The sequence below is a fragment of the Cenococcum geophilum genome, assembly GCF_001692895.1.
Source record: "Cenococcum geophilum 1.58 unplaced genomic scaffold K441scaffold_58, whole genome shotgun sequence".
Taxonomy (NCBI): domain Eukaryota; kingdom Fungi; phylum Ascomycota; class Dothideomycetes; order Gloniales; family Gloniaceae; genus Cenococcum; species Cenococcum geophilum.
The window spans coordinates 864,272-925,219 of NW_027137616.1; the positions used below are offsets into that span (position 1 = coordinate 864,272).

The window sequence follows — 60,948 nt, forward strand, 5'->3', positions numbered from 1 at the left end:
GGGGAGGCGCGTTAGTATATAGACCACGTAGTCTACCTTAATAGAATTAACAGTCACCATCGTCTAAAAGAGTATACGATACTATACGTATTTCGTGCCCCTGGATATAACTTAATTATATTATTAAGTTAATATAAACACTAATCAGTAAGCGCGCATAGATTAGTAATTACTTAATACCTCCTACTAAGCAATACACGACAGCGACCACCTATTTAGACTCCTAGTACAACCTACTAAAAGGTTAAAAGTTAGGGATTACGGACCTATCACTAACTCTATATACTTATTTAAGTCTTAGTATGGTTTACTAGAAGTTTATAAATACAAATACAGACTTTTACGGAACCCCCTATTTTTAACCCCCTTAAACCTTAAACCTCTTCGGACCTTACGGAAACCTTTTACCCTTCTATAAACCGTTATGGACCTATTAATCGCCTTTACGGACCACTATAAGACCTCTTAAACTATTACAGACCCGCTAATTAATTTTACGGACTGTTATAAGACCTCCTCCACCCGTTATAAGCTACTACTACCTACTATAGCTTATATAGATATACAACGCTATATAATATAGCAGATATAACTAAGCAAATTAGTAAAGGTTAAAAGAAGTAGAGTTAGGGAGTTAACCTCACGTTTACGAACGGCGTTAATAACTATATTAATTTCAAAATCCTTAAATACGGATACTATAAGCTTCTAAACAACGACCTATAGAAGTAATATAAGGAAGACTTTACGGACTTTACGGAAGCTATTCTTAAGGCCTATAACCCTACTACCATCCGTAACCTACGAACCCTTTTACGTTACTAAGGTGTATAGGTTAAAAAGGATAAATAAGTCACTATTATATAGTCCTTATACGACATAATATAGAAGAAAGACCAAACAAAATAGACTAAAGAGGAAATCCTAAACTAGGTTAAAGTTACTAATAAACTCTTTACTTCTCCCAAACTTAATAGTATTGCTAGCCTTATACTTAACCTACTTAACTAAATTCGTCCTATAAACCTAAATAATTTTAGAATTAATCTTATAGGCTAAAGTATATCTAGTACTTAAGTTACGGACTGCAATACCCCCGTAACCTAAATTACGGACTATAATACCCCTATAAACCAAAATACGGACCAAACCCCTTCCGTTATTTAAGTTATAGATTTGTAAACTATCTAAGTAAAGACCTATAGTAAGGAACTAGCTAACCTAGCTAAGCTCTATACCGACAAATCTAAGTACAGCGGTGAAAATAACAACTTTAACTTTAAACTAACTATCTTTACGGACCTCTGTTAGAAGGCTAATATTCTTAAATAGGAGTTTAGCCAAGCCTACTCTACTATGCTGCGTGGCCTAGCATTTAACCACTACTACACCAACCTTAAGAGTAATCCCCTTAGTGTCCCCTTTAATAAGCTATATAAAGCCATATGTAACTACTTTAAAGGACCGGAATATAAGCGCAATATCCTTACCTAATAGAATGCGACTAAGTTACAGACCGTAATAGATAAGAACACTAAAAAATCGACTATAGAGTGCCTGTAAATCCTTATTAAAGACCTCCGCTACCTATAGCACGGTCTTAATATTAAGCTTTAAATAGACGACTTCCTGTATAATAAACTTATTACGGCTTGCTAGGAAATAAAACCCTATAAATACGCCTATTATAAGCCCGCAGATACCGTAGCTAGCCTTATTAATAATTTATAGTCCTCTATTATAACGTATAAAGCCTTAAACCTACTAGGCAGCACTTAAGCCTTTATTACGGATATTTAATATCCGTAAATAGACTTAGACGTCTACTTTATAAACCGCCGCTACCGCTAGCAGCACCTATACCGACTAAGTCCTACCTATAACCCCCGTAGTAACCCCTATATAAAAATATACCCCCACAAACAAACCAGCCAGAAGTGCTTTATATGCGGTAAGGAAGGATATTAGTCTATAAGGCATACCTGGGAAGAACGTAATAAGTCTAGAAAGAGACTTAATAGCTATATTAACTAGTTTATTTTAGAATATAAAGGAAAGGAAGTAGAAGAGCCCCCTAATAAGTTAATAGAAGCCCTTATAATTAACTTTAACTTAAACGCTTAGAAATAAGAGACCTTAAAAACATTTCTAACTACTTTTAAACCTTTTACGGACAGCTAAGTCTTTAATATTACGACCGTATTAGCCAACCGCTTTTTTATACACTTAATTGCACCTAAAAACTAGCCTATAAGTATACCTATTAGACCTATTACGGACGTTATAGACCCTAAATAGGACCCATTTACATATATTACTACAGAACGCTATACCCCTAAAGAATTCTATAGCGTTATAATCGATATAGGTGCCTTTAAGAAGTCTACTATAGGTTACGGATAATACCTTATATATAAGACCACCGTAAATAATAATATAGACATTAATACTATACAAACTAGGGCCGTAAACGTCTAATTCGGCATTAGCTTAACCGCATTAATTAGATTAATTAAAGTTAAGACCCTAATTAGCCTAATTAACTTCTATATAGTAAAAGCGGACACCCCTTTCCTACTCTACCTTATGGACATGAATAGACTATAGGTTTACTATAATAATGTTATGGATACCCTAATTGGCCCTATAACTGCCCTAAAAAGCAAGAATATTACCCTACTAATTACACAATAATTTAGATACGCGTTCCTTATATAGGGAGAGACTTTACGGACCTATATTTAGGAATTTTTTTAACTATAACCCGTACTACCTCACCAGTATGGAAATCCACCGCCTATACCGCCGTTTCGGCTACCTGTTAGCTAAAAAGCTGTATAAAGTCCTTAAACGTTCTAAACATAACAACATTAATAGGAAGGCAATTAACTACCTAACTAAATACTGCTCCTTCTGCTAGAAATACAGACGTTCCCCAGGCTGATTTAAGTTTACTCTTTATAAAGACCTTAATTTTAACCACTTAGTGTACGTAGATATTATGTACATTAACGGCAGCCTAGTATTACATATAATTAATAAGGTAACCCGCTATTAAGCCGCCCGTTAGTTATAAAATATATCTATAAAATATACTTAGGACATTTTACGGACATGCTGGATTAATATATACGTTAGACCCCCTAAGTATATTACCCACGACGCTAGTAGAAACTTTATTAGTAAGGAATTCTAACAGTACGCTATAGCTATAGCTATTTTAACAAAAGCCGTTCTAGTTAAGGTGTATTAGTCCGTTAGGCTTATTAAGTAAGCTTACTTAGCTTTATAGAGAGCCTACTAGATTATTACGGACAAATATAAGGATATCTAAAAGGAACTAGCTTTACAGATGGCCGTAAAAGCCGTTAATGATACCGCTAGCCCTAATGGACTAGTACCCAGCCTCTTAGTTTACAGAGCTTACCTAAGGATAAGCAACCTAGGCCCTCCTACCCTATCTATTATAAAATAAGCAGCTATAATACGGAAGGTAATGGCCGAAATAGTTAAATTACGGGCTAAATAAGCTGTTAATAGCGCCTTATATTACCGTAACGGACCTAATATAACCTTAGTTTATAACCTCCTGCTTAATTCTAAAGTCCTTATATAGCGTAAGAGCGGCAACTAGACTAGACCTTATCGTCTACTAGCTATAGAAGACAAAACGTACTGCGTATAACTTCCTAGCGGACTAACTAACTTTAGAAGCACGTTTGTAAAACCCTACTTTCGGTCCGAAAATACCTATGCCGTTAAACTAGATAAACTAGAAGCACCCCTACCTACTTTAGAAGTCCCCTAGAAACCCATTAAACCGGCTATAAAGCGCGGTTAAGGACGCCCCTAAAAGCACCCTATAACTAAAAACCCTATAATAAAGAATTACTTAACCTTTGTAGGAATATCCGCAAGGCAATCTCCACCTATAGATATATTAGTTCTAATATAGGAAACCCCTTTTACGGACTTATAACGTAAAGAGATTAACGGACTACTTAAAAAGGGCGTCTTTGCGGTTATAATGGAGAAAGACGTTCCGCAAGGCGTCCATATATTTAACTTATATTTTATTAATAAAATTAAGCACCCTAACACTAATAAAGCTTTTAAAAAATTAAGGCTTATTATATAAGCTTATAACAACTAGAGAAAGGGCTTAGTCCTTACGTAATCGCCTATAATTTAATAAGTTAGTTAACGGATTATACTTATACTTACGCCTAAACTATAGTAAACTAGACCTATAGCCTTATACTTATAGGATATCTTATAAGCCTATATATAGTCTAATATTTACCTAAATAGGGACATCTTTATATAACTACCGCTTAAGCTTAGTTTATAACCAGAAACAATTTTATAGGTTATAAAACCACTTTATAGAGTACTAGAAGCTAGAAACTATTAGTTTAAGATATACTACTAACACTACGTCTATAAACTTAGGATAGAGCAGTTAACCTATAACCCCTACCTCCTATATACCCTATTAAACGGCCTTAGTATTATTAGACTCTAAATAAATAATACGCTTTTTTTTAGCGGACTAGACTTTTGCGAACGCTAAAGAAACTAAACTATAAAAGGCTAAGTTCTTAGTAAAGCTATAAGAGTAGTTAACTAAGCAGAATCTAATTAAGTTTAATAGAGGCCTAATTATATAAAAGGGTAACCTAATTAAGCTAACTTAGGAACGCTAAGCTTAAAACCTAAAGCCTATTATAGTAAAGCCTATAAATCTTACTAGTTCCCGTAAAGAGACCTATAAAACCATAAATATAAAGGACTAATACGCTGCATAGCGTGTAAGAGGCGCCTATATAGCTATAGTCTGCCAACCCAAATCTACCTACGACTTATCCTTTACGGCCCAGGTAGTAGATCTGTAAGGAGAAAATATTAAGCAGCTTAATAAGCGCATTTAATAGCAAATTAATAACGCGATAAGAGGATTTACTTTTATACCACTAGACCTAAATTCCCTTAGTATAAGTATTTACGGACGCCTCCTTTGCTAATAATAGGGACCTATTATTATAAATCGGCTTTATAATTATACTTACGGACCATAATTAAGACGCAAATATACTGTATTAGTCTTTAATTAAGTGCAAATAAGTAACCCGTAGTGTACTAGCTTTTAAACTATATATACTAGCTTATAGATTTAATATAGCAGCTGTAATTAAATTAACGGTCCAGAAGATTCTATAACTAGAGTAGTTACCCCTAGTTTTATACACCAATTTAAAGTCCCTCTATAACTACCTAGTTAAACTAGGTACGACAAAAAAGAAGAGGCTTATAGTCGACTTAATATACTTACGTTAGGCCTATAAACAACGTAAGATTATAAAGGTTAAATAGATTAGCAGTAGAGATAACCTAGCGGACGCTATAACTAAGGTAAAGCCATGCCAAGCTCTTAAAACCCTAATTAACACAAATAAGCTCAGCCTAAAGGTTATAAAATAGGTAGAGCAAGACTAACGGAGCATTTATAGTTTAGTTACGGCCCGCCAGAAAGCCGTATAGTTCACCTACAGCCTATTAAAGGGCCGTATAGTTTATTTTACGGACCATAAGTAGGACTTACGGCTAGCTTAAAGCACCATTTAGGAGGCAGCCCAAAAGGCACCTTGGAAGGGATTTCCTATATATTTCCTTACGTATTTTATAGTTCTATTAAGGCAATTACGGAGGCTGTATATAAGTAGTTTCATTTTCTAAGTACCGCTAGTATATAATTACAGCACCTAGTATACGAACGCGTATTTACGCGTTCGTGCACTAACTACCTACGTGCTAACTAATTAGGGGGGAGGCGCGTCAGTATATAGACTACGTAGTCTACCTTAATAGAATCGACAGTCACCATCGTCTAAAAGAGCATACAATACTATACGTATTTCATGCCCCTGGATATAACTCAATTATATTATTAAGTTAATACAAACACCTACTAACGCTTTAAATCGCGCCGCTATAAACCTTATAGTAAGCTATAGCCTTTTTAGGCCCCCACCTAAGCCTAGCGGCATTATTTACTTAACTTTATTACGGATTTCCTAGAGTCTAAAACTCCTAATAGCGTAGAGTATAACTTCGTCCTTATCCTCATAGACCGTTTTATAAAGCTAGTATACTACTATCTAGTGTATAAGATAATTAATACTACGCGACTTACAGAACTCTTATTTAGAGTCTTTACGTAAATAAAACCTTTAGATAATATTATCTCTAATAGGGGTAGTATATTTATAAGCGAGTACTAGAGCACTATATGCTACTATCTTCGCGTTTAACGTAAACTTAGTTGTATAATTATAGCACCTGTTGTACTAACTACGTGCTTACGCGTTTGATACACCAAATACGCGTTTACGCGTTCGGTATACCCACTCGCTTACGCGTCTGGTGCACTCCTGAAACACTAGCTAGTTAGGGGGGAGGTGCGTTAGTATATAGACCACGTAGCCCACCTTAATAGAACCGACAGTCACTACCGTCTAAATAAGCATACGATACTATACGTATTTCGTGCCCCTAGACACGACTCACTTATACCATTAAATTGGTACCAACACTGATTAGTAAGCGCGCATAGATTAGGAGATACGCACTTGCTTAGAAGACGTCCAATACTCCACCTTACAAGCCTCTATTTTAGTTAAAGAGAATTAAAGTACTCTAAATTTGGAAGACGTCTAACGCTCCACCTTACCTAGAATTACCTTAAATCTACCCTGGTTTTGGAAGACGTTTACGCTCTACCTTAATTAGAGATATTAACTACTGTACCAGTAGTTAACGCGACCATATTAAGAATATAATTACACCAAGAACGCGACCACCACACCCTACTAAAATACCTTAGCCTCCTCTCTGACCCCTTATAGAGACCCCTTACCCTTTTACAAACTATTACGGACCCGTTAATTACTTTTACGGACCATTACGGAGACCTCTTACCCTCCTGTAAACCACTACGGACCTATTAAGACCCTATAAAGACCCCCTTACCCTTTTATAAACCGTTATGGGCCCGTTAACCGATTTTACGGACCCTTATAAGACCTCTTCTACCCACTACGCACTACACTACACTACATAGTATGGCAGACATTAGTAAGCAGGTTAATGAAGGTTAAAAGAAGTAGAGATAAGGAGTCGACGTTACGTCTATAGATAATGTTAATAACTATATTAAATTTAAAATCCTTAAGTACGAATACTTTAAGTTTATAAACGTCGACCTATAGGAGCAATACTAGGAAGACTTTGCGGACTTTATAGAAGCTATCTTTAAGGAATGCAACCCTACTACCATCCATAACCTACGGACCCTTTTACGTAACTAAGGCGTATAAGTTAAAAGGAATAAATGGGTTACTATTGCACGGTCCTTATACAATATAATATATAAGGAGGACCGAATGGAATAGACTAAGGAAGAAATTCTAGACGAGTATAACACTATTAAGGAACTCTTTACTTCTTTTAAACTTAATATAATTGCTAGCCTTATACCTAACCCTTTTAACCAAATTCGTCCTATAAACCTAAGCAGTTTCAAAATTAATCTTACTAGCTAAAGTACACCTAATACTCATATTACGGACCGTAATACCCCCGTAACCCAAATTACGGACTATAATACCCCCGCGAACCAAAATACGGACTAAACCCCTCCCGTTATTCAAACTACAAATCCGCAACCTATATATCCGCAACCTACAAATCCGTAAGCTATAGACCCGTAAACTACCTAAGTAAAGACCTACGGTAAGGAGCTAGCTAACCTAGCTAAGCTCTATACCAACGAATCTAAGTACGGCGGTAAAAACAATAACTTTAACTTTAAACTAACTATCTTTACGGACCTCTGTCAAAAGGCCGATATTTCTAAACAGGAGTTTAGCCAAGCCTACTCTACTATACTACGCGGCCTAGCACTTAACTACTACTACACCAACCTTAAGAGCAACCCCCTTAGTGTTCCCTTTAATAAGCTATGCAAAGCCATACGTAACTACTTTAAAGGACCGGAATATAGGCGTAATATCCTTACCTAATAGAATGCGACTAAGTTACGGACCGTAATGGATAAGAATACTAAAAAATTAACCATAGAGTGCCTACAAATCCTTATTAAAGACCTCCGCCACCTATAGCACGGTCTTAATATTAAGCTTTAAACAGATAACTTCTTGCATAATAAACTGATTACGGCCTACTAGGAAATAGAACCCTACAAATACGCCTATTATAAGCCCGCAGACACTATAGCTAGCCTTATTAACGATTTACGGTCCTCTATTACAACGTACAAAGCCTTAAACCCGCTAGGCAGTACTTAAGCTTTTATTACGGACCTGCAAAATCCGCAACCTAATTTAAATACCTACTTTATAGACCGCCGATACCGCTAGCAGTATCCGCATCAACCAGGTTCTACCCGCAACCTCCACAGCAACTCCTATACAAAAGTATACCCCCATAAATAAACCAGTTAGAAGTGCTTTATGTGCGGCAAGGAAGGATATTGGTCTATAAGGCATACCTAGGAAGAATATAACAAGTCTAGGAAGAGACTTAATAACTGGATTAATTAGTTTATTTTAGAATATAAAGGAGAGGAAGTAGAGGAGCCCCCTAACGAGTTAATAGAAGCCCTTATAATTAACTTTAACTTAGACGCTTAGGAATAGGAGACCTTAGAGATATTTCTAACTACTTTTAGACCTTTTACGGACAGTTAAGCCTTTAATACTATAACCGTATTAGCCAACCGCTCCTTTATACACTTAATTACACCCGAAAACTGGCCCATAAGTATACCTGTTGGACCCATTACGGACATTACAGACCGCGAATAGGACCTATTTGCATATATTACTACAGAACGCTATACCCCTAAAGAATTCTATAGCGTTATAATCAATATAGGTGCCTCTAAGAAGTCTTCTATAAGTTACGGACAATACCTTGCATATAAGACTACCGTAAATTATAATACGGACATTAACACTATACAAGCTGGGGCCGTAAACGTCCAATTTGGCATTAGTTTAACCGCATTAATTAGATTAGTCGCAGTTAAGACCCTAATTAGCCTAGTTAACTTCTATATAGTAAAAGCGGACACCCCTTTTCTACTCTGTCTTGCAGATATAGACAGGTTATAGGTCTACTACAACAATATTATAGACACCTTAACTAGCCCCGCAACTGCCCTAGGAAGCAAGTATATTACCCTACCAATTACACGACGATTTAGACACCCGTTCCTTATATAGGGAGAGACTTTACGGACCTACATTTAGGAATCTTTTAACTATAACCCATACTACCTTACCAGTACTAAAATCCACCATTTACACCGCCGTTTCGGCTACCCGTTAGCCGAAAAGCTATATAGAGTTCTTAAACGCTCTAGACATAACAACGTTAATAGGAAGGCAATTAACCACCTAACTAAATACTGCTCTTTTTGCCAGAAATACGGACGTTCCCTAAGCAGATTTAAGTTCACCCTTTATAAGGACCTTGACTTTAACCACTTAGTGTATATAAATATTATGTATATTAACGGCAGTCTAGTATTACATATAGTTAACGAGGCAACCCGCTATTAAGCCGCCCGTTAGTTACAAAATATATCCATAAAATATACTTAGGACATTTTACGGACCTACTAGATTAATACATACCTTAGACCCCCTAAGTATATCACCTATAACGCTAGTAGGAACTTTATTAGTAAGGAATTCCAATAGTACGCTACGGCCATAGCTATTTTAACAAAAGCCGTTCCAGTTAAGGCGCACTAGTCCGTTGGACTTATTAAGCGAGCTTACCTAGCTTTATAGAGAGCTTACTAAATTATTATAGACGAGTATAAGAATATCTAAAAAGAACTAGCTTTATAGATGGCCGTAAAAGCCGTTAACGATACCGCTAGCCCTAACGGACTAGTACCTACCCTTTTAGTCTACGGAGCCTACTTAAGGATAAGCAAACTGGACCCTCCTGCCCCGTCCATTATAGATTAAGCAGCTGTAATACGGAAGGCAATGGCCGAAATAGTTAAATTACGGGCTAAATAAACTGTTAATAACGCTCTGTACTACCGCAACGGACCTAATATAACCCCAGTACACAACCTCCCGCTTAACTCTAAAGTCCTTATATAGCGTAAAAGCGGCAATTAGACTAGACCTTACCATTTATTAGCCGTAGAAGACGAGACCTACTGTGTATAGCTCCCTAGCGGACTAATAAGCTTCAAAAGCACGTCCATAAAACCCTATTTTCGGTCCGAAAACATCTATAACGTTAAGCTAGACGAACTAAAAGCACCTGCCGAATTAGATAAACTAAAAGCACCCTTACCTACCCTAGAGGTCCCCTAGAAACCCAATAAACCTACGGAACCTGCTATAAAGCGTGGCCGAGAACGCCCCCGCAAGAACCCCGTAATGGAGAATTACCTAACCTCCACAGGCATATCCGCAAAGCAATCTTCGCCTACAGATATATTAGTTCTAGTATAGGAAACCCCTTTTACGGACTTATGACGCAAAGAGATCAACGGACTACTTAAAAAGGGCGTCTTTATAGTTATAACGGAGAGAGACGTTCCGTAAGGCGTCCGTATATTTAACTCGCGCTTTATTAATAAAATTAAGCACCCTAGTACTAACAAAGCCTTTAAAAAGTTAAGGCTTGTTATATAAGCTTATAATAACCAGGGAAAGGACCTCGTCCTTACGTAATCGCCTATAATTTAATGGGTTAGTTAACGGATTATATTTGTGCTTACGCCGGGACTATAGTAAACTAAACCCGTAGCCCTTTACTTATAAAATATCTTGCAAGCCTATATGCAGTCCAATACCTACCTAAGTAGGGACATCTTTATACGGCTACCACTTAAGCTTAATCTGCAACCAGGAATAATTTTATAGGTTATAAAACCACTTTACGGAGTGCCGGAAGCTAGAAACTACTAGTTTAAGATATACCACCAGTACCACGTTAGTAAACTTAAGATAGAGTAGTTAACCTATAACCCTTGCCTCCTATATACCCTATTAAACGGCCTTAGCATTATTAGACTTTAAACGGACAATACCCTCTTTTTAGCAGACTAAACTTTTATGGACGCGGAAGAGACCAAACTGTAAGAAGCCAAGTTCCTAGTAAAGCCGTAAGAGCAGTTAACTAAATAAACTCCAATTAAGTTTAACGGAGGCTTAATTACATAAAAGGGCAACTTAATTTAGCTAACTTAGGAAAGCTAAGCTTAAAACCTAAAGCCCGTTACGGCAAAGCCTACGGACCTTACTAGTTCCCGCGGAGAGACCTATAAGACTATAAATACAAAGGACCAATACGCTGTATAGCGTGCAAGAGGTGCCTATATTGCCACAATCTGTTAACCCAAATCTGCCTATAACTTATCCTTTGCGGCTTAGGCAGTAGATCTGTAAGAAGAAAATATTAAGCAGCTTAATAAGCGTATCTAATAGCAAATTAATAATGCGATAAGAGGATTTACTTTTATACCACTAGACCTAAATTCTATTAGCGTAATGGTATTTATAGACGCCTCCTTTGCCAATAATAGGGACCTATCATCGCAAATTAGCTTTATAATTGTACTTACGGACTATAACCAAGACGTAAATATACTATATTAGTCTTTAATTAAATGCAAACAAGTAACCCGTAGTGTACTAGCTTCTAAACTATATATACTAGCCTATAGCTTTAATATAGCAGCCGTAATCAAATCAACAATCTAGAAGATCCTATAATTAAAGCAGCTACCCCTGGTTTTATACACCAATTCAAAATCTCTCTACGACTGCCTAGTCAAGCTAGGTACAACACAGGAGAAGAGACTCATGGTCGACCTAATATGCTTACATTAGGCCTATGAACGACGTGAGATTACGGAGGTCAAATAGATCACTAGCGGAGATAACCCAGCAGACGCCATAACTAAGGCAAAGCTGTGTTAAGCTCTTAAGACCCTAATTAACATAAATAAACTTAACCTAAAAGTTATAAAATGGGTAGAGCGAGACTAACGGAGCATTTACGGTTCAGTTACGGCCCGCTGGAAGGCCGCACGGTTTATTTACAGCCCGTCAAAAGGCTGTATAGTTTATTTACGGCCCATTAAAAGGCCGCACAGTTCATTTTACGGACCGTAAAGCAGGGCCTATAGCTAGCTTAGGGCACCGTTTGGAAGGTAGCCCAGAGGGCACCTTGGAAGGGATTTCCTATGTATTTTCTTACCCCTTTTATAGTTCTATTGAGGCAATTACGGAGGCTATACACAAGTGGTTCCATTTTCCAAGTACCGCCAGTGTATAATTACAGCACCTGTTGTACTAACCACGTGCTTACGCGTTTAATACACCAAGTACGCGTTTACGCGTTCGGTATACCTACTTGCTTACGCGTCTGGTGCACTCCTAAAACACTAGCTAGTTAGGGGGGAGGTGCGTTAGTATATAGACCACGTAGCCCACCTTAATAGAACCGACAGTCACCACCGTCTAAATAAGCATACAATACTATACGTATTTCGTGCCCCTAGACACGACTTACTTATACCATTAAATTGGTACCAACATTAGTACTACATTCTACTTATAAATAAATGGTTAGATAAAGCGTTAGAACTAGGAGCTTAAGGTATACCTACATATATTTACAAACTAGGAATAGTCCAATTAGGCCTCCCTACTTAAAGAAGTAGCCTTTACTTATAACTCTAAGGTCTATACTATAATAAAGCATTCCCCTATTAAGCTCGGCTATAGCTAGCTACTAAATGTCCTAAATAGAGTCTTAGATAGCGTTTAAGACGCCTAGTAAGGTAGAAAGAGGTTTAAGTTAACAAATGTCTAACTTGTAGAGACGCACCTATAACGCCTACGCCTTATATATAAGGCAGCGGCGGCGTCAATAATGCACGCCTAAAAGCTTTAGGTAAAATACTATAATCGTCACCACCTAGCTAAGTACTTCGCCGTTAGTAAACGAGTCCTACTCTTCTCTAAGAACATTTATACGAAATGTCCTTATAAAAAACTTAACTATAAGTTTATAGGACCGTTTTAGATCCTAGAGCGCGTAGGGTAGTAAGTATATAAGCTAGAGCTTCTACCTACTATAGCACAGCTCCACCTAGTCTTTTATATTTCCCTACTAGAGCCTTATAGGTTACGCCCTAGGCTTTAACCCCTAGTAGTAAAAGAGCTTAAGGAAGGTAGCTAGGAAGTAAAAGTAATTATCGCCTACTAAGATCGTGCTAGATAACCGCAGTATCTTATTAAATGGCTAGGATGGCTAAATAAGTATAATAAATGGAAATATAAGACAGAACTTAAGAATTGTTAATAACTGCTGGATAAGTACCGCAAGTAGAATACCCTAGCCTTATAGCTAAAGCGTAGGCGAAAAGCAAGCGCCGCTATTAAAATATAACCTATATTAAAGCGGAATAAAGGACGTTTAAAGGGATTAAAGAATAAGTAACGATTGCTATAACTTATAGGTGAGGCCACGGTATATACTAGCAATGAAGCTTAATTTAGAAAGTACCCTTCCTAGACTTAATTCGTTACTCTATACTAGCTAAGTAGATTATTTATATATTAGAAAATAGGCCTATTTATAATTAGGGTCCATTTAACTAGGGTTTATAACCTGCTAGTAACCCACTAGTGGTAACCTATACCAATAACTTATACTATTTTACGTATATACTACGTAGATAACGCATAAGGCTAAAATATGGGTTAGCGGTGGGTCTAATAGGTATATAGCCTTACCGTCCTAATCTAGCTGTATGCAAATAACCTATAACCTACCCGCGAAGTATATACGGCGCTACGCCGGTATAGCGTAAGGCTAAAGTAGGGTTAGCGGCGGATTTAATAGGCATATAGCCTTACCGTTTATAAATCTGGCTGTATATAAATAACCTATAACCTACCTATAAGGTACTAGCGACCTACCTATATAAGTAAGCTTTGGAATATTTCTAGTCTACCGAATTTAGGCGATAGTATTAAGCTCTACTAGCTTTATCTATTAAATAGACTAATTAGGATTTTCTATACTAGGTATATAAAATTGCTACTAGCTCGGTTAAATGCGGGGGAGTCTTAGCAAGGCAAATCTAACTAATTAGACAACTTTAACCGCCGGTTAAAGTTCCTTAACATCTTTATACCGCGTATATATACTACCCATCTCTCTATACGCAAAATTAAGATACTCTTTCCCCTCTAAATTTTTTCCTTACTAAGGTTTTCTATAGGGTTTTATTAAGGCTTAAGTATATAAAGGATTAGGGATGACTCTTTTTAAAAGGGGGAGCATTATTAGGTAAAACCTAAGTAAATAGTTATATAGCTGTAAGGTATAGGCGACCCCGGGGCAACCTAGGGGTAACTCGCCCGTAGGGTACGTGCTCTATATATACTTAGGGAAAACCCTTTCTACCTCGCATATAGACTCCTCCTTTTCCCTTAAGGATTTGTCTCTATCTATATAATATACCTATTATTCTATTATTAGACTCCCTATCTACATCCTTACCTTATAGATAAATAAGTATAGGCGCGAGCCTAACTTTACTATAGGTAATATGGTCTAGGTTATAATAAAAAACTAAAAAATAGAACAACTTAGCTATAAGCTAGACTATTAAATAGCAGGACTGTATAAGGTCTTTTTTTTTAAAAAAAAAAGGAGTAACTTATATAAGGTAAAGCTCCTAGATTTAATAAAGATTTACCCTATTTTCTCGCCAGATAAGCTATATAAAGCTATAGATAACCTATTACCCGGACAAAAAAATAAACCCCCCTTGCCAATTTAAGTTAATAGCTACTATAAATAGGAAATTAAAGAAATACTAGTCTATAAACTAGTAAGAAGAACGCTAAAATACTATATTAGTTAAAAAAGCTATAACCTAGATCCTACTTAATACCCTATATAAAACTTTATTAGCAGTCCTTATAAGCTTTAAAAGTTTTATAGCTGTTACCCTAATAAACTAAAACTCTTAAAGTACCTAAATAAGTAAATTAAGTGCTAATACAGTAAAGATAATAGGCTACTAAAAGGATATAAAGATAAAAACGCCCTATAGGAGTAATATAGATATATAAAGCCTAAAGGCAGGCTTTACTAAGGGGGGGGGTAATATTACGGCACTAGCAGAAAATAATAGAACTTAGTTAGTAGAACTTAGTAGAACTTTATATTAGCAAGTTACCACAAATTACCGCATCTTACGGTCATGTAACGCGAAGATTTTATAAAATATTAAGCGGCGCTACTCTTCTTCTCCTTTTCTTTCTCTAGCTTTAGATCCTCGTTTATAGACAATCTAATTATATAGGCTTGCGCCTCCCTTATACCGCGCTCGTGCCTCGATTAACTAAGTTGCTAACACTTATACTAATTATATACTTAAAGATATGGCCTATATACGCGATTAAAGAATATTAACGTCCTTACGTTAAGTAGAAAATATATAATCTTATTAATTAATTACACTACTATAATAGTTTATAACTACACTTTTAATAATATAGATCTTATATAGCCTACTTAATATTCTACTTTTAAAAGGGTTGTAAAAGAGTTACCGCTAGCCCCTAGATTATAAGGCCCTAGTTATTTAGCAGAACAATTAACCGCCTACGTATAGCTTTCTAATTAGTACGCATAGATTACAGCTTTAAGGACACGTTATTAATATAAAGGAGAGATGATTATAGTACTATATATTAGTAGAACTTTATATAAAGTTTTTATAGAGCTAGGGAGAATGGGGATGTATATTATAGTGACTTAGTTAATTAAAACTTTAGCACTATAATGCAATGAGCGCAAGCCTATATAATTAGTAGTCTATAAACAAGGATATTAAGCTAAGAAGTAGAAGGTGGTAAAGGATACGTCTATATATATACCGAGTCTTAAGCGAGCCCCTAACTAGACCCTATAATAGTACTATTATAATATATTAGCGTCTACCTAAATACTAAAAGCGCGTAACTCGTAAGGAAGTAATATTTTATTAAATTACTAATTAAGTAAAAAGTAGAATAAATATAAGAAGCTTAATAGCCTATATATTATCACACAACCTATTATATATATATTACTAAGCTTAAAGAGACTAACGTGTTCTACTAGTTAGTAGAACACCCTAGTTAGTAAGATACCCTAAAATCTACTAAAAATTAGAAAAACTGCACCTTAATATCTTAATAATGGCTTAATAATAAATTCTAAATTTTTATAATTAGCCTTTCATACCTACTTTAAGACTCCTATTAAAGTTCTAAAGTAATAAACCTGGCTGTTATTAAGATATTGGGGTTTTAGCCCCTAATTTTAAACTAAATTGCAATATTTTTTAGAGCTACTTAATAGATTATTTTTTAAATCTAATAAGAGGTTTAAAATAGATATAAAAGGCTAATTATAAAACTTTGGAATTTATTATTAAGCTATTACTAAGATATTAAGGTGTAGTTTTTCTAATTTTTAGTGGTTTTTGGGGTGTCCTACTAACTAGAGTGTCCCACTAACTAGTAGCATACGTTACTTAAGCATCTTCCCCCTTATTAATATATTCCTATTATAGAAAAGTAATTAATTATAAAGAAGATTAGTTTAACTTAACTTATTGGCTTATTAGGTTAAATTTGTAACGGAACCTTATAGTAGGTACTATAATAGGCTCGTTATTAGGCTAGGTATATAGGTAATATAAATTAAAGTTAATAATATAATAATAACTGGTGGAGTAGTTGCCTAATAAATTAACTCTAATTATATTCTAAGAATTCCTATAAGGAAGGAACTATCTAGGTAGGGATTAAGGGTCCTTAAATACACAACCGTACTCCTATAAAATCCTTCTTATATATAATATACGTATACTCTATCTACTCTATTATAGATTATATAGATCCTATAGATTATATAGATTATATAGATTATATAGATTACGTTATATAACCTTAGTTACTATTCCTCGTTATATAGCTCTATCGGCTCTATTTTAAATTATACTTATATTAATTAACTAGCTTCTTTTAACTCTTCCCTAAGTAGTTATAATATTATACTTAAAGCGTCCGTAATACTATCTCCCTCCTTTTTATCTTCGTTCTTAAAGATTTCTAATATCTTTAAGTTATTTACTAGAGGTATAATGTCTATTTAATTAATTTGGTTAATATTATTGCTTATTATACTTAAAGTAATTTCTTCTTCTTTAACTGCTCGTTATATTCGCACTATTGCTGCAATATTATCTCTTAGTAAGATTATACCGTCTCTGTATTCTTGCTGTTTAAAAAAGGGGTTAGTTTATATTATGTTAGCAAACCTATCTTTACAATAACCGTTTTCTTATTTAAAGTGTACTAAAGCGAATATTTATTCGTCCTATAACGTTCGCTTTACCTTTAATACTAAATATATACGACCTATTACTCTTAATAGTCGTCTAGTTCCCTAATTAATTTATCTTAGGGTTTTATATTTAATCTACTGCTATATAGCTAGATAATAAACTATCTATTACTCTAGCGGAGTTGCGCCGCTCTTATAACGTAGAACAGGAGGCTGCTAATGCTTAGTAATAGGCCCTTAAGTCTTACCTTGCGGCGTTTACTTAGTTAATCCATTTTAAGAAGGTTCGTAAAAAGGTTTATTTTAAAGAGTAGAAACTTATAGAATAGGGTTTATAGGAACTTAGTAATAAAAGAACGGATTCTTTTTTTACTAAGAAGGAAATAAATCTAAGTAGCTTAGTAACTGCTCTTCTTAGGTCCCCCTTAGGTGACTTATTTTTTAGCAATCCTTTTTTATTAATACTACCTAACCTAATTTTTTTTAATACTCCTATACCTTTCCTATAGCGTTCTTTAGGTTTTTTAATAGTTTCTAGGTAGTCTTATTATAGCCTATTTACCTTATTTTATACTATATTTTGTTATTAATATCCTTATAACTAACAATCTTTAAAACTTGCTATTTATCCTTTTCTTATCCTTTATACGTGTCTGCTTTATAAACTAGTAGCTTAATATTCCTATATACTAGCTCTAGCATTATAATATACTATATAGGGTAGATCTTTATTTTAGCTAGTAGGTTTAATTTAAACGTAACTAGTAAAATTCTTTATTTAATTTTAAAAGGTCCTAGTTTAATATGGTCTAACTTCTTACTTAATATTATAGACGCTTTAAGTACAATATTACAACTACTTAGAGAAGAGTCAGAAGAAGCTAGTTAGTTAATTTAGGTATAGTCTAGGATGGAGCCGGTAGAACTATATAACGAGGAATAGTAGCTAAGGTTATATAATATGCTATGTATTAAATAAGAGAAACGAGAGGAACTTACGTACCTTATATATAAGACGTATATTATATATAAGAAGGATTTTATAAAAGTACGGTTGTGTATTTAAGGACCCTTAGTCCCTATCTAGATAGTTCCTTTTTTATAATAATTCTTAGAATATAATTAGAGTTAATCTATTAGGTAACTACTCCACTAGTTATTATTACGTTATTAACTTTAATTTGCATTATCTATATACCTAGCCTAATAATAAGCCTATTATAGTTCCTACTATAAGGTTCCGTTATATAATTACTACCTAGTTACGGTATTAAATATAAAAAGTTAAATAATATGCCACTAAAAGCACCAGCTATAACGCTATTAACGGCGGCAACTACTTTAAGGTTAAGTAATAACATTAATATAGCAGACACTAACTTATATCAACTTATAACGGTTAAATAATTATAAGAGATAGTTAACTAGTTAATAGAAAATAATATAACGTTGGAAAATATGATTAATAGGATTAGAGCGGCGAAGATTAAGTTACTATTAATTAAGAGATTCTTAGGAGAAAGGTCTAAGCTTAAAGGATTTCTTATATAAATGCATTTTAAGGTTATATAAGAAGGGGTAAAGCTACTAATATTTATGGATTAAATAGCTTACGCGGGACTATTCCTATTAGGAAGAGCACTTAAGTAGTTTAAGCCTTACCTTATAGAAATATAGGTAAATGGAATAACGACTACCAACTAAGATATACAATTTATATTCTTAAATTGGGAAGGGTTTACGGAGTAACTTATATAAATATTTAGAGACCTAGAATTAATAACTATAGTGGGGAAAAAACTCTAAAATATTACGTAATAAACTTTAGTAATTAAGAATACAACGTAGTTCTAGACGTTAGTAATATAAGTAGAGTAAAATAATAGGGCGCTTATGGCACAGTATAAGTAGGGACTTAAGGCTAAAGTCTAGGATGTAATTATCCTAATAGAAGATATGGATACCCTAAGGGAGCTAATAGATTAAGCGATTAAGATTAATAATTAGATCTACTAAAGGGAATAGGCTAAGAAAGGTTAAAATAGAGTTCTATAGTTATATAAGGCGTAGAGCGCGTAATAACTAAAGCTAAGTTAGAAACTATAGTATGGCGCAAAGCTAATAGACCTAAGTAGTACTAAAGAAGCCTATAAGAGATAGAGTAAGAAATTATAAAAACCTAAAGGATAAGGATTAAGTAATTAAAGGTCTAAGGAGCAAAGGCTAAATTAGGGATCTTAATAGCAGAAGACGTTTAGGCGGACTTTATAATAAGAAAAATGGTTTAAAAAAGGAGCTTACATAAATTGCGGAAAATAAGGTTATTATATTAGAGACTATAAAAGTAGTTAGAGCTACTATATAGTAAAAGGAATAAGACTAGCAGACGATATATATATATAGAGGGATAATAATATGCTATAAGGAACAAAAGAGTGTTTAATTAAAAGTTTTGCGTTTTATTATAATAACGTATACTAAATTTATAAGGACGCTAAGTACGGCGTAAGCTATTAACTATAAAAGCTATATTTAGCGGAATATAAAGGAACTAATAAACTAGTTCATAGATCGGATATTAAGGACAATAAATTTAATATAGGCGAAATATTTTATAACAATAAGGTAATAAAAGTGGCTTACTAGGAGTATATAGACCTTAAAGATATTATACTAAAGGTAGAGGATAATTCTACTATAGAATAGGGAATATTAGTAGGGATTAAGACCCCACTAGACACGATATCTATCGCTTTATAAGACGTAAGAGAAGTAGGGTAGTAAACTACTTTAGCACTCAATAAAGGCAAAAGGCTAAAGGCTTAAGATTCTTAAGATAAGATAAAAAACGACTAAGATTCTTAAAATAAGATAAGGTAAGCTTAAGGACCTATAATAGACGATAACTAATAGAGCAGAGCAGTAGCTTAGTTTAAAGATATATAAATAAGCTTGGGACAAAGTTTCCTACGGGTATAAGATTCTTAAGACAAGATAAGTAAGATTTAAGACTCTTAAGAAGAGATAAAAATACTAAGTAAGCCTAGTTAGACTAAGGCTAGGGTAAGGCTTAAGATAAAAGCAAGCTTAGGATTAAGAATCTAAAAGGGTTAAGAATTTAGAGTATAAATAAAGACACCTATAAATAAGAGGTAAGAGGCTTTTTTATAGATTAGAGAATTTGTAGTATAAATAGTGATTAGACTAGGAGACAGATATATAAACCTAAAAGACTTACTAAGAGAATATAGTGTTTGGCCTAAGGATTAAAGAATTAATACTAAGATTAAGAAGTAAGAAGACTTTAAGGATTTATCTATAAGACGTAAACCAAAAGAAACCATAGAAGAATTTAGATAAAAAATTATTGTATAGCAAGAATAGAAACTAGATAAGAGATCTAGTATATTAGGATATATAAGGAATAGAGTACTAGTATAAAGAATTACTAATAGGCCTAGGGTAGGTATATTAAGAGCTAAGTAGCTTACCGAACTAGAAAATAAAGAGGATTTAAGGATTCCTACCAGATTTAAGGAACGATATACTAAAGGCTGTTATAATATAGTAATAAGAAGATACTTCCTTACGGACGAGCCGTATATATTTAAAGGGTTATACTAAAAGTAGTATAGACAACGACATAATAATAAGTAGGAAGATTTCTATATATAGTTAGATAAAAAAGTTATCTAGGACCACCTAATTATAGAAAAGGCTATAAGTTATATTAAAGGAGCCTTAATTATAATATTAAAAGGTCTAAAGGAGTAATTAGAGAACTAGAGAAGCGAGAGGCAAATTATAGTACCTATAAACGAAGTCGTAACGCTTAAATTAATATAAGAAAGGTTTAAACTTAAGAATGAAGATAAGCTAAGAGTTAACCTAAAATACCTAGCATATTATATGTTAGTATAGATTATATATATAGATAATATATATAATATATATAGAGTACTAAAAGATAAGAACCGAAAGTACCTAGTAAGGATGCATTAGTTATTAAATAAAGCAAAGTATAAAAACGCTAAGTATATATATAGTTAGTACTTAGTAAAAGTTTAAGAGTTAGGAGACTTAACGCTTTAACTAAAAAGATTTCTTACGGAAAAATACTTAGATGGACAATAGTAGTGGGAATGCCTAGAAAATATATATCTATAGTATATTAAAGACAAAAAGCAAACTAGGTATTAGCTAAAGAGTAAGCTAAATATAATAGGATTAAGTANCTAATAGTTAGGAAAAGTAGAGGCCTATAAAACTAGAGGGAATTAGTAGTAGAGCTTTAAACCCTTAAAGGAATTTAAGGATAATACCTAAATTTATAGGTTAAATAATAAGATTAGTAGTTTAAAGCGCTAATAAATAGTGGAGTAATATAAAACTATATTTTACTAGCAGCAGTTAAGAGAATAGGATTATCTTATAGATAGAAGGAGCAACCTTACCTATTAGTTATAATTTTAGAAGATCTAATAGCCTATAGAGAAGGGATTATTAATCTTAAAATAGGACCTATTTAGATAACTATTAAAGGAAGACGAATTAAGATATCTTTTAATATCCTACTATTAAGATAGGATAAGGTAGTATTAGGGATGCCTTAGTTATAGAAATATAATCTAAGGATTAATTAGATTATAGGTTAGGTTAATATTAGGGATACTTAATACTATAAAATGTAACAGTAAGCTAAGTTAGTATAGTACTAAGTAGGGGCAATCTATAAAGAAATAGAAAAAGGACTAAGTTATATACTAAAGAGATACTATAAGTATAGCAAAAAACTATAGTTACTAGAAAGTAAAAAGCTGTTAGATTATATAGTATAGGATTATAAAATAGAATTAGAACTAGGAATAAGTCTAAGGTTCTTTCTAATTTATAAGCTTACTAAAGAAGAGGGTAGAGCACTTAAAGAGTTTATCTAAGAAAACTTACAAAAGGGATATATTAGACTATTATAGTTATTAATAGGTTATTCAGTACTATTTATACTAAAGAAGAATAGAAAACTAAGGTTATGCATTAACTATAGATAGTTAAATAGCATTACTAGAAAGGATAGGTATCCTTTACCCTTAATTAGCGAAATTTAAGACAAGATAGGTATACTATTAGATTAGAATTAAGGAAGGCAACAATAGAAAGCAGTCTTTAGGTTAAAGAAAGGACTATATAAACTATTAGTTATATAATTCGGGCTTATAAACGCACTAGCGATGTTTTAAAAACGTATTAGTAATATATTAGGAGAATACTTAGATAAATTTATTATAGTATATCTTAACAATATTATTATCTACTTAATAACTAAGGAAGAATATAGAGAATACGTTAAATAGGTTTTAAAGAGACTATAGGAAGAATAGATACTAGTAGCAATTAAGAAATATAAGTTCTTTACTAAGAAGACCAATTTTATTAGATTTATTATTAAACTAGGCTAACTTAGCATAAATCTAAAAAAGATTAAGGCTATAGTAAATTAGTAAGAACTAGAGAATATTACGCAATTAAGATTATTTTTAGGGTTTTATAATTACTGTAGAAGGTTTATAGCGCAATAGTTAAAGGATATTAAGCCATTTACGTAATTAATAAAGAAAGAAGAACTATAGGTATAAGAAAAGGAGTAATAAAAATTATTTAAAAAAGTTAAAAAGTTGTTTACCTAGAAGCTAGTTCTTAAGATCTATTAACTAGGACTAGAGATAGTTATAAAAACAAATATATTAAACTATATACTAGGGGCGTACTTTATATAAAGATATTAAGATAAATAGCACCTAGTAGTATACTATAGTTGGAAGATAATACTATTAGAGTTAAACTATAATATCTATAATAAGGAGTTATTAGGTATAGTTATAGTACTAAAGAAATAAAAAGCATTCTTATAAGGTATAGAGAAACTATTTATAGTTAAAATAGATTATAAAAACCTAATAGGATTTCTAATAATAAAGGAACTTAACTAAAAATAGGTTAAATAGGCAGAGATACTTATAGAATACTATTTTAAGATTTAATATACTAAAGGTACAGACAATATAAGGGCAGATACTCTAAGTTAAAAAGCTAAACTATAGAACGACAAAAAGCTATTAGGGGCTTTACTGCAAAAAGATATAGATAGATTAATTAGGTATAATTATCTAAAAATTATAGTAATTTAGGAAGAACTAAAGAGAGTTTATAAGTTATTAGGAAGCTTTTAGGTATAAAGAATTTTAAAAGCATAGCTAAAAGATCTATAGATAGATATATATAAAAATTAAGAAATAAAGTATATCCTAAAAAGCATAGCAGAGTAATTTATAGAAGAATTCTATAAAGGATTAACTTAAGAATATAATAGCGCTATAGGCTTAGTATTAAGACTTTAGGAGAAATATATTATTAATAAAATCTAGGGCTTAGTATAGAAAGTTATAAAGGAATATCTAAATTATTAAAGAAATAAATTAATAAGGCATAAGCTATATAGAGGGCTATAACCTATTTAAAATACTAGAGAGACTATAGGAGGTTATATTATAGGACTTTATTATTAAGTTATTAAAGTTAAGAGATCTTATTACCGGATAAGATTATAATATAATCTTAGTAATAATAGATAAGCTTATAGAGTAGGGATACTTTATAGCATATATAGAAGAAATATTAGTAGAAGATATTACTAGAATCTATATTAAGGAAGTATTTATAAAATATAGAGTACTAGGTAAGATTTATAGTAGTATTTTAGGAGGTATTCTTAGCGGAATAAGGAGTTAGAGCAATAATTTTTACCGCATATTATCCGCAGATAGACGGTTAGATAGAAAGATTAAATTAAACATAGAATAGTATCTAAGGCATTATATTAATTACGCATAAAATAATTAGGTATCGCTATTATTAGTTATATATTTTATATACAATATAACACTATAAGAAGGAATAGGTATATTACTATTTAAGGCAAATTATAAATATAAGCTAAGAATATTATTATTACTATAATAAGTAAAAAAAACAAGTAGTATAGCTAAAAAAAGAATAAAGACGTTAATAAATCTTTATATAAACTTTATGGAATTAATAACAAAAGTATAAGAAAGAATAAAAAAGTACTATAATACTAAGAGATCTAAGGGACTAGATCTTAAGGAGGGAGATAAAGTATAGCTACTATATAAAAATTTTAAAAGTTAACGGCTAAGTAAGAAGTTAAACTATGTTAGACTAGGGCCTTTTAAAATTATATAAAGGATTTTACTAGTTACGTTTAAATTAAACCTACTAGCTAAAATAAAGATCTACCCTATATAGTATATTATAATACTAGAGCTAGTATATAGGAATATTAAGCTACTAGTTTATAAAGCAGATATATATAGAGGATAAGAAGAAGATAAATAGTAAGTTTTAAAGATTATTAGTTATAAGGATGTTAATAATAAAATATAGTATAAGGTTAAGTAAATAGGCTATACTAAAACTACTTAGGAGCTACTAGAGAACCTAAAGAACGCTATAGGAAAGGTATAGGAGTATTAGAAGAAATTAAGTTAGGTAGTATTAATAAAAAAGGATTACTAAAGAATAAGTTACCTAAGGGGGACCTAAGAAGAGCAGTTGTTAAACTACTTAAATCTATTTCCTTCTCTATTAAAAGAGAATCCGTTTTTATATTACTAAGTTTTTATAGACCCTATTTTATAAGCTTTTACTTCTTAAAACGGAACTTTTTATAAACCTTCTTAAGACGAAGTAAATAAGCAGATGCCGCGATATGAGTATTTAAGGCCTTCTGTTCCGCATTCTAAGAACATTTTAACTTAATAAGGGCTTAAGATAGTTTACTATCTAGCCGCGTAGTAGTAGATTAAATATAAAACCCTAAGACAAATTAATTAGGGAACTAGACGACTATTAAAAGTAATAGGTTGCGTATATTTAGTATTAGAGGTAAAGTAAACATTATAGAATAAATAAATATTTACTTTAGTGCACTTTAAGTAAAAGAACAGTTGTTATAAAGATGGGTTTACTAATATAATATAAACTAACCCCTCTTTTAAATAGCGAGAATATAAAGATAGTATAATCTTACTAAGAGATAATATTGCAGTAATAGTATAAGCACGACGTTAGGCGTATAAAGAAGAAATTACTTTAGGTATAATAAGTAACGATATTAACCAGATTAATTAAACGGATATTATACCTCTAGTAAATAACTTAAAGATATTAGAAATCTTTAAAACCAAAAATAAAGAGAAGGGAAATAGTATTACGGACGCTTTAAGTATAATATTATAACTATTTAGAGAAGAGTCGGAAGAAGCTAGTTAGTTAATTTAGGTATAGTTTAGAATAGAGCTGGTAGAACTATATAATAAGGAATAGTAGCTAAGGTTATATAATATACTACGTATTAAATAAGAGGAACAAAAGGAACTTATATACCTTATATATAAGATATATATTATATATAAGAAGGATTTTATAAGAGTACGGTTATATATTTAAGGACCCTTAGTCCCTACCTAGATAGTTCCTTCTTTATAGTAATTCTTAGAATATAATTAAAATTAATCTATTAGGTAACTACTCCACCAGTTATTATTACGTTATTAACTTTAATTTGCATTACCTATATACCTAGCCTAATAATAAGCCTATTGTAGTTCCTACTACAAGGTTTCATTACACTTAGTTATTAATTCTTAAAATTCTTATATAGTAGCTATACTTTATCTCCTTCCTTAAGATCTAGCCCCTTAGATCTCTTAGCATTATAGTACTTTTTTATTCTCTATTATATAATTTTTATTAATTCTATAAAGTCTATATAAAGATTTATTAATATCTTTATTCTTTCTTTAGCTATACTACTTATTTTCTTTATTTGCTATAATAATAACAATATTCTTAGCTTATATCCGTAATTTGCCTTAAATAGTAATATACCTATCCCTTTTTATGGCGTTATATTATATATAAACTATATAACTAGTAATAATAATACCTANTTATTCTATATATAATTAATATAGTACTTTAGATACTGCTTTAGTGTCTAGTTTATCCTTTCTATTTAACCATCTATCTATAGGTAATAGATAGTAAAAGTTACTACTCTAACTCCTTATTCCGCTAAGAATACCTCCTAAAATACTACTATAAATCTTAGATCTTTATTTAATATAATTTTACTTAGTACTCTATATTTTATAAATACTTCTTTAATATAGATTCTAGCGATATTTTCTATTAATATTTTTTTTATATATGCTATAAAGTATCCCTACTTTATAAGCTTATTTACTATTACTAAGATTATATTATAATTTTATCCGGTAATAGGGTCTCTTAACTTTAATAACTTAATAATAAAGTCCTATAATATAACCTCCTATAGTCTCTCTAGTATTTTAATAGGTTATAGCCCTCTATATAGCTTATACCTTATTAATTTATTTCTTTAGTAATCTAGATATTCTTTAGTAATTTTTCGCGCTAATTTTTAAATTCTATTAATAATATACTCCTCTTAGAATCTTAATACTAAGCCTATAGCTCTATTGTGTCCTTAAGTTATTCCCTTATAGAAATCCTCTATAAAGTATTCTGCTATGCTTTTTAGGATATACTTTACCTCTTAATTTTTATATATATTTATCTATAGATCTTCTAGCTATACTTTTAAAATTCTTTTTACCTAAAAGCTTTTTAGTAACTTATAAACTCGTTCTAGTTCCCCTTAAGTTACTATAATTTTTAGATAATTATACCTAATTAGTCTATCTATATCTTTTTATAGTAAAGCCCCTAATGGCTTTTTATTGTTCTATAGTTTAGCTTTTTAACTTAGAGCATCTACTTATATATTATCTATACCCTTAGTATATTAAATCTTAAAATAGTATTTTATAAGCATCTCTACCTATCTAACCTATCTTTAATTAAGTTTCTTTGTTATTAGGAATTCTGTTAAGTTCTTATAATCTATCTTAACTATAAATAGTTTCTCTATACATTATAAAAATACTTTTTATTTCTTTAGTACTATAACTATACCTAATAACTCCTTATTATAGATGTTATAGTTTAACTCTAGTAATATTATCTTTTAACTATAGTATACTACTAGGTACTATCTATTTTAATATTTTTATATAAAGTATACCCCTAGTATATAGTCTAATATATCTATTTTTATAACTATTTCTAGTCCTAGTTAATAGATTTTAAGAACTAGCTCCTAGGTAAATAATTCTTTAACTTTCTTAAATAACTCCTACTGTTCTTCTTTTTTTATTAATTATATAAATAGTTTAATATCCTTTAACTATTGCGCTATAAACCTTCTATAGTAATTGCAAACCCCTAAAAAATTTTTAACTATATAATATTCTCTAGTTCTTACTAATTTATTATAGCCTTAATCTTCTTTAAATCTATACTAAGTTAGCCTAGTTTAATAATAAATTTAATAAAATCGGTCTTTCTAGTAAAGAACTTGTATTTCTTAATTACTATTAGCATCTGTTTTTTCTACAGTCTCTTTAAAACCTATTTAATGTATTCTCTATATTCTTCCTTAGTTATAAAGTAGATAATAATATTATTAAGGTATACTATAACAAATTTATCTAAGTGTTCTTCTAATATATTATTAATATACTTCTAGAACGTTACTAGTACATTTATAAGCCTAAATTATATAATTAATAGTTTATATAGTTATTCCTTTAATTTAAAGGCTGCCTTTTATTTATTACCTTCCTTAATCCTAATCTAATAGTATGCCTATCTTAGATCTATCTTTATAAAGATTTATATATTACCTATCCTATTTTAGATTTCGCTAATTAAGGGTAAAGAATACCTATCCTTTCTAGTAATACTGTTTAACTATCTATAGTCGATATATAGCCTTAGTTTACTATTCTTCTTTAGTATAAATAGTACTAGATAGCTTACTAATAACTATAATAGTCTAATATATCTGTTACGGCACTAACCTAACGCATAATATTTTATACTATCTCGTACTATTTCCTATTGTTAGCTAGCCCACTACTAGTAACTTAGCGGCCGGCCCTACTATTTATATACAATACCCCCTTTCTACCTTCTTCCCCTCTTTATACTATAACGTAGTTATTTAGTCTACTTTATTATAGCACTATAATAGTTTATAATATCTTTAATTTACGCCCTATTATAATTACTAATTCCTTATACCCTAGCTAATTAACCTTTACCCTAGAGCAATTGTTACGGACGCTTTAAGTACAATATTATAACTACTTAGAGAAGAGTTAGAAGAAGCTAGTTAGTTAATTTAGGCACGGTTTAGGATGGAACTGGTAGAGCTATATGACGAGGAATGGTAACCGAGGTCATATAACATGCTATGTATTAAACGAGAGGAACGGAAGGAACTTACGTACCTTATATATAAGACGTATATTACGTATAAGAAGGATTTTATAAAAGTATAGTTGTGTATTTAAGGACCTTTAGTCCCTACCTAGATAGTTCCTTCCTTGTAGTAATTCTTAAAATATAATTAGAGTTAATCTGTTAGGTAACCACTCCACTAATTATTATTATATTATTGACTTTAATTTATATTACCTACATACCTAGCCTAATAACGAGCCCATTGTAGTTCTTACTATAAGGTTCCGTTACATAATTACTACCTAGTTACGGTGTTAAATATAGAAAGTCGAATAATATGCCACCAAAAGCAGCCACTATAACGCTATTGACGGCGGCAACTACTTCAAGGTTAGGTAATACCAGTATGGCAGATACTAACTTATAGCAACCAGTGACGGTTAGACAACTACAGGAAATAGTTAACTAGTTAATAGAAAATAATGCAGCACTTAAAACTAGGATTAATGGGATAAGCGCAGCAAAGGTTAAGTTACTATTGATTAAAAGATTCTTAGGAAAGAGATTAAAGCTTAAAGGATTCCTTATACAGATGCATTTTAAGATTACGCAGAAAGGAGCTAAGCTAGTAATACCTATAGATCAAATAGCGTATATAGGATTATTCTTATTAGGAAAAGCACTTAAGTAGTTTAAGCCTTACCTTATAGAGATATAAGTAAACGGAATAACAACTATAAACTAAGAGGTACGGTTTATATTCTTAAGCTAGAATAGATTTATGGAATAACTTACACAAATATTTAGAGACCTAAAGGCAGTAACTACGGCAGAAAAAAAACTCTAAGACATTACGTAATAAACCTTAGTAATTAAGTATATAACGTAGTTTTAGACGCTAGCAATATAAGTAGAGTGGAATAATAGGGCGCTTATAGTACAGTATAAGTAAGGACTTAAGGCTAAAGTTTAGGACGCGATTATCCTAATAGAAGATGCGGATACCCTAAGGGAACTAATAGATTAAGCGATTAAGATTAATAATTAGATCTACTAAAGGGAATAAACTAAAAGAGGTTAGGATAGAGTTCTATAGTTATATAAGGCGTAAAGTACGTAATAACTAAAGCTAAGTTAAAAACTATAGTATAGCGCAGAGCTAATAGACCTAAGTGGTACTAAAGAAGCCTATAAGAGATAAAGTAAGAAACTATAGAAACCTAGAGGTTAAGGATTTAGTAAATATAGGACTAAGGAGTAGAGGCTAAACCAGGGATCTTAGTAGTAGAAGACGTTTAGGCAGACTCTATAGCAAAATTAGTAGTTTAGAGATGGAGCTTATATAAATTACGGAAAATAAGGTTACTTTGTAAGGGATTATAAAGATAGTTAGAGTTACTATATAATAAAGGGAACTAGACTAGCGGCAGAAGACATATACGTATAGAGGGATAATAGTATACTACAAGGAATAAAAGAATGTTTAATTAGAAGTTTTGTATTTTATTATAATAACATATGCCAAAATTATAAAGACGCTAAGTACGGCGCAAGCTATTAGCTATAGAAGCCAAAATCTATAGAGTATAGAGGAACTAATAAACCAGTTCGCAGATTGGATATTAAGGACAATAAATTTAACATAGGCAAAATATTTTATAACGATAAGGTAATAAAGGCGGTTTACTAAAAACGTATAGACCTTAGAGATGTTATATAAGAGGTAGAGGATAATTCCACTATAGAATAGGGAATATTAGTAGGGATTAAGACCCTACTAGATATAATGTCTATCGCTTCGCGAGACGCAAAAGAAGTAGGATAGCGAACCACTTTAGCACTCGATAAAGGTAAAAGGCTAAAGGCTTAAGATTTTTAAGACGAGATAAGAGACAACTAAGATTCTTAAGACGAGATAAGGCAAGCTTAAGGACCTACAACGGACAAAAACCAATAGAGTAAAGTAGTAGCTTAGTTTAAAGATATATAAATAAGCTTAGGATAGAGTTTCCTAAGGGTATAAGATTCTTAAGACGAGATAAATGAGATTTAAGACTCTTAAGACAAGATAAGAACACCTAAGCCTAGTTAGACTAAGGTAGGAGCTAAACTTAAGTTAAAAGTAAGTTTAGGATTAGAGAATCTAAGGGACTAAAAATTCAGAGTATAAATAAGGACACCTATAAGTAAGAGGTAAGGAGCTTCTTTATAGATTAGAGAATCTATAATATAAACAGTAGTTAGACTAAGAGACAGATATATGGACCTAAAGGACTTACTAGAAGAATATAGTGTTCGGCCTAAAGATTAAAAAGTCGATACTAAGATTAAGAAGTAAGAAGACTTTAAGGATCCATTTATAAGACGCAAACTAAAAGAAACCATAGAAGAATTTAGACAAAAAATTATCGTATGGTAAGAACAGAAACTAGATAAGAGATCTAGCATATTAGGACGTATAAGGGACAGAGCGCTAGTACAAAGAATCACTAATAGGCCTAGAGTAGGTATACTAAGAGCTAAGTAGCTTACTAAACTAGAACAAGAAGAGGATTTAGGGATTCCTACTAGGTTTAAGGAACGACATATAAAGAGCTGTTACGACGTAGTAATAAGAAGATACTTCTTTACAGATAAGCCGTATATACTCCAGCAGCTATACTAAAAGTAGTATAGGTAGAGGCACAATGACAAGTAAGAATATTTCTATATATAGTTAGACGAAAAAGTTATCTAAGACTACCCGATTATAGAAAAGGCTATAAGTTATATTAAAGGAGCCTTAATTATAACGTTAAAAGATCTAGAGGAGTAATTAGAGGACTAGAGAAGCGAGAGGTAAATCTTAGTACCTATAAATAAAGTTACAACGCTTAGATTAACGCGAGAGAGATTTAAACTTAGGGATAAAGATAAGCTAAGAGTTAACCTAAGACACTAAGCACATTATACACTATTATAAATAGTATGCGTGGATAATATATATAACATATATAGAGCACCTAAGGATAAGAACTAGAAATATCTAACGAGGATATATTGGTTATTAGACAAGGCAAAATACCGAAACGCTAGGTATATATATAGTTAGCACCCTATAGAAGTACAAGCCTAAAGGGACTTAATACTTTAGCTAGGAAGACTCCTTATAGAAGAATACCTAGACGGATAATAGTAGTGGAAATGCCTAGAGAATACGTATCTATAGTATATTAAGGATAAAAAGCAAACTAAGTATTAGCTAAAAGTAGACCAAGTATAAATAGGATTAAGTAGCTAATAGTTAGGAAAAGTAGAGGCCTACGGGACTAGAGGGAGCTAGTAGTAGAGCCTTAGACCCTTAAAGGAATTTAAGAATAATATCTAAATTTATAAGTTAAATGGCAAGATTAGCAGTTTAAAGTATTAGTAAATAGTGGAGCAATAAGGAACTATATATTATTAGCAGCAATTAAGAGAATAGGGTTACCTTATAGACAGAAGGAATAACCTTACCTATTAGTTACAATTTTAGGAGATCCAATAGCCTACGGAGGAGGGATCATTAATCTTAAAATAGGACCTATTTAGTTAACTATTAAAGGGAGATAAATCGAGATGTCTTTTGATATATTACTATTAGGGAATAATAAGGCAGTATTAGGAATGACTTAGTTACAGAAATATAATTTAAAGATTAATTAGGTTATAGGTTAGGTTAATATTAGAAATACTTAACGCTGTAAGATATAATAATAGGCTAAGTTAGTATAGTACTAAGTAGGAGTAACCTATAAAGAAACAGAAAAAGGATTAAGTTACGTACTAAAGAGATACTATAAGTATAGCAAGAAACTATGCTTACTAGAAAGTAAAAAGCTATTAAAATATATAGCATAGGACTATAAAATAGAGTTAGAACTAGGAATAAGTCTAAAGTTCTTTCTAATCTATAAGCTTACTAAAGAAGAAGGTAGGGTATTAAAAGAGTTTATCTAGGAAAACTTACGAAAGGGATATATTAGACTATTATAGTTATTAGCAGGTTATCTAGTACTATTTATACTAAAGAAAAATAGTAAAATAAGGCTGTGTATTAACTATAGATAGTTAAATAGCATTACCAGAAAGAATAGGTATCCTTTATCCTTAATTAGTAAAATCTAAGACAGAATAGGCAACGCGTAAATCTTTATAAAGATAGATCTTAGATAGGCGTACTATTAGATTAGAATTAAGAAAGGTAATAAATAGAAGGCAGCCTTTAGGTTAAAGAAAGGACTATATAAACTATTAGTTATATAATTTGGGCTTATAAATGTACTAGCAACGTTCTAAAAGCGTATTAATAATATATTAGGAGAACACTTAGATAAATTTATTATAGTATACCTTAATAATATTATTATCTACTTAATAACTAAGGAAGAATACGGAGAATACGTTAAATAGGTTTTAAAGAGACTATAAGAAGAACAAATACTAGTAGTAATTAAGAAATATAAGTTCTTTACTAGGAAGACTAATTTTATTAAATTTATTATTAAACTAGGCTAACTTAGTATAGATTTAAAAAAGATTAAGGCTATAGTAAATTAGTAAAAACTAAAGAACGTTACGTAGTTAAGATTATTCTTAGGGTTTTGTAATTACTGTAGAAGGTTTATAGCGCAATAGTTAAAAGATATTAAGCTATTTATACAACTAATAAAGAAAGAGGAACTATAGGTATAGGGAAAGAAGTAGTAAGAGTTATTTAAGAGAATTAAAAAGGTGTTTACTTAGGAGCTAGTTTTTAAGATCTATTAACTAGAACTAGAGATGGTTATAAAAACGGATATATTAGACTATATACTAGGGGCATACTTTATATAGAAATATTAAGATAGATAGCACCTAGTAGTATACTATAGTTAGAAGATAATACTACTAGAGTTAAACTATAACATCTATAACAAGAAGTTATTAGGTATAATTATAGTATTAAAGGAATAAAGAACATTCTTATAAGGTATAAAGAAATTATTTATAGTTAAAACAAACTATAAGAACCTAATAGGATTCCTAATAATAAAGGAACTTAACTAAAAATAGGTTAGATAGGTAGAGATGCTTACAGAATACTATTTTAAGATTTAGTATACTAAGGGTATAGATAATACACAAGTAGATGCTCTAAGTAGGAAGGCTAAACTATAAAATAATAAAAAGCCATTAGGGGCTTTACTGCGAAAAAATATAAATTAATTAATTAGGTATAATTATCTAAAAATTATAGCCACTTAGGAAGAACTAAAAAGAGTTTATAAGTTACTAGAGAGCTTTTAGGTATAAAAAATCCTAAAAGTATAGCTAGAAGATCTATAGTCGGATATATATAAAAATTAATAAGTATAGTAGAGTAATTTATAGAAGAATTCTATAAGGGAATAACTTAAGAATATAATAGAGCTATAAGCTTAGTATTAAGACTTTAAAAGGAGTATATTATTAATAGAATCTAGGGCTTAGTATAGAAAGTTATAAGAGAATATCTAGATTATTAAAAGAATAAACTAATAAGGTATAAGCTATAAAGGGCTATAACCTATTAAAATACTAAAGAGACTATAGGAGGTTATATTATAGGACTTTATTATTAAATTACTAAAATTAAGAGATCCTATTACCGGATAAGATTATAACGCGATCTTAGTAATAGTAGATAAGTTTATAAAGTGGGGATACTTTATAGTATATATAAAAGAAATCTCAGCGGAAGACATTGCTAAAATCTATATTAAGGAAGTATTTATAAGATATAGAGCACTAAGTAAAATTATATTAGATAGAGATCTAAGATTTATAGTAGTATTTTAAAAGGTATTCTTAGTGGAATAAGGAGTTAAAGTAGTAACTTCTACCGCATATTATCCGCAGACAGACGGTTAAACGGAAAGATTAAATTAGACACTAAAGCAGTATCTAAAACACTATATTAATTACGTATAGAATAATTAGGTATTGCTATTACTAGTTATATAGTTTGCATATAATGTAACACCTTAAGAAGGAATAGGCATATTACTATTTAAGGTAAATTATGGATATAAGCTAAGAATATCGTTATCACTATAGTAAGTAAAAAAAATAAGTAGTATAGCTAAAGAGAGAATAAAGATGTTAATAAATCTTTATATAGAACTTATAGAATTAGTAAAGAAAGTATAAAAGAGAATAAAAAAGTACTATAACGCTAAGAGATCTAAGGGACTAGATCTTAAGGAGGGAGATAAAGTATAGCTACTACACAAAAATTTTAAGAGTCGACGACTAAGTAAGAAGTTAAACTATATTAGACTAGGACCTTTTAAAATTAAGTAAAGAATTTTACTAGTTACGTTTAAGTTAGACCTACTAGCTAAAATAAAGATCTACCCTATATAGTATATTGTAATACTAGAGCTAGTATATAGGAATATTAAGCCATTAGTTTATAAAGCAGATATATATAGAGGATAAGAAGAAGATAAATAGCAAGTTTTAAAGATTGTTAGTTATAAGGATATTAACAATAAAATATAGTATAAGGTTAAGTAGATAGGCTATACTAAGACTACCTAGAAACTACTAGAAAATTTAAAGAACGCTATAGGAAAGGTATAGGAGTATTAGAAGAGATTAGGTTAGGTAGTATTAATAAAAAAGGATCGCCAAAAAACAAGTTACCTAAGGGGGACTTAGAAAGAGCAGTTGCTAAACTACTTAGATCTATTTCCTTCTTAGCTAAAAAAAATCTATTCTTTTATTATTAAGTTCCTATAAACCCTATTCTATAAGTTTCTACTCTTTAAAATAAACCTTCTTAAGATAAAGTAAATAAGCAGACGCCGCAATATAAGCATTTAGGGCCTTCTATTCCGCATTACAAGAACATTCTAACTTAATAAGGGCTTAAGATAGTTTACTATTTAGCTGCGCAATAGTAAATTAAATATAAGACCCTAAGACAAATTAATTAAGGAACTAGACGACTATTAAGAGTAATAGGTCGCGTATATTTAGTATTAGAAGTAAAGCGAACGTTATAGGACGAATAAATATTTGCTTTAGTGCACTCTAAATAAAAGGACGGTTATTATAAAGAAGGACTTACTAATATAATATAAACTAACCCCTCTTTTAAATAACGCGAATATAGAGACGGTATAATCTTACTAAGAGACAATATTGCAGCAATAGTGTAAGCACAACGTTGGGCGTATAAAGAAGAAATTGCTTTAGGCATAATAAGTAATAATATTAACTAAATTAATTAGATAGATATTATACCTCTAGTAAACAACTTAGAGATATTAGGAATCTTTAAGGATAAAAATAAAGAGGAGGGAAATAGTGTTACAGACGCTTTAAGTATAATATTATAACTACTTAAAGAAGAGTTAGAAGAAGCTAGTTAGTTAATTTAGGTACGGTTTAAGATAAAACCGGTAGAGCTATATAATAAGGAATAGTAACTAAGGTTATATAATATGCTACGTATTAAATAAAAGAAATAAAAGGAACTTATATACCTTATATATAAGACGTATATTACGTATAAAAAGGATTTTATAGGAGTCCGGTTGTGTATTTAAGGACCCTTAATCCCTACCTAGATAGTTCCTTCCTTATAGTAATTCTTAGAATATAATTAAAGTTAATCTATTAGGCAACTACTCCACCAGTTATTATTACGTTGTTAACTTTAATTTATATCACCTACACACCTAGCCTAATAACGAGCCTATTATAGTTCTTGCTATAAGGTTCTGTTATAGTAATTGCGACCTATATACGCCTCTACTAAAACTAATATATCCCTAGTACAGTTCTAAAACGATCCTTAGTTTTTACCTAGCGCCTAAATAGGCGACACTAATAACGCCAAAATAGCCGAAACCTAAAACCCCCGCGATGCTTTTATAGACCTCTTTATAGAGATATACCCTAATATCGCGTAGACAATCTACCGCTCCCTACTATACCCTAAAACCTTTAAGCCTAGCAAAGCTTACCTTACCCTTATTAACTATACTAATAAGTTCCTTAATAATATTAAAGTAGGACTATAGTATATATATAATATAAATACCGCTAATAAGAAAGCTAATAAAAACCTTAGTACCCTTATCGCTTTTTAGATAGGAACTATTAACTCCTAGGTAAAGACTATCGCCATTCTAAAACAATTAACCCCTATAATAATAGTAGTAACCTAGCAGAAAAAACGGAGATCTAAAAACCCGCCAATATTTAGCGGAAAAGGCACCCTACTAGAATAATAAGCTAATTTTAAAACCTAGCACATTAAGATTAAGGGAGTCTTTAACTAGGACTAGGACTACTTTAACACAGTTTAGTCCTAAATCCTTTATATTTCGGATATGCTAGAGAATAAGGCTTATAAGTTTATTAAGTAGGGCCTAGAGCTTATATACAAGAACCTAAATAACACATCTGCGTAGAAATGGCCCACTACATCAGGAAGTTTTTTTTTGGGCGCGTTGTTGTAAACGAAAATCGGGGTCTGCAAAACCTGCGTAAGTCGCAATTTTGGCAATTTGCGGCGATTTGCAGCAATTTGCTACAAACACATAGGCTACCTATACACGCGCCTGCCCTATCTATATGTTTATAGCAAATTGCTGCAAATTGCCGCAAATGCTAAAATTGCGACTTACGCCTGCAGGTTTTGCAGACCCCGATTTTCACTTACAACAACGTGCCTAAAAAAAATTCCTGATGCAGAGGCTCTGCACGAGGCTCTATATAAAGCTCTGCACGAAGCTCTGCACAAAGCTCTACACGAAGCTCTATACAAAGCTCTACGCGAAGCTCTACAGGAAGCTTTGCACGAGGCTCTACACAAGGCTCTACACAAAGCTCTGCGTACAGAAGCTCTGCACGAGGCTCTACACGAAGCTTTGCACGAATTCGTGCACGAAGCTCTACACGAAGCTCTACACGAAGCTTTGCACGAGGCTACAGAGGCTCTACACGAAGCTCTACACGAAGCTCTGCACGAAGCTTTACACGAAGCTTTGCACGAGGCTCTACACGAGGCTCTACACAAAGCTCTGCGTACAGAGAGCTCTGCACGAGGCTCTACACGAAGCTCTGTACGAAGCTCTGCACGAAGCTCTACATAAAAGCTCTGCACGAAGCTCTGCACGAAGCTCTACACGAAGCTTCTACACGAAGCTTTGCACGAGGCTCAACACGAGGCTCTTACACAAAGCTCTTGCACTATATAGAGGCTCTGCACGAGGCTCTGCACGAAGCTCTACACGAAGCTCTACACACAAGGCTCTGCCACGAAGCTCTACACGAAGCTCTGCACAAAGCTCTATACTAAAGCTCTACACGAAGCTCTGCACAAAGCTCTGCACAAAGCTCTCTACGAAGCTCTACACGAAGCTCTACTACATATGGAGGGCTCTGCACGAGGCCCTGCCGCGAAGCTTTTACACGAGGCTCTGCGCGAAGCTCTGCGTACGGAGGCTCTACACGAAGCTCCTACACAAAGCCTTTTTGTGTGTGTGCGCGCGACACATTACTATCGGTCCCCGCTATATTCCCGATAGCCTCTACACGTGCCTCTGCCAAGTATACCCCCTATATACACCTAGGTAGCCACCTCATTTTTTACCCTTCCTTACATCCTACCTAGGAAGACACCAGAACGACAGCCAGCAGACGACCGTCGCCGGAGCCAGACGACCATCGCCGGAGCCAGATGACCGTCGCCAGAGCTAGACGACCGTCAGAGCCAGACGACCGTCGTCAGAGCTGGATGACCGTCGCCGGAGCCAGATGACCGTCGCCAGAGCTAGACGACCGTCAGAGCCACACGACCGTCGTCATCGCCACACGACCGTCGCCAGAGCCACACGACAACCGTTCAAACGACCAGCCAGCGAACACGATAAATGATTTAATCAATCGATCGAATCAAGGTGACATAGACAGGTAGGCATAGACAGGTAGGCACAGATAGGTAGGCACAGACAGGTAGGCATAGACAGGTAAGTATAGACGGGTAGGTATAGACGGACGGACAGACAGGTAGGTAGGTAAGTAGGCAGGCAGGTAGGTAGGTAGGCAGGTAGGCAAGTAGGTAGATAGGCAGGCAGGTAGGTAAACAGGTAGGTAGGTAGGCAGGTAGGCAGGTAGGTAGGCAGGTAGGTAGATAGGTAGGTAGGTAGGCAGGCAGGCAAGTAGGTAGGTAGGTAAGTAGATAATTTAGAGCCTCTGCGAAAGGCTTCCCCCTTAATACCTAAAGTAGATAGCTCTATATTTTATATAGTTATAATATAAATATATTTAAAAGTATATTATAGAAATCTATGGGAATATATAATAATTTGGTTATTATATAATATAATTATTATTTATATAGTTATAATTTATACAGTTTTTACAATTTATATAGTTTGCGCGCTATTTATTTATAGGGTAGCGTTTTACTGCAATTTATTTATAGGGGTAGCATTTTGCCGCAATTTGCTATTAGGTGCTGCGATTTTATTATAAAATGTCACGGCACTAACCTAACGCATACTGTTTTATACTGTCTTATACTATTTCCTACTATTAGCTAGCCCACCACTAGCGACTTAGCGGCTGGCCCTACTATTTATATACAATACCCCCTTTCTACCTTCTTCCCCTCTTTATACCACAACGTAGTTATTCAGTCTACTTTATTATAGCACTATAACAGTTTATGGTATCTTTAATTTGCGCCCTATCGCGATTACTAATTCCCTATACCCTAGCCAATTAACCTCCGCCCTAGAGCAATCGCGACCTACGCGCGCCCCTACTAAAACTAACACATCCCTAGCATAGTCCTAGAATAATCCTTAGTTTTTACCTAGCGCCTAGATAGGCGACACTAATAACGCCGAAATGGCCAAAACCTAAAACCCCTATGACATTTTTATAGACCTCTTTATAGAGATATACCCTAATATTACATAGATAATCCGCCGCTCCCCACTATACCTTAAGACCTTTAAGCCTAGCAAAGCTTACCTTACCCTTATTAACTATACTAACAAGTTCCTTAGTAATATTAAAGCAGGACTATAGTATATATATAACACAAACACCGCTAATAAAAAAGCTAACGAAAACCTTAGTACCCTTATTGCTTCCTAGATAGGAACTATTAACTTTTAGGTAGAGACTATTACCGTTCTAAAACAATTAACCCTTATAACAACGGTAGTAACTTAGCAGAAAAAACAGAGATCTAAAGACCTACTAATATTTAGCGGAAAAGGCACCCCACTAGAATAATAAGCTAATTTCAAGACCTAGCATATTAAGATTAAGGGAGTCTTCAACTGGGACTAGGACTACTTTAACATAGTTTAGTCCTAGATCCTTTATATCTTGGATATCCTAGAGGACAAGGCCTATAAGTTTATTAAGTAGGGCTTAGAGCTTATACATAAGAACCCAAACAACATATTTACGTAGAAATGGCCTACTAAGGAAGATATACTTAAAGACCTTACTGCCTACTATAAGGTCCTTAATATAACCTAGGTTATAAAGAATAAGCTTAACCATTTCCCCTAGGGCGAGCGTAATTACTAGTCTTAGAAGGGAGAGCTTAATAAGCTAATAGTCCGCGCTAAGAAGATAGATAAATAGAAGGTAGACCTACTCCGAAAGTTTATCTCTCTAAAGATAAAAGAGCTAGTACTTGGACTTACCTATAAAATTAATAACAGCGACTATATAGGTTAGAGTAAGCAGATAGATATATTTGCTAAGAACCTCGCGAACTATGTATACCGAGCTAACCTTAAGAAGAACGCTAACCACCGCCTACCTACTTAAGCCCCTGCCCCTATATTAACCCCGACCCTAGTAGTAACTAAAGAACCTATAGACCTTAATAGAATTTTAGACACGGAGTATAAGCGCCACGTTAATAATAGACTATGCCTTGCCTATAGCCTGCCCGGCCACTAAAAGGATGCCTATAACCCCACTAAGATAGCAAACCTAGTTCTAATACTACCCTATTAAATAACGTAAACTAATAACCGCGGATATGGCGACTATAGAGTCTATTATAGACGCGGCGACTACGGAGCCTATTATGGCCGCGGCGGACAACCCCCCCCCCTTTAACCCTACGGCTTAGTTACTCCAAACTATGCCCTATATAGGAGCCTAACCCGTTAACAACGCCTAGTATTAGTAACTTCGCGCTAGCGAATATAAATACGGCTATATCGTTAGCAAGGTATTGTCTTTTTATACCCTAACTAAAACTAAAACTAACACCACCAGCTAGACAGACACTAGACCGCCCCGCTAAGATAGCCTTATACCCTAGTTGTTAAAAGGTAAACCCTTAAACTAAGTTGTGTCTAAGGGTCTAAACTATATAAGGAGGAAGATAAGAAGATTAGGTCCCTATTACTAGATTAATTAGTCCTTTCTATTAGTAAACTGCTACTTAATCTTAGATTAGTAAATAGTAATAAGAAATTAATCCTTATTTAAACCTAACTCTTCTTATTACGTAACCTATACCCCTAAGTTTATATTAATACAGTAAGCTTAGTAAACTCTAGTAGTACTACAATAGCATTTGCCGACGTAGAGTCTATTATAAGAAAGTATAATGTTATAACTAAGAAGCTGCTAGCACCTAGGCCACTGCACCTTATAGACAGCATCCTAACTTCGCTTATTATAGACTACTTTACCGCCTAAATATTAATTAGCCTCTATACTAAAGCCATACTCTTTTTTATTACCAAACTCTTACCCACTACCCTAATTATCCTAGGTATGCCCTGGCTTTAGAAGCATAAGCCCCGTCCCAGCTTTAGGAAACTTAAAATCCGCTTTAACTTAGACTACTACTTTAGGCACTACCTCCCGTAGGGGATAACCGACGTTAGTAGGGACGCCCTATATAGATACTTAGTACTATTAAGCCTAGTGCCTAGGACTATATATAAAGCCCTAATAGTAAAAGACGTTCCTAATAAAGGGGAGCCTATATAGCTGCAAAGAAACGAGATAGTAGAAGACTAAACTACCCTAGTACTTAAGACCAAAATAATAGGCCAGCCAGCCCCGTTAAGACTAAGGAAGAAGGTCCGCTTTACGCCGCTACTACTATGGTGGTGTAGATTGGACGTCGCCTACTGTCTTGGCATTTTCCTATATTTATAGAGCCTTCGGCTTCCTTCCTTCTTCCCTCTATTATACATATCACGACTCTACCAGTTACCAGAAATACACTCTTTTCTTTCTTTCTTACTGACTGTTCTACTAACTGATTATAACCGACCGACCGACCGACCGACTGACTGACTGACTGACGGCACTGTGACTTTCCTATCTTAGAGAGGTCGTACCCTCCTATATATTTTATAGCATTCCACGTGGGGACAACGGTAAGCTCTTTGGATTAGAAGTCTAAGTACTATATATACAGGAGACACGCAGAAACATACTATAACTATAGAAGAACCGCCAGCTACGGAAGAACAACCAGCTACGGAAGAACCGCCAGCTAGATAGATAAGACAGTAGAAGAGAACTAGGTAATATCGAATAGCAAGGGGAACTAGGCAGTACCGGAAAAAGACAGGATAGCTAGACTTAACGTATAGGCTAAAGAGTGGCAATAAAAAGCAAAAGACTATGGGTCTATTAACCTAAATTAGATTTCTTTGCCACCTTAACTTAGTTACCGACTTAGTTATCTATATAGTCATAGGAAGAGTAGGGTCTTAAAAAGTTACGTACTAAGACATCGGGCGAACTAGCGAGCTAATTAGATAACTTTAGCCGGCGGTTAGCGTTACTAAAATCTACTACCAAGTATAGCCAGACCTTTATTAAAGACGCAAAGACGGGTAGCTAAAGGCTAATCACTTAGATGGAAACGAGATCTAAGACATCTAGCGGTAAAGGAAGTTAGTACTGCCCTTTACAAACAAAGGACATAATACCGAACAAGGTCGCAAGTATACGAGATTGGATCTGTCCTTAAAAGCTTCCTATTCTAGCTTAGCTTTATCTTCTTTTAAGTAATCTAGATTATATCAGCAGCAGCTTAAGAGGCGTTCCGTAAAGAAGTAGAAGAGACCCTACCGCGCGGAATAACGGCAGACCAAAGTAAATGAACGTACTAAGACCTGGCAGTAGATAATAAAGATTCCATGCTCTCCTAGGGAGACCCCCCCTCAGGCGTTAAGAAGCAGGTGCTCTTTATTAGGGACATGGCTATATAAGTAAACCTGCCAAAGTATATACCTATTAAGGTACCGCCAGGACAGCTATCTAGGACACCCTTTATCAGGACCACGGCCATGCAAGCAGACCTACCGTAGCGTTTACCCGTAACACCTAGGACCAATGACCCTTAGTAGACGAATAATATAAGCCGTAAGGACCACCTACAAGCTCCTAAGGAAGCTTTAGATACGTTACCCTATAGCTAGCAGTTAACGACTTAAGACAGGATCTACGTTGTGACCCAGCCTATGCTAGCCCTAGGAACTATTAAAACTCCGTACTTTATAGGACAGGATATATTATAGTTTATTAAGCAGTATAAACGACTATACGCCCGATATTACGTTATAAGTAAGGAGAAACACCAAGGTCTTCCGGAGTACTATAATTACTAAATAGGAATATAGATTTAAAGCTTGCCTAAATTTATAACTGGTGACTGGACGGAGCTTATAAGAAAGCTTAGGGTAGAATACTAAGGAAGTAACCGCTTTTGTGAAATAGAGATAGTAGAATTCTTAGAGGCCTACGTACTATAGTATAGGAGCAGCCCACCTGGCGTGCGTAAGTACTATAGGTAGTTTACACTAATCTCCTAAAGGGTTACGGAGGTAGGCAATCTAGGGAACGCTTAGCGAGGGTACTGGTTTATAAAAGAACTTCCGCTTAAATATTAAAGGTATGCTATGGCCAAAACAGGAGCTAATCCTAATAGATGAGAGTCCTTTAACTTCTATTAGCTACAAAGAGCCGTAAAGGATAGGCTTAGTTTATATAAGGGCGCAGATTGTCTACTAAAAATAGACCCTAGGGAGTAGAGCCTTTATTAGCTGGTTAAAGGATATAAAGACTGGCAGAATAGCACCCAAGCTTCCTTTATCCTATAAGACTGTCAACCTCTATAAGGTTCTCAATATCTATAGGACTATTAATATCCGCAAGATTCTACTGCCTTTAGACGGCCGTAACGGGACGTATAGGGTCAGCAAGGTACGTAAGGACAAGGCTAGTAGACCTGTTTTAGATGCGGAGGGAGTTACTATTTTACTGAGTACGAATGCCAAGGGCTAAAGGATCTTATTTAGTAAGGATTTATATATCTATCTAATTAAGGAACACTAGTAGCTAAGACACGCGATTGACCTAGACTAGTACTTCCATAGCTCGGCAATAAAGGACAACTAAAAGGTATTAAGAACTGGCTCTATACGTACTAAGGAATAGACCTAGCTATAAATTAGAAAAGGGAAGGACAAAAATAGACGCAGTAATAGGCCCTAATAGTACGAATGGATTTTACTGCTTTCTATAACGGAGTAGTATTATAGAATAGTAACGAAATATAGACGAACTGGGAGGATTACTATTAAGTACGGCCCACGGACTTAGTAACGCCCAGCTAGTAATGTCCGCAGACCCGCCTAACCCTTAGAGATAGCCGTACGACTAGGATAATTATTAAGCCGTAGGTTCCGCAGCAGGTTCCGCCGTAGGAGAAGAAAATATAATTAGGAGATTGCATCTAGATTAGGTTACGGCCTGCGGATAAAACGGCTAAAGCTTAGAAGATAAATAAGTCATTTAACCCTTAGAGACGGTCTTAGAGACAGACGCTTAACCAGTAAGCTCCACAGCAGGCCCCGCAGCAGGCCCTATAGTAGGTATAGAATTTTTAACTAAGGGACAGTTAAGTTCTAAGGTAGGGGAGGGGATGTAGGTAACGGCCGTATAAAAAGATTTTTATTTATTTACTTAATTATAGTATTTCCTAAAGCTCCTTTCCTTATTTATTTTTTTAATCATAACGCGTTAAGATATATTAGTCGCAACAACCTGCTGCAAAGATATTAGTTTAGCTCACCGCCTATTACCGAGCTAATAGCAATTTTCTATCCTGGGGATGGAAAATCCTAATTAGTCTATGCAGCAGTAAAGCCGGCAGAACTCTACACCGCCCCTAGAATTTAATGATGCGCTAGCTGCACAATAAGAACGGCACTAAGAGCCTTAATTGATTACACGGATATAGAGCCGATTATACGATATAGAGCTAGACGCAAAGCCAGACGCAGAGCCTTGATCGAACGACTGTATAGAAGCCTTAATTAATCGAATAACTGCATAGAAGCCACAACTAGTCGAGGAATCGAATCAAGCCAGAGCCTCGATATCAGCACGTCGCCGTCACTAAATTAGATCAGTCAAATGTCGTCAAATTAGAGCCTTTAACTAGGCCGACCTTGTTCCTTATTCGAACAACGACTAATCACAGCATAACTGCCACTGCTATCCGAATTCAGTACTGCGCCAGCTGCACGACGAGAACGGACACCGCGGTAAGGAAGAGACCTGTATAAAGGCAGTAGCATAATATTGGAAAACAAGTAGCATATAAAGAGGCACTGCAATAAGAGAAGATAAGGATGCTTTGTAAGAGGTTATATATAGGGCATAACTAACTACAATAAACCTAAGCTATCCTTATGCGACTAAAGACAGAATTAAGCCGCATCTGGCTAAGCTAGTAGAGGGCTTATTAAGGATTATAAAAGAAATAGGAATTAGATATACAGGAGCCGGCGCTTTTCTTTAGAGGTTGTTATAATAAAGGACTGTATTATAGATATAAGGGCAAGGGATATATAATAGAGGTAGTTATAATAGCCGAGAAGCTGCCACCGGATAACCTCAAAAATATTAAGGATAGCTTAGGCGAAACGTAGAGCCAGCAGGATAGTAATTAGGAAACTAGAAATAGAAGATAATACTAGGGAAGGTTCTTAAGCCGGGAGAAGATTAAGGATATATAAGTATCCTGCTAGCAGTAGGGATAAGGAAGCAGCCGTAAGAGCCTAAGGATATACTAAAAGAGTTAAAAGCAACAACGGCCTAAAAGGGGAAGAGAGCAGCTATAAAAGGCGTCCTAGAAAAGCACTGGGCCCGCAATAGTAGTCTACTAAAAGCTGCCGTTTATGCTTACAAAGACGTCTTAAGATAGGTCTCTAGATTGGACGTCTAAAGGATACTAAGAGCCTTAATTAACTACGGATGCAGAGCCCTAATTAATTAACTATATGGATATAAAGCTTTAACCGAATGACTATATAGCCAGAGTCTTAATTAATTATCTATAGATGCCAAACCTATAGACGTAGAGCCTCAATTATATATATAGTAGAAGACACCTTAAGTTAAGCCAAAGCCTCTATTAAATCCTGATTAGTTAAACGCTGCCTCTACAGTTAAGTTATTAAATTAGAGCCTTTGGTTATACCAACCTAATACCCTATCTAAACATTAGTTGATTATATATTATTATAGTTAAATTAAATTAGTCACCGTCGCCGTCAGACATCTTCAATCAGCAGTTAAAGATTCTATAATAATAGGCATGTAGGCACTAGACCTAACTAGGAAATTAGTACACGGCTAAAAAAACGTTAGAAACGCGATTAATTAACGTTTTAGAGCCTCTGCAAGAGCCTCTTCCCTTAGCTATTACCCCCATATCAATTAACTGCCGCCCGTCTTAACACCCGCGGATTAGTTAACCAAAATAATCTTTCCTATAAATATAGATACGGAGCTTTATATAGAGTCTTATACGGAGCCTACGGATATAGAGCATATAGGTGCAGAGCCTTAATTGGACAATAGTATGGCAGCTTAACTAGATATCTATAGATCTAAAGCCTTAATTAAACGGCAGATATAGAGCCTTAACTAAACGGACGCCTATACGGAAGCTTTAACCAACTGTCTATGGATGCAAAGCCCTAGTTATACGTGTAGTAAAAGACACCTTAAGTTAAGCCAGGGCCTTATCAAATCTCAATTAGCTAAACGCAGTCTCCGCATTCAAATTAGGACAATTAGAGCGGGCTAACTTTCTACCTTAATTAAACGACCAAACGGTTAGTTATAGCACGTCGTCGCTAACCAGTTAGATAGTCTTCGGCTAGCAGTTAAAGTAGGTATATAGGGACGCATATAAACACGCATATAGACGCGGACATAGAATATACAATGTAGAGCTTCTAATGCACGGCTAGATGTATAGCTAGGTATAAGGCCTAATATAAAGCCACGGATAGAGCCTTAATTAAGAGCTATATACAATATAAACTAATATAGAGTCTTAATATTAAACGGCTAACTAAACAATTAAATCAAGCTAAGGCCTCTGCTATCTTAGTTAACTGCTTTATCTCTACTATTCTAGATCTATACCGTTGCTAAATCTATACCGCTGCTAGATCTGCTAGATCTATTATATTGTCTAACTAGACTAACTAACCTGTTCTAGGCCTAATGCTGTTTTAACTATTCTACTACTGCTCTCCTAACCGCCATACCCTACCGTTTCAATTGCCCCGCCGCCGCTGTTCCGACTAGCCGCCTCTAACCAACTGCTACTGGCCACTGCTATTAACCATACTGCTACTGCTGCTACTGCTACTGCTGCTACTGCTACTGCTGCTACTGCTACTGCTACTACAGCTACTGCTGTTACTGCTATATTAGCTGACTGCTACCGACCAACTACTATCGACCGTCTGCCGCTACCGAGATTTCTGCTACTAAAAGTTCTGCCGCCGAATGTCCTACTGCCTACTAACTGTTACCAAATTCTCCCACTGAGTATTCTACCGCTGACTATTCTATCTTATTTCACCGCGCTAACTATCTGCTTTTATTACTGTTTATACCACTATTACTGTTACTGCCGTTACTGCCGTTACTACCGCCGTTATTATTTTTGGTTTACTGCTGTCCTAGTTGCTATTAGTAAGAAGGATAACGTAGAACAGTTTTATAAAAGGGCTGAGGATAAAGTTACCTACGTTCTTTTAGGGATATGCTTTCCTTTATCTATTCTACTTTTATTATACTCTTGTTTTGCTATTCTTCTATATTATAGAACGTTAGGGGACAACGTTCTTGGTGGGGGAGGTATATGGTGGTGTAGATTAGACGTCGCCTACTGTCTTAGTATTTTCCTATATTTATAGAGCCTTCGGCTTCCTTCCTTCTTCCCTCTATTATATATATTACGACTCTACCAGTTACCAGAAATACACTCTTTTCTTTCTTTCTTACTAACTGTTCTACTAACTGATTACGACCGACCGACCGACCGACCGACTGACTGACTGACTGACGGCACTGTGACTTTCCTATCTTAGAGAGGTCGTACCCTCCCACACTACTAAGAATCTAATCCCAACCCAGGTACTATTTAAACCCTAGCCGCCTAGCCTAATACCTAGAACTAAGCTATATACCATATACGTATACTATAGCTCGCGTTATAGCAAGGACTAGCTATAGAACTATTAAGACCCGGATAATAGAAACCGCGCCACTATAACACCTAACCTTATACTTGTCTCCCGCGCGTACTATATAGGGCCACTACCTCGTTTCTGCCCCCCCAGGCCAACCAAGCCATATTAGCCTAGCTATAGCACTAGAAAACTAGATACGCCCTAATATAAACGATATTAAATACACTTATACTATTAATTTTACCCAATTCTATAAATAAAAAGATATAAAGGTAATAAGGATCTATATAGCGGAGCTAGTAGAACTAGTTAAATAAGATAAGTACTAATAGCTACTTAAAGAGCTGCCTATAGGTCTAATAGAAGTACTAAACCTATTAGAAAGGTCTTTCCGCTAGCTAATAGAAGGCAACTATACAATAAAAAAAGCCCGTAAAGTGCTTCCCCCCTATTTTTATAACTTCCTTAAGACAAATCTAAAAACTAAACCCAAGCTTTTATATTAGAAGATAGTTAATACCAATGTTAAAAAATTCCTAAAAAGTAAACCAGGATTAACCCGTAAAGACATTCTATAACACCTACTAAAGGAGTTTAGTAAATATATTAAGCACTTCCTCCCTAAGAATATAGATAAGCTACCCCCTTACCAACCATAGGACTATAAAATTAAGATTACCCCCAGAAACTAGGCCCCGTACTATAAAAATAAACTACTCTTACCTACTAAACTTAGGTATATAAAGAAGTGGATTAATAAGATACTAGATAAGGGTTTTATACGTAAATTAACCTCACTAGCTACTATACCACTTCTCCTCGCTGTTAAGCCTGGCAGCGGTATGTAAATCTACTATAACTACTAAGGCCTAAATATAGTTACTATTAAGAATTAATACCCACTACTACTAATCTATAAGATACTTAACGCACTTTATAGTGCTAAGTACTTTACTAAACTTAATATAATTACTACGTTTAACCGGATCCGGATTATAGAGGGCTATAAGTAGCTTATAGCATTTATTACCTAGTTCGGACTCTATAAGATACTAGTTACACTATTTAGCCTCTATAACGCACCCGCTATATTTTAAAACTATATTAATTATATTCTATATAACGCCCTTAATAACTACTACACTGCCTACCTTAATAACGTCCTTATTTTTTCTAAAATACACGCCGAGCATACTAAGTATGTGAATGAAATTATCTAAAGACTTAGTAATGCTAGACTTTAGATTGATATTAATAAGTTTAAGTTCTACTCTACTAAAACAAAATACTTTGGCTTAATTATCTTAACTAATAGTATAACTATAGACCCTAAGAAGGTACAGGCCTTATAGAAATAGAAGGACCTAATATTAATTAAAGAACTATAACAATTTCTCAGCTTTGCGAACTTCTACTAATAATTTATTTAAGGCTACTCTGCTATTGCTATACCTATAATAAAACTCCTAAAAAAGGATATTGGATAGCTATGGAGACTAGAATAAGCTAAATTGTTTAAGGCCCTTAAGGGAGCCTTTACTTTAGCACTAGTACTAGCATGCTATAACTATATAAAGAAAACAGTAGTAGAGATAGACGTATTAAATTAGGCTTCCGGCAGAGTCCTTTCCTAGTATAATAATAATAGAAAATTAAAACCGGTTGTATTCTTCTCCGTAAAGCACTTTACGCTAAAGTATAACTATAAGATCTATAATAAAGAACTCTTAGCTATTATTAAGGCTTTAGAGGAATAGCGTCCTAAGCTATAAGGGACTAAGGAGCCATTTAAAATTATTACCAACTATAAGAACCTATAGATGTTTATAACTACTAAGCAGCTAAACTAGCGCTAAGTCTAGTAGGTAGAGTTCCTTTTATAGTTTAACTTTATAATTATATATAAACCTAGTAGCAAAGCCACGCTCCTTAACGCCCTAAGCCGGCTACCAGAAATAAGGCCTAAGAACGCCGATAATAAACACCTCCGCCACTAAGCCTAAGTCGTTATACCGCCCTAGAAAGTTAACCCTATAATCTTAGAAGAATTACTATATAAGTTCCGTAACTCTAACGACGCGGAGTTTATAGCCGCTCTAGACCCTAAAATAGCCGAAAAGTTACTAAACAAGTTAATTTAGCTAAAATACTAGGAGAACAAACTCGTAAGAGATATAGTGGCAGCCCTACGCAATTAGAAAGCTCGCCGTTAGCTAAAGAAGATTAGGAAATTACTTTATTGCGATAAGTTAGAATATAGTATCGTTAACGGATAGATCTACTTCCGCTAACGTCTCTTTATCCTTAACGCCCTAGACCTCTACCTAGAAGTTACCTATTACTCTTATAGCAGTGGCCCTACTAGTTACCCTAGCCAGGTTAAAACTCTTAACCTCTTAAACTGAATATACTAGTGGCTAGGAATCTCCTAGTTTATAACTACCTTCGTTAAAGACTATACCCTATGCTTTTGCACTAAGACCCCCTATTCTACCCCGCTTGGTTTCCTAAAGCTACTAGAATTACCTGCTCGCCTATAGACTAATATTTTAATTAACTATATTATAACGCTGCTGGTATGCTAACGTTATAGTAAGGTATATAAATATATCCTTATTATTATGGACCGCCTAACTAAAATATAATACCTTATTTTAGTAATAGGACTCTTAACAGAGGAGCTAGTTAATGGCTTTATTAACAATGTATATAAGCTCTATAGTGTACTAAGCACAATTATCTCTAATCGCGGCATATAATTTATTAGCGACTTCTGGCGATAATTAAATAAACGCCTTAAGACAACCTTATAACTAAGCTTAGCCTAGTACCTAGAAATAGACGGCTAAATTAAAATTATTAATGCTGCCGTAAATAAATACCTTTATACTTTTGTTAGCTTTATATAGAACGACTAGGTTAACTACCTACCGCTTACTAAGTTTGCTATAAATAATTAAGTTAATAAAAGCATAGGCATCTCCCTATTTTTTGCAAACTATGGCTTTAACCCTTGCCTTGGAATTAAGCCTACTGGCCCCTATCTACTAACACTATTAGTATAAGCAAAGAAGGAGTTCTTCCGCGTAGACTTTATAGCTAACCGCTTTAAGCGGATATTAATATAGCTTAAGGCCCTAGCCCGGATTTTATAGTAACGCTATAAAGATAATACTAATACCCGTAGGGATAAGAGCGCGTTATTCTATAAAGGTAATATAGTTATAGTTAGCTTAGAAAATATAAAGATAAATAGACCTAAGAAGAAATGGGACGATAAATGGGATGGCCTATACCCTATACTCGTAGTATACTAAGGGGTAGTCGTAGTAGACCTCTCGGACCATATCTAAGTAAATAAATCCTTTTATATATTTAAGGTCCGCCTCTAGGCTACTAAAGAGATCCCTAGCTAAGCAAATATTAATATTATAGAGCGCCGTAATGTATAAGGACGAGTAGTAGAGAGAGATAATGACGGCAATATAAAAGATAAATAGGAATTTAAGAAAATCCTTAATATACATAATAAAGACCCCTAGGGCCTAACTTATAAGATTAAATGGAAATATTATAAGGATATAACCTAGCAGTTAGAGGAAGACCTAAAGGGTTATAAATAAGCTGTACAGCGTTTCTATAAGCAATACTCTAAGAAGCCAGGACCCCTAAACTGGGCATAAGATAAGGAAAAGTCACGCTAAGGTTGCGGCCGACCACTGTATTAAAATTTGTGGTGGTTAAGATGTTATAGAACTTTAACTAGTGGTTAAAGTTGTCTAATTGGCTAAATTCTTGCTAAGAAACGCCACACGGACCGATTTAGGTGGTAGTATGGAGTTCTGCCGACCTTACTTACTAAACTAACCAATTAGGATTTTCCATGCCCGGCATAGAAAATTGCCATTGACTTAGTTAAGGGCGGTAAGCGGAACTAACATCTTCGTAGTAAAAAAAAAAAAAAAAAAAAAATAGGCAACCCCGTATACTGCCTATTTTTAAGTTATCTATTTAGTTTGGGGACCAAACCATCTAGGGGAGAGGAGTACTATCACGGCACTAACCTAACGTATACTGTTTTATACTGTCTCGTACTGTTTCCTACTATTGGCTAGCCTACCACTAGCGACTTAGCGGCCGGCCCTACTATTTATATACAATACCCACTTTCTACCTTCTTTCCCTCTTTATACCATAACGTAGTTATTTAGTCTACTTCATTGCAGCACTATAATATAAAACGTGTATTTTGCGTAAATTGCTATTAACTATATCCACCTGCCGCAAACCGTAATAACGAGCCCTAAAAAAAAAACCTAATATAAGGAAGATATACTTAAAGACCTTACTACCTACTATAAGGTCCTTAATATAACCTAGGTCGCAAAGAATAAGCTTAACTATTTCCCCTAGGGCGAGTATAATTACTAGTTTTGGAAGGGAGAGCTTAATAAGCTAATAGTCCGCGCTAAGAAAATAGATAAATAGAAAGTAGACTTACTCTAAAAGTTTATCTTTCTAAAGATAGAAAAGCTAGTACTTAGACTTACCTATAAAATCAATAACAGCGACTATATAGGTTAGAGTAAGCAGATAGATATATTCGCTAAAAACTTTATAAACTATATATACTAAGCCAACCTTAAGAAGAACGCTAACCACTACCTATCTACCTAAGCCCCTGCCCCTATATTAACCTTAACCCTAGTAATAACTAGAGAACCTATAGACCTTAATAAAATCTTAGATACGGAGCGTAAGCGCTACTTTAATAATAGACTATACCTTACCTATAGCCTACCTAGCTACTAAAAAAACGCCTATAACCTTACTAAAATAGTAAACCTAGTCCTAATACTACCCTATTAAATAACGTGAACTAATAACCGCGGACGCGGCGACTGTAGAGTCTATTATAAACGCGGTAACCGCGGAGCCTATTATAGCCACGGCGGACAACCCCCCCCCTTTAACCCTATAGCTTAGTTACTCTAAACTATACCCTATATAGGAGCCTAACCCGTTAATAACGCCTAGTATTAGTAACTCCGCGTTAGCGAATACGAATAGAGCTATATTATTAGTAAGGTATTATCTTTTTATACCTTAACTAAGACTAAGACTAATACCGCTAGCTAAATAAACACTAGACCGCCCCGCTAAAATAGCCCAATACCTTAGTTATTAAAAGGCAGACCCTTAGACTAAGTTACGTTTAAGGGTTTAAACTATATAAGGAGAAAGATAAGAAGATTAGGTCCCTACTACTAAATTAATTAATCCTTTCTATTAGTAAGCTGCTATTTAATCTTAGATTAACAAATAGTAATAAGAAATTAATCCTTATTTAAACCCAACTCTCCTTATTATATAACCTATACCCCTAAGTTTATATTAATATAATAAGCCTAGTAGACTCTAGTAGTACTATAATAGCATTTACTAACGTAAAGTCTATTATAAGAAAGTATAACGTTATAATTAAGAAGCTACTAGTACCTAGGCCACTACGCCTTACAGATAGCATCCTATCTTTGCTTATTATAGACTACTTTACCACCTAAATATTAATCGGCCTTTATACTAAAGCTATGCTCTTTTTTATTACTAAACTCTCGCCTACTACCCTAATTATCCTAGGTATACCCTAGCTTTAGAAGTATAAGCCCCGTCCTAGCTTTAGGAAACTTAAAATCCGCTTTAACTTAGACTACTACTCTAGGCACTACCTCCCGTAGGGGATAACTAACGGTAGTAAGGACGCCCTATATAGATACTTAGTACTACTAAGCCTAGTGCCTAGGACTATATATAAAGCCCTAATAGTAGAAGATATTCCTAATAAAGAGAAGCCTATATAGCTATAAAGAAATAAAATAGTAGAAAACTGGACTACTTTAGTACTTAAGACTAAAATGACGGGCTAGCTAGCCCTACTAAGACTAAGGAAGAAGGTCCGCTTTGCGCCACTACTATTAAGAATCCAACCCTAACCTAGGCACTATTTAAACCCTAGCCGCTTAGCCCAATACTTAAAACTAAGCTATATGCTATATACGTATACTATAGCTCGCGTTATAGGAAGGACTGGCTATAAAACTATTAAAACCCAAATAATAGAAACTGCGCCACTATAACGCCTAACCTTATACTTATCTCCCGCGCGTACTATATAGGGCCGCCGCCTTATTTCCGCCCCCCTAGGCTAACTAAGCTATATTAGCCTAGCTATAGCACTAGAGAACTAGATATACCCTAATCTGGATAATATTAAATATACTTATACTATTAATTTTACCCAGTTTTATAAATAAAAAGATATAAAGGTAATAAGGATCTATATAGCGGAGCTAGTAAAACTAGTTAAATAAAATAAGCACTAATAGCTGCTTAAAGAGCTGCCTATAGGCCTAATAAAAGTACTAAACCTATTAAAAAGGTCTTTCCGCTAGCTAATAGAAGGCAACTATACAATAAAGGAAGCCTGTAAAGTGCTCCCCCCCTATTTTTATAACTTCCTTAAAATAAATCTAAAAACTAAACCCGAGCTTTTATATCGGAAGATAGTTAATACCAATATTAAAAATTTCCTAAAAGGTAAACTAGGATTAACCTATAAACATATTTTATAACGCTTACTAAAGGAGTTTTATAAATATATTAAGCACTTCTTCTCTAAAAATGTAGATAAGCTGCCCCCTTACTAACTATAGGACTATAAAATTAAGATTATCCCTAGAAACTAGGCCCTATACTATAAAAATAGACTACTTTTACCTACTAAACTTAGGTATATAAAGAAGTGGATTAATAAGATACTAGATAAGGGTTTTATACGTAAATTAACCTTACTAGCTATTATACTACTCCTTTTTACTACTAAGCCTAGCGGTAGTGTATAAATCTATTATAACTACTAAGGCCTAAACATAGTTACTATTAAGAATTAGTACCCACTACTACTAATTTATAAGACACTTAACGCACTTTATAATGCTAAGTACTTTACTAAACTTAATATAATTACTACATTTAACCAGATCCGGATTATAAAGGGCTATAAGTAGTTTATAGCATTTATTACCCAGTTCGGACTCTATAAGATGCTAGTTATACTATTTAGCCTTTATAATACACCCGCTATATTTTAGAATTATATTAACTATGTTTTATATAACACCCTTAATAACTACTATACTGCCTACTTTAACGACGTCCTTTTCTTTTCTAAAATACGCGCTAAGTATACTAAGTATATAAATTAAGTTATTTAAAGACTTGGTAATGCTAGACTTTAAATTAATATTAATAAGTCTAAGTTCTACTCTACTAAAACAAAATACCTTAGCTTAATTATCTTAACTAATAGTATAACTATAGACCCTAAGAAGGTATAGGCCTTATAGAAATAGAAGGACCTAACATTAATTAAAGAACTATAATAATTTCTTGGCTTCGCGAACTTCTACTAATAATTTATCTAAGACTACTCTGCTATCGCTATACCTATAATAAAACTCCTAAAAAAGGATATTAGATGGCTATAGGAACTAAAATAAGCTAAATTGTTTAAGGCCCTTAAGGGAGCCTTTACTTTAGTACTAGTATTAGCATACTATAACTATATAAAGAAAACAGTGGTAAAGATAAATATATTAAATTAGGCTTCTAGTGGAGTCCTTTCCTAGTATAATAATAACGGAAAATTAAAACTGGTTGTATTCTTTTCTATAAAGTACTCTACGCTAGAGTATAACTATAAGATCTATAATAAAGAACTTTTAGCTATTATTAAGGCTTTAGAGGAATAGTGTTCTAAGCTATAAGAGACTAAGAAGCTGTTTAAAATTATTACTAACTATAAAAACCTATAGACGTTTATAACTACTAAGCAGCTAAATTAGCGCTAAGTCTAGTAGGTAGAGTTTCTTTTATAGTTTAACTTTATAATTATATATAGACCTAGTAGTAAAGCCACGCTCCCTAACGCCCTAAGCTAGCTATTAGGAATAAGGCCTAAGGACGCTAATAATAAACGCCTCCGCTACTAAGCCTAAGTTATTATACCGCCCTAAAAAGTTAACCCTATAATCTTAGAAGAATTACTATATAAGTCCTATAATTATAACAATATAGAGTTTATAGCCGCTTTAGACCCTAAAATAGCTAAAAGGTTATTAAATAAGTTAACTTAGCTAGGATACTAGGAGAACAAACTCGTAAGAGATATAGTAGCGGCCCTATATAATTAAAAAGCTTGCTATTAGCTAAAGAAAATTAGGAAATTACTTTGTTATAATAAGTTAGAATATAGTATTATTAANANATANATCTACTTNNNCTAATATCTNTTNATCCCTAANNCCNTANACCTCNNCNTAGAAGTTANCTATNNCTNTTATAGTAGCGGCCCCGCTAGTTACCCTAGCTAGGTTAAAACTCTTAACCTTTTAAACCAAATATACTGGTAGCTAGGAATCTCCTAGCTTATAGCTACCTTTATTAAAAACTATACCCTATACTTTCGCACTAAGACCCCCTATTCTACCCTACTTGGTTTTTTAAAGCTACTAAAATTACCTACCCGCCCGTAAACTAATATCTTAATTAACTATATTATAACGCTGCCAGTATACTAACGCTATGGTAAGGCATATAAATATATCCTTATTATTATAGACCTCCTAACTAAAATATAATACCTTATTTTAGTAATAGGACTCTTAATAAAGGAGCTAGTTAATAGCTTTATTAATAATATATATAAGCTCTATAGTGTACTAAGCATAATTATCTCTAATCGCGGTATATAATTTATTAGCAACTTTTAGCAATAACTAAGTAAACGCCTTAAGATAATCTTGTAATTAAGCTTAGCCTAGCACCTAAAAATAGACGGCTAAACTAAAATTATTAACACTGCCGTAAATAAATACCTTTATGCTTTTATTAGCTTTATATAGGATAACTAGGTTAACTACCTATTACTTATTAAGTTTGCTACGAATAACTAAGTTAATAAGAGTATAGGCATCTCCCTATTCTTTATAAACTATAGCTTTAACCCTTACCTTAAAATTAAGCCTGCTAGCCCCTGCCTATTAATACTATTAGCATAAGCAAAGAAGGAGTTTTTTTGTGTAGACTTTATAGCTAACCGCTTTAAGCGGATATTAATACAGCTTAAGGCCCTAGCCTAGATTTTATAGTAACGCTATAAAGATAATATTAATATCTATAGGGATAAGAGCGTATTATTCTATAAAGGCGATATAGTTATAGTTAGCTTAGAAAATATAAAGATAAATAGACTTAAAAAGAAATAGGATAATAAATAAAACGGCCTATACCCCGTACTCGCAGTATATTAAAAGGTAGTTATAGTAGACCTTTTAAACCATATCTAAGTAAATAAATCCTTTTATATATCTAAGGTCCGCCTCTAGGCTACTAAAGAGATCTCTAGCTAAGTAAATATTAATACTATAGAGCGCTATAATATATAAGAATAAGTAGTAGAGAGAGATAATAACGGCAATATAGAAGATAAATGGGAGTTTAAGAAAATCCTTAATATATATAATAAAGACCCCTAGGGCCTAACTTATAAGATTAAATAGAAATATTATAAGGATATAACCTAGCAGCTAGAGGAAGACCTAAAGGATTATAAATAAGCTATATAGCGCTTTTATAAGTAATACCCTAAAAAGCTAAGACTTTTAGACTAGGTATAAAATAAGGAAAAGTTACGCTAAGGTTACAGCCGACCACCGTATTAAAATTTATGGTGGTTAAGATGTTATAGAACTTTAACCAGCGGTTAAAGTTATCTAATTAGCTAAATTCTTACTAAAAAAACGCCACGCAGATTAATTTAGGTAGTAGTATAAAGTTCTACTAACCTTACTTACTAAACTAACTAATTAGGATTTTCTATACCTAGTATAAAAAATCGCTATTAGCTTAGTTAAGGGCGGTAAATAGAACTAATATCTTTATGGTAAAAAATAGGCAACCCTATATACTGCCTATTTTTAAGTTATTTATTTAGTTTAGGCACTAAACTATTTAGGAAAGAGAAGTACTGTTATAGCACTAACCTAACGTATACTATTTTATACTATCTTATACTGTTTTCTACTATTAGCTAGCCTACTACTAGTGACTTAGCGGCCGGCCCTACTATTTATATATAATACCCCCTTTCTACCTTCTTCCCCTCTTTATACTATAACGTAGTTATTTAGTCTACTTTATTATAGCACTGTAACAGTATCTATATAATTATAGCACCTATTATACTAACCGCGTGCTTACGCGTTCGGTACACTAACTACGCGTTTACGCGTTTAGTGTACTAACCACCCGCTTACGTATCTAGTGCACTCCTAAAGCACTAACTAATTAGGGGGAGGTCGTATTAGTATATAGATTACGTAGTCTGCTTTAATACAAGAGACAGTCACCACTATCCTAAAGAGTATATAATACTATACGTATTTCGTGCCCTGGGATACAACTTACTCGTGCTATTAAGTTAATATAAACACTAATTAGTGAGCGCGTACAGATTAGTAATCACTTAATACCTCCTACTAAGAGATACACGACAGCAACTACCTGTTTAGACTCCTAGTACAACCTACTAAAAGGTTAGAAGTTGGGAATTACGGACCTATTACCAACTCTATATACTTATTTAAGTTTTAATACAGTTTACTAGAAGTTTATAAACGCGAATATAGACCTTTATAGAACCCCCCTATCCTTAAACCTCAAACCCCTATTCTTACTACACCCTCTTTTAATACCTTTGACGTCTTTTTAGACTCCTTACGGAGACCCCTTACCCTTTTATGAACCGTTACGGACCCGTTAATCACTTTTACGGACCGTTATAGAGACCTCTTACCCCTCTGCAAACCACTACGGACCTATTAAGACCCCTTATAAAGACCTTTTACCCTCCTACAAACCTTTACAGACCTATTAACCGATTTTACAGACCCTTATAAGACCTCTTCCGCCCACTACGCACCATACTATATAGTATAGCAGATATTAGTAAGCAAGTTAATAAAGGTTAAAAAAAAGTAGAGGTAGGGAGTTAACCTTACGTCTATAGCTGATATTAACAACTATATTAAATTTAAAACCCTTAAGTACGGATACTTTAAGCTTATAAACGTCGACCTATAGGAGCAATACTAGGAAGACTATATAGACTTTATGGAAGCTATCTTTAAGGTATATAACCCTACTACCATCCGTAATTTACGGACCCTCTTACATAACTAAGGTGTATAGGTTAAAAAAACAAATAAGTCACTATTATATAGTCCTTATATAACATAATATATAAGAAGGACTAAACGGAATAGACTAAAGAGGAAATCCTAGACTAGTTTTAAGAAACTAAGGAACTCTTTACTTTTTCTAAACTTAATATAATCGCTAGCCTTATACCTAACCCTCTTAACCAAATTTATCCTATAAACCTAAGCAGTTTTAGAATTAATCTTACTAGCTAAAGTACACCTAGTACTTAAGCTATAGACTATAATACCCCTATAACCTAAAATACGGACCGTAATACCTCTGCAAACTAAAATATAGACTAAATTACCCCTATTATTTAAGTTACAAATCCGCAAGCTATATATCCGCAAGCTATATATCCGTAAGCTATATATCCGCAAGTTACAGATCCATAAGTTATAGATCCGTAATCTACCTAACTAAAGACCTATAGTAAGGAACTAGCTAACCTAGCTAAGCTCTATACCAATAAATCTAAGTACAGCGGTAAAAATAATAATTTTAACTTTAAACTAACTATCTTTACGGACCTTTACTAGAAGGCTAATATTCCTAAATAAGAGTTTAGCTAAGCCTACTCTACTATACTACGCGGCCTAGCACTTAACTATTACTACACTAACCTTAAGAGCAACCTTCTTGGTGTTCCCTTTAATAAGCTATATAAAGCTATACGCAACTACTTTAAAGGACCGGAATATAAGCGTAATATCCTTACTTAATAGAATGCGACTAAGCTATAGACCGTAATAGATAAGAACACTAAAAAATTAACTATAAAGTGCCTACAAATCCTTATTAAAGACCTCCGCCACCTATAGTACGGTCTTAATATTAAGCTTTAAACAGACGACTTCCTGCATAATAAACTTATTACGGCCTACTAGGAAGTAGAGCCCTATAAATACGCCTACTATAAGCCTATAGATACCTTAGCTGGCCTTATTAATAATCTACGCTCCTCTATTATAATATATAAAGTCTTAAACCCACTAGGTAGCACTTAAGCCTTTATTATAGATATTTAATATCTATAAATAGACTTAAACGTCTACTTTACGGACCACCGCTACCGCTAGCAGCACTTATACTGACCAAGTCCTACCCATAACCCCTATAGCAACCCCTGTATAAAAACATACCCCCGCAAATAAACCAGCCAGAAGTGCTTTAT

At 33.6% G+C, this 60,948-nt stretch overlaps 1 protein-coding gene across 1 annotated transcript; it reads left to right on the plus strand.

Annotated features, from left to right (window-relative positions):
• The first annotated feature begins 38,237 nt into the window (after nt 1-38,237).
• K441DRAFT_667935 (uncharacterized protein) lies at nt 38,238-38,718 on the plus strand. Its single transcript, XM_067649920.1, is given in 4 exon segments — nt 38,238-38,307; nt 38,313-38,376; nt 38,411-38,587; nt 38,608-38,718. 2 exon segments carry the CDS (start codon nt 38,313-38,315, stop codon nt 38,515-38,517), a joined length of 171 nt encoding a protein of 56 aa, XP_067498792.1. The 5' UTR covers nt 38,238-38,307; the 3' UTR covers nt 38,518-38,587; nt 38,608-38,718.
• The last annotated feature ends 22,230 nt before the right edge of the window (nt 38,719-60,948 follow it).

What these genes read in the sequence shown, in the direction of transcription:
- K441DRAFT_667935 (XM_067649920.1), top strand. Translation starts at nt 38,313, where the DNA reads ATGGAGGGCTCTGCACGAGGCCCTGCCGCGAAGCTTTTACACGAGGCT. An exon ending in GGCTCTGCGCGAAGCTCTGC is followed by an intron (nt 38,377 to 38,410) that starts GTACGGAGGCTC and finishes TCCTACACAAAG; the next exon opens with CCTTTTTGTGTGTGTGCGCG.